This window comes from Malus sylvestris, chromosome 15 (genome assembly GCF_916048215.2).
Source record: "Malus sylvestris chromosome 15, drMalSylv7.2, whole genome shotgun sequence".
Lineage (NCBI taxonomy): Eukaryota > Viridiplantae > Streptophyta > Magnoliopsida > Rosales > Rosaceae > Malus > Malus sylvestris.
Genome location: NC_062274.1, coordinates 29,231,080 through 29,302,952, shown reverse-complemented (window position 1 = coordinate 29,302,952; position 71,873 = coordinate 29,231,080). Strand labels below are relative to the sequence as shown.

Sequence of the window (71,873 nt, the reverse complement as noted above, 5' to 3'; positions counted from 1 at the left end):
AAAAGCATGCACTTTGGGATGAAGTTCGCTGATGCCCATTCAAGGAAAATCCGAGCGATCTTGAATATGACTACTCTGAAGGAGATTCAAAGTCTGACTAGACAAGCAATCGTATCTGAAACAGCAATAAGCTCTACCATTATACGAGAAGAGCTAAGGGCTCGACTAGTATTCCACAGTTTAAAAGCTCTCCTCGATGCTATCAGTTGTATTCCACAGTTTAAAAGCTCTCATTGATGTTGTCAGAAATTCAAAAACTAACTTTGGTGATAGTTGTTGCAACCCAGAAGCTCAAGTTTTACTTTCAAATGCATGCGGTCATCCTCATGACATACTATTCTGCTCAATCTAGACGTGCCTTTACGCCTAGCCTTGACAACGCAACAGAGCAACCCAACGACGCCACGAAGGCAGCCGAGCACACTTTAGCCGCACCTGCTCCCTTAGTGGAGATTTCTGGCGTTTGCATGTCAACAGCGCATCCAACTACAAAAGCTCGCGAGCAGCCATGGTTCTTGTCACCCCAGAAGCTCAATGCTCGAGCAGGCGATCACTCTAAGCTTCAAAGCATCTAACAACGAAGCAGAGTACGAGGCCCTACAAGCAAGCCTCCAAATGGAAAAAGACTTGGTGGTGAAGAAGCTCACAATTCATTCTGATTCCCAGCTAATCACTAGCCAGACTACTAGGGAGTACACGGAAAAACATCCGAGGATGGTGCAATACCTAGAGAAAGTATGCAAGCAGTTTAAGGCATTTCAAACTTACACTCTCACTCAAGTTCCCCGGGCAAACAATGCCCATGCAGATGTGCTAGCCAGCTTAAGACTCCGCTCTTGACCATCAATTCAAACGCTCTATTCCAGTGGAATATCTAGACAAGCCAAGTATGGAGACGAAGGCAGCAGCCAAAGTGTCACAGGTTAGTGTAACTCTCAACTGGCAAAGTTCTATTATAGACTACCTGGTCAACGGCACACTCCCAATCGAAAGATTGGAGTCTAGGAAACTCCAAATCAAGGCAGCACATTACTACATGTGGAACAACATTCTCATTTGAAGATCCTGCACCGGACCACGTCTCCGCTGCTTACCGCCTCCCGATGACTTAAAGGTTCTAAGCTCAATCCATAAAAGCATTTGTGGAAATCACTTCAGAGGTCAATCCTTGGCACAGAGGGCTCTTAACACAGCTACTATTGGCCTACCATGCACTAAAATGTTAAGGAATTAGTACAAAAGTGTAACCGCTGTTAACACTACAAGCTGGTACCAGCACTGCTTGCCAGGAAACTACACTCGCAGACAAGGCATTGGCCATTCATGCAATGGGCAATCGACTTGGTAGGACCTATGCCACCTACTACTAGGGGCAGAGACATGATGATCGTGGCAACCGACTACTTCACCAAATGGGTAGAAGCAGAGCCCATGACAACCACGATTCAGAAGGACATAGAGCGTTTCAAATGGAGGAACATCATTTGTCGATTTGGCATCCCTCAGTCCATCGTCACCCACAACGGCCTGCAATTCATGGGCAGAGATTTGGCGAAGTTCTTATAAAAGTATGGCATCAAGCAGCACATGTCCATGCCAATATATCCTCAAGGCAATGAGCAAGCCGAAGCATTTAACAAAACTATCTTCGACTGCCTTAAGAAATGCCTCACCAATAAGAAGGGAAAATGGCCAGACGAATTCCCCGGATGTCTATGGGCATATCACACCACCAAAGGACGAGCAACCGGTGATACTTCTTTCTCTTTGGCATTTGGCTAAGAAGTAATCATTCATCCCAATGTCATCAAGCCAAGTATCATCGCTCTATTACCAAACATTAAGCAAAACAGTAAGGAGATGGCCACAAGCTTAGATCTAGCAGATAAGAAGTGCGAGCAGACCATCACCTGCATCGCAGCCTACCAACAACTTATTTCCAACTACAAAAAAAGGCCAAGATCCGGCAGTTCCAGCCCGAAGATCTAGTCCTATGAAAAGCCTTTATCACTGCCCGTAGAGAAGGCTCCAAAAAAGATGGATCCCATATGGGAAGGTCCGTACAAGATCAGTAGAGTAGGCGACAAGAGTAATTACACCATCGCCACCATGAAACGATAACAAGATCAAAAAGCAGTGGAGCGCCTACAATCTGAAGAAGTACCATGTTTGACCTCTCACTATATCAAAACCTGAAGACTCAAGAAGTTCGACAGGCACCACTTCACAAGCCGATGACTATCCAGTTGTTATGCAGTTCCTACCTTACAGCTAAGTTCTCGTTCGTTTCACTCATTTTTTAATGAGGAATTCATAAGTAATCATAACTTGGCTCAGTCGCATGCTTACAACAACTGATCACTCCTGCACTTCAAAAGAACACTGTGCCCTTCTTAGGGACTCATTGCAAGAATTGTGCCTTCCGAGGGACAAACCATGTTCTCCAATGCGAAAGGGTAAACTAATTACTTTCCAGTGCGAGAGGGTAAACTAATTCCTCGACACCCATATGGGTCAGCTCTCCAAGACGAAAGGATAAACTTTACACTCTGAATATCTAGACGCGGATGAGCCTGGCTGCCCTAGTATAACAAGATGCACGATGGCTGGCGCCGGGATTCTTAGAAGTAGCCATAATGGTGTTTTTCAAGGCTTAGCTAACTGAAGGATTTTGGGTTTCTTGGCCTAATCTGTGGGGAACCGAGCCCTAGAGACGGAAGTGCACATTACGTAGTATGCCCTACAGACGGTTGCCCTGGAACCCTAAAACTGCTACCGAATGCACTAAGGTAGCCTACGGTTTCCAGAAGATTGCCTATGGCTTGCCCTTTGAGCAGTAAAGCTGCGCTAGACTTATACAATCGCACATTCTTGTGAAAGGTTAAACAAGCTAGCGCGCATATACAGAGGTTTATCCACTGCTGGCATGCTACGTAGTCGATAAGTTTCACCTCTGCCAAGCGCGGAATAACCTACACCAAGTCCTAAAGTGTTGTGATACTTGCTACGCAACCTACAGAATTGAAGAAAGTCAAGGTTAACATCCTAGTGGTTATGCGAACTTGTCTGCTTCTGTAAGTAAGGCATCCGGCTGCCAACCCTATGGCTAACAACTTTGCAAAGTTCTACACCAACACCTATGGCTGCATAGGTTACGCGAGTTTGTCTACTTATAAAAAAGTAGCATGTCTGCCATTGGTCTATCAAGTCTAAAGGTTAGAGCATGAACAAAAGAAGCGAAGACGAAGAAAAACGAAGGAAAACATGTTTATAAACAATTAGCAAAGGTTGAAGAAGTTCAAACAAAACAAGAGCTACAAGGAAAAACAAATAAAATCCTAAAGGCTACTTAGAAAACTACAGCAGCTTGGACATCCCACGACTACTCGGTCGCCACACTTCAGCAGCCGTAACGCTCTTAGCAGCAGACATCATCCGATGCTTCACCCCTAGCTGCCCCAGCCTGGGCACTAACTTCTCCAACTACTTCACCAATGGAAGCCTCAAAAGTAAAAGCAAGCAAGTCTTCTGGAGAAATAGAGAAGGTCTCGAAACCTCAAGCTCATCCTTCTCACCCTTCAGCTGCTCATTCTTCTCAAGCAGACTAACACGGACGCGCTGCAGCTTATCCACTCCCTTCTTCAAACTTTCGTTAATCTTCAGTACATCTTGAAGTTCCAACACTTGGGGTTCAAGCCTATCGATGATTCTCTTGAAGTGGATCACTTGATTATAAGCAGCAATCAACTCTTCATCCTTTGCATAAGCAGCGAAATGAAGCTTAGAAACTGCAAATTTAAAATCTTGAATCTGAGGTATATAACATCCAATCTCATTCTCTGCACTTTCATACTTAACTTGGATCACGTCAAGCCTAGTCTTCAAGTCAACAATCTCATGGCGAGCGGTCTCAAGCTACAGAGAAGTGGGGGCAGAAATATTAGACCCCTTCAAACCAACAAGCTCAGAATCCAACCTCTTGATCTCATCGGCTGAGGAATAAGCTTCAGCTGCCATAGTCTTCACTATTTCCTTGGCAGCCTTGCTATATATACATCATAGCAAGTAGAGCAGTTATTTTATATTGGGTTGTATGCTTCGCAAAGGAACATGGGCAAACAACCTTTCTATCGCCATCAACAAACTTGGCACAAACGTCCATGTCTTCAAGCAGATCTAGTTTCAAAAGCACACAGATCTCAGCAGCCTCCCTAGAAGCAGGCTTAGTGGATTTCTCACAGCTGCCCACACAAGCAGTTTCTTCCTTCCTAGTAGGATCAATCTTAGCAGTAAAGAGAGTAGGCCTTAGCGCCACTTTAGCAGCAGAGTTCACCTTATCGCTATTCATAGTAGCAAGCCTCTCCAGAGGTGAACCGGACTTAGCTCCTAACAGACATTTTGGTACAAACTTTGGCACTAGAGGCATGATAAGAACTTTACGTTGAGCAATCCTATCAACAATCGTACTAGCCATTCTCGACATGGCAGGCGCCACAGACTCAGATCTAGCAGCCTCATTTTTTTCTTTCCATTCGAAGAAGTTATGTCAATCACAAGCATCTCGGCAACAAGCATGCCCTCATAAGTAGCAGAGGAAATCTTCAATCGTTATCAACCGGTATCTCTTAAGTAAGCGGGGAAGATCTCTTCTTTCCACCATTATTCATAGTAGGCTCCACGACAGAGATCTGAAGAGCCAATGCATCCGTCTTGATCCTCTTTACCTCATCTTTCGAGAACAGTCCACCTTACTTCCGGCGAAGAGAACTAAGCAGCCAACGTCATTCACGGTACTTAGCAAATGAGATCAACCCAGCATTCTAGCAGGCAGAAGGCCTGCATGCCTAGTATTCCAGCAACCTATGAGGCCCACGATCTCCTCATTTCTTTCAATCGCCAGCCTGGCCCGAGCAAGGTCCAAGAGCCTAAAGGACATGAGCCATGTGGCTCGCCTAGCACTACGTCCCAACGCTACAATCCACGGCCCCAGCCATACAAGTTGCCCTTGGCTCTAACCAAGCCAAACAGTCCAAGCAATGGCCCCTGCCACGAAGCCTCATCGGCCCATGCCGAGCTGACTCTTGACCCCTGCTAGCCAACGTGCCGTACCACCTCGAAGGCTGCCCCGCAATAGCACTATCTAAGAAGAAGACAAGAAAAAATTAAATTTTTCAACGGGCTCTTGAGACATTGAGCGGTGAAGATCAAACACCCTCGAAAGAAGAAGTTCAGAAGCTTCAAAAGAACTTCTTCAACTACAACACTTTTTATCTCCATTTTACCGGCCGAGGAGAAGAGGCTATGCAAGAAGGGGAACACGAGGCTTTCCTCTTCTATTGGTACAACAAATATATCTGTTGTACCAAATCTAACAAGTGCCTGGTCGAGAACATACCAGTGGCCGAAGCCCTGGTTAGCGGTCACACTCTAACACTTAGCTTAGCCGTTGTCGCCCATCTCTTGCGCTGCTTGGCTGAGATGACCCAACACAAGATCGACCTGTACCAAAACGGTCCCTTTTGGGTCTTTCAACTCTGGCTACAAGTTTACTTCGCCTCTTTTCAGCTAGAGATTGTTGATTTCTCGCCTACGGAAGTGCTTGGACATTAGCTGGCTTTCCGGCCAACACCCCCTCACCAAGCCGAAGAGGTATTTAGATATTTTTTTACCCTCGAAGACCTTTCTGAGGACAAGCCCTTGATATGTCGTCGTCGAGAATACCCTTTATCAATCAAGCTTCCTACATCAGTGTAGGGCGTGGATGAAGATGCTGACCTTCATCAGTCTTGGGGGTCATTCATCCTTACCCACGACCTACCCCTCGACTGTGATGGTCGCCAAGCGAGCTGAGAAGTGTATCATCCCAACTTCCTCGCTCGACAGCTTGGCTGTCTCCAAGGTTGCCCGGTCCCCCTTCTCTCCTCATGATCCGTCCTAAGCCGTGGACGCGAACCTGGTTCTTTAGAGAAGGAATGTAAGGGTGCCAAAAGGAAGTTTCAGGAACAGTGCCAGAAATTCCGCCTTCGACCAACCATCCCAGAATCTGTTTGCACTGACACTTTCGGTGATTGGTGGGAAGAGTATATACATTTTTTTGGTGTTCCGGTCGAAACCGTTCTGAACAAAGTCTTCGGCGGTCGACCTAAAAAGGCCTCTGCCCCCCAATCCCAAGGTAATGGTTTATTTCCACCTTTTTCCTTCAACTTTGAACTCTACTGATTTGCTTTACTGATTTGCTTTTACTTTCTCAGGTAATCGGTCACTGAAAAATATGGAAGTGGTCACTGTGGCTGGGACTGAGAAAAAATCGATTGCCTCTAAGAAGGCTAAGACCACTGCGCAGGCCTTGTTGAGCAAACGGCCTCGTCAAGAGGCCGAGCCGGCCATCGAACCCCCTCAACCCGCCAAACGGGTTAAAAAGCTGGCGAAGAAAGAAGAACAGGAGATTCATGTTATCTCCAGTCAAACTACAGGAGCGACGATTCCTAGTGTTTCCCCTTCTCTCCCCATCGCCCAAGCCTCGACGAAGAAACGGCCAACTCCGACCGAAGAAACAGCCCAAGTACGGCCTATTTCTAAGGTCACTAAACTAGCTGGTGCTCTACTGGTCGAGGCGTTTGTGGTTTTGGGGTCGGCCGCTACACCTGTCCTGGAAGAGGCAGTCCCTTTGGTCGAAAAAACTTATCCTAAACATCCAAACATACGGTAGTCGTTCTAGAAGAGAGCGACGGGAGTAACGAGATTCCACTAGCGAGTCCCCTTCAACCACGCAATCAACCTCCCCCTGCGTCTGAGGCAGCTGTCCAAGTCGGCCCTTCTGCGGTCGACCGTGGCAAACGACCTGTCGTAGAGCCAGAAGCGACGGCAAAAACGCCCATTCACCCGTAGGACCAGAACCTCAACATTCCTCCCCAAGAAGCCACCTCGACCTTTGTAAGTACCCCTACCGTTTTTCCTTGGTTATTTTTCTGCCTTAGAGCTCTAAACCAGGAAAATACTAAATGTGAGGTGCCTGCCTATTATTTTCATCAAAAATTCTATACGTCGAAGGGTGTTATCTATATTTCCTGACCACCTCAGTGGCCATCGAACGTAGATAACCTCCATCGGCCGCGTGAACTAAGAAGCATTCTAAGACACTGAGCCCGGCCATTAAGTTCTTTAGGTTCGAGCAACGAACCTGAAGACATGGCCAAAGTCTCTTCTCGGCAGGTTTAAAACAAAACCTTCTTGCTATCTTTTTCGTGATTTCCTTGAGCTTAAACTAATTTTTGTGTGTAGCCTTCATGGGAAGTCGAGTTCAAAACTCTCTTGTCAAGCACTACCAGAGTGGCTGGTCATTCGACCACTATAACTGAACCCCCTGATTCAACTGCTCTGGTTTGGTTACAAGAAGTCTTGTCTTTCTCGGCGTCGCAAGTCCTTGAGCGCAAAGGTCTTGATTTGTTTGGTGTATGCCTAAACGACCTTGGCGCTGATGCTCGAATGAGCACCAAGGCTATCGTTTAGGCGTCGTCCACCTTGGAGCGAGTTTGGGAAACCTTTAGTGTCCTCAAGAATGGCTGAACAAGATCTAAAAGCTGCTGTGGCCGTCCAAGACACTCTTCGTTCAAAGATCGATGCTTTAAAGGCGAAATGAGAAGCCTTGGTCGACCTCGACCATCAAATGGCCGAATTGGCAAAACGAAGGTCAGCTATTGCTTCTGAGCTTGCGAAGGACTTTGAGTCAGGCGGCAAAGATTGTTTAATCGAATATGCGGTGAGCACAAAACGAATCAAGCAATTGAAAATAGAGAAGAAGAACCGGCAGGCTGAGGTCATAATGGGCAAGGTGCGGTGGTTGGAGCTGAAGGCACTTCTTGGAACTCTTCTTCCTTTGTCGCCTTAGAATATTTTGACTATAACCCATCTTATTCATGAAATAAAAGAAAACTTTTTATTCTTGCATCTCCCATGTGACTAGGTAATATTTCTTTAAAAACTTTCCATTAATTGGCAACCTGTGAATAACACCGGTTCGATCTTTAAGATGGTATGCCCCATTGCCGAGGACTTTATGGATGACGAACGACCCTTCCCAGTTCGGCGACCATTTGCCGAACCTGGGGTCTTTAATCCCCATGGGTAGGATAGTTTGCCAAACTAATTCCTCTTCACGACATTTTTGTTTGACCCTTTGATTATATGCTCGCTTGACAATTTTCTTTTGTGCCATTAGGAGGTTGTAAGCGTCAAGCCGATCTTCTTCCAAATCTTCTAAGTCTTGTAACATGGCCTGGGTTTATTCGGCACTGGACAAACTACTCAGCTCGATCACGCGTAACAAATTTACACTTAGCTCGACTAGCAACATCGAGTCATGTCCATAGGTTAGCGCATATAGGGTGGTCCCTGTTGCCAACCGAGGTGAAGTCCGGTATGCCCATAAGGCTTCATTCAATTTTAAATGCCACAAGCCCGGTCTTTCTTTTATCATTTTTTCGAGAATATCGATCAAAACCATATTACTTGCTTCGGCTTGTCCATTTGCTTGTGGATAGTATAGTGTGGACTGCTCAAGCTGAATTTTTAAGCTTGCTGTATATTCTTTTAACCTTTCAGCTGTGAAGACTGTGCCATTATCAGTTATGATTGTTTCTAGTACGCCGAACCTGGTCACAATATGTTCCTCCACAAAATCGTAAACCTCCTTGGATGTTAATTCGGCGTATGATTTTGCTTCAACCCACTTAGTGAAATAATACGTTGCCACGAGTATCCATGCATGTTTTGTTTCTTTAGAAGATGGTGTGATTTTGCCGATTACGTCCATTGCCCATCCTTTGAACGACCAAGGTTTAGTGACCGAATGAAGTAATTCGGTCGGGGGCCTTTGGATAGGTCCATGAATTTGACACTGGATACATCCTCGTGCATACTCAATACAATCTTTCAACATGCTTGGCCAAAAGTAACCGTGTCAGCAAAGTAACCAACGCATTTTGCATCCTGATTAATGGGCTTCACAAATTCCTTCATGTACCTCTGTGATTGCTTGGGCAGCTTCTTGTGGGCCAAGGCATAACAATAATAAACCGTCCTCGCCTTTTCGATACAACTCATTCTGGTATGAGACATAGTTTGTGGCATGTACCTTTGTTTTCCTGTCGTGTTTACCTTTGGGGTTATCAAGGTATTGCATAATTGACCTCCTCAAGTCGCTTGGTAGCGTTTCGACCACGCACACCTCCACAGGATCCTTTCGTTCCAACAACGAAGGTAAAGACATTACCCGTGTACGGATGACTTGGTTTCGCTGAAGGACTTGTTGATTAACCAGAGCTGGACATGATTGCCGTAAAACATGTACCATTAGTCAACTCTTGCCCCCTAGGAGTTGTGCTCTAGAGGCTATCTGAGCGAGTTCGTCCGCAATGGTGTTCTGCCCATGGGAAATATGATTGAATGTGTTACCGTCAAATGACTCAGCCAAGTAACTGGCCACCATGTGATAGGGCGCCAGAGTACAACTCATGAACCGAAAAGTGCCATTAAGTTGGTTAATCACAAGCTCTGAATCCCCGAAGACAAGGACGCGGGCAGCGTGCAAGCCATTAAGTACGACAAGGCTGATAACAAGAGCTTCGTACTCGGCTTGATTGTTAGTACAATCGAAATCCAACTTGAGGGAAAGGAACCAACGGTGTTGGTGGGGAGACTGGAGTATGATCCCCACGCCGACCGATATTGACGTGCTGGAACCATCGAAATACATCGTCCAATAATTGTCCCGTGCTTCCACCATTCCGATTTCAACATCGGTGCTCCCAAACCCATATGGAGAAGGGTGGTGGGCTAAGAAATTGACAAACGCTTGTCTTTTGACGGGTTTTTGTGGGACGTAGTGCAAACTGAACTCAGATAGTGCCAGCGTCCATTTCCCGATTCGACCTTTGACTATTGGCCGAGTAAGCATATATCGAATAACATCTGTCTGGGCAATGACCTGTGTAACGGATGGGAGCATATAGTGCCGGAGTTTTAATACGGCGAAGAACAAAGCCAAACAAAGTTTCTCGAAGGGCGAATAATTGATCTCTAGAGGGTTGAGGTGTCTATTGAGATAGAAAATAGCCTGTTCTTGCCCAGCATCAGTATCTTGTGCAAGGAGGCAGCCGATGGATTCTTCGACCGTCGAAATGTAAAGCTTAAGGGTTTTATCACGTCGAGGCGGTACGAGGACAGACGGAGTTGCAAAAGCAACCTTGATTTGTGTGAAAGTCGCTCGATGTTCTTCACGCCACTTAAACTTGTCTGAATCTTTAAGTTTCAAAAGCGTGGAGAATGCCGTCATTTTGCCAGCGGAATTAGCGATGAAGCGACAAAGAAAATTTATTTTCCCCAGCAAGAACTGGAGTTATTTTTTGGTCGTCGGGTATGGGGCGTCAATAATCGCACGAGCTTTGTTCTCGTCTACCTCGATGTCGCGATGGTGGACAAGAAATCCTAAGAAGTTGCCGGCCGACACACCGAAGGTGCATTTGGCCGGGTTCATCTTAAGGTTATGCCGATGCATGCGACTGAAAGCTTACCGAAGATCATCAATATACATTCGGTGACTTTTCGCTTTGACCACGACATCATCAATATATACTTCTACGGTTGTGCTGATCATGTCATGAAAATAGTGTTTATCGCTCGTTGATATGTGCCCCCAGCGTTTTTTAGACCGAATGGCATGACTACCCACTTGTAGGTTCCAAGTGCCCCTGGGCAGCGAAAAGCAATTTTATTAACATCGGCCTCGACAATGAATATCTGGTTATAACTGGCATGTCCATCCATGAATGACAATATCTCATGGTTAGCCGCGGCATCGATTAGCAAATCTGAAATCGGCATGGGATATGCATCCTTAGGCGTTGCTAGATTCAAATTTCAAAAATCAATGCAGATGCGTAGGGCCCCATTTTTCTTTAATACTGGTACGATATTTACCAACCAGTCGACGTATCGGGCAGTGCGGATGAATCCGGCATTCAAGAGTCGAACAATTTCGTCTTTAATACCGAGCTGTACTTTGGTCGAGAATCGTCGAGGAGGTTGTCGAAAAGGCTTGCATCCAGGTTTGATACGTAATTCATGCTCGACAAGGGCTCGATCAAAGCCAGGCATCTCATGATAGCTCCACGCAAAACAGTCTTTGAACTCGTGAAGTAATTGAGGGAGTTTAACTTTCATGGTATGGGGTAGTAACGCACTAATAAACAACGACCGAGGATCGTCAGCTGTCCCAACATTGATTTCCTCTAGAGGATCTTTAACTTGGGGCCGATTGTCTTCGAGTTCGGCCGGTGCGACCTGAACTTTGTCCAACGATAGTACTGGGCCGTTATCTTCCTTGGCCAGGAATTCGATTAAGTTGATGCCCGAATGCAAGTGCTTAGAAATAGCATACCAATGGGCCAACAGGCGTTCCATCGTGGATGAAATCGCGGCCCGATGCCTTTCGCTGTTGATGTCAATCATCAGTGGTTGGGAGAAAATTAGCCAAACCGAGTCTTGCTGAATCCTGGTAGACAGTCTCGGTGCCTACCTCGATGGCTTTCTGGACTGAGATCCGAGTCGACCGTCCATCTGCATTAAAACCTTGTAGGGTAATATAGTCGACGTGATCATCATAATAGCGGGCCTGAATCATGTTGGTTTCAAACGGCTGAGTATCAGCTGAATGGACCACGACCGATTTACCATCCTAAAAAATGAGGACTTGGTATAAAAAAGAAGGAATGCAATTCGTTTAATGAATCCAATCCCTACCGAGCAAAGAATTATATTCGGTTTTTGAGTCGACAATAAAAAATACGGTCATGTGATTGCGACCTGCAATGTTGACCTCTAGAGGGAGTACCCCTTTGGTCTGAGACTTGTCACCGACAAAGCTACTCATAGTGATTCTTAAAGGAATGAGTTCGTCGATGGATCGTCGTAATGCTTTCATGACAGATACAAGCATGATATTGACTGTCGCTCCGCAATTGACAAAAATCTTGGAGATTGGGTAGCCCTCAATATGGGCCGTGACATACAATGGTTTTAAATGTTGAAGATTAGTCGAGGAGGAACGGGGAAACAAGATGTCCAAGGCTGTTTTAAGTTTATCATTGTCGTTAGTTGACTCGTCTTCAGGAGTAGTGACGAAATCAACATGTGTTGCCTCCTCGGTGACCACATCGCCGTCCAAGGAACTTGGTTGGTGTGTAGTTAACTGAAATTCAGTAGGAAGAACATGGACCATGCTAATTTCCATATTTTCAAGGATTGAAGGGCCCATTGGATCCTGGTCGTCATCTTCCGGAGTGAGGAGGACTATATCATTGTGTGTTAGAGCATTAGCGGCCAATTCGCTATGTGTCTCAACATATTCAAGCGTTTGTGTCGTCTTCGGACTTGCATGCATCTGGCGTCGGATTCTAATCCTTCCGTATTTGGCGAGCTCGTTCTTCATAGGTGATCCGGACTTTCTTAGTGTCCAGGTAAGCGTCTAGACGTGCCACCCATTCTGTCTCATTGGCCATTAAACCGAACAAGAAGACAGCCGAAAAGACTTCGAAGTTATATCGAAGGTGTTGAAGGTCGTCGAGAGAAAAAAGGAGCTCGGCTGTGTCAATGTCCGTGTATGGATCGACCTCGAAGCCGAGAACCTTAGCCTCTCGAATGTGCTGGAATCTGGCTTTCATCGCCGGATCGGTGGTTTTTTGAATGATCTGCTCAGCATCGGGGCAAGTTAATGCCAGGTCAAGAGCTTCTTGGCAAGCCTTGGGCAACCCATATAAATCATTGGCGGAATATGTCTTGTGAAATTCTTTCATATATTCTAATGAATCGCCGAGGAATGAGGGATGCAGATTTCGTCGAACTTTGATTAGAGGTTCTTTCAATGGTAATGGAGGCAGTTGGCTTTCGACCTCTTTCTTAAATTGCTCGAAATGAGCTTTCATTTCGCTGGGCCGAAGAAGAAGCTTAATGCACTTCTCGGCTGCTTCAATGGTAGTTTCAAAGTCCCGATTAGTTTCCTTCTGCCCTTGTAATTCAGCCATGATTGTTGGGGTTGGCCAATCATCTCCGTTTCCTGCCGTCTCTTTCAGCTGCCATTTAGTGGCCGAGACAGGCTAGGCAGCTTGTCGTCGAGCCAAGCAATCTATACACTGACGTCGACGTTTCTGGGATTTGGATAGCGCGGTATACATGCTGGTAGGAGAATTGTAGCTGTACCAATGTTGGTCACATGGTTCAGGTGGCTTGAAGGTTTTTTGATTTGCTGATGAGCTTGAACTACTGGAATTGCGGGAATAATAGTCCTCGTTGTAAAACGGTGCGTCAAAATCAAGGCGTCGTCTGACCGATGTAGGTCCATCTGTCTGTTTTCTTAGGCCGAGCCTGTCGTATACATTTTGGCGCTGGCCTTCACTAGGTTCCTTTGAAGGTTTTGCTGTAATCGTCGATTGGTGTTGTGATGTTGGCATCTGTATCGGAGACAATTTCCCCTTGGGCTTGGTCAATACAACTCGTGCCTTACAATTGCTACACAGAACTATCGGCCCGCCATTCCCATCTTCGTTGGAGTCTGACATGGACTCGACTATGGCAGGTCCTGAGAGTTCGGTAAGTGGTGCATTAGAAAACAAGTCGATCTTGAGTCGAGGTTGGGAACCTTTCTTTAGGATCTGTGGTACTATTGGCCCATCATTTTCTTCGTTGTTGTAGTTCGACATTGGTTCGACTATGGCTGGTCCTGATAACTCGGTAGGTAGCGCGTTGGAAAATAGATCTATCTTGAGTCGAGGCTGGAAGCTTTGCTTCCGGATGTGTTGTACTGGGGTAAATTCGACCTTCTCTTTTCCTTTGCTTTTGGGCAAGCGAGCGTCTACCATGCCGACTATCGCTGAAGGGAATGGATTCGTATCAACCGTCATGCGTTTTTCAGGGAACTTTAGCTTGCCTTTGTTAATCCAACTTTGGATATCATCAGAAATACGACACAATTGTTTGTGGCATGCTTGGTCGAGTTATGATATTTACAATATGTCTTTCCTTTAAGCTCTTCGGCCGTGGGAATGTTACGCCTTGGCCGAAGCTTAACGATTTTTGCTGATAGCAATTGATCAAAAATCGCTTCGGCCTTTGTAATATCAAAGGTGTAAACTTTTGAAGTCTTCGCTGTTCCTTCCGTGGTCGAGTGAATTTTGGCATCCTTGGAATTAATTTGAGTCAATGGCTTGCAAATGTATGGTTTATCTATTATTATCTTGGCCGCGTCCACGCTGATGTACTGAGACTCTTCGCCTTCGGTCGATGCATAACTAACTGTAGGATTTTTGTATATCGTCCCCCGGGATGAGGATTTCGAGATCTTTTCTTCTCAGATCAAATAATCATATTGCTCGACATGCTGGGCTAGTTCATACATATCTCGAAAGTTTGCCCCCAAGAATTTCTTTTTGTATTCCACATCGAGGCCATTCAGAGCGAGTCTAACAAATTTGACTTTGAGTAGAGGCACTCGGCACCAATTACTGGCCTATTTGAATCTGGTAAGATAATCCATTGGTGACTCATCAGATGCTTGAGCCATCATTGCTAATGAAGAAACTGACATTTCCATCCCTGGCCGATAAAACTGCTCGTGAAATTTCTCGACCAACTCCTCCCAACTTTGGATGGAATTAGGAGGGAGGTTAATATACCAGGCAAATGCTGAGTCGGTTAATGAAAAGTTGAACAGCCATAGCTTATGAAAGTCACTATTAACATCTCTGCATTACGCAGTAAAACGAGCCACATGTTCCAACGAAAACAGGGACGATTCACCGGCAAAAAGGCTAAAATCTGGGATTTTGAAACCTTTAGGGTATTCGAACTGTTCCACATAAGCTGGATACAGATGGATAAATTTAGGGAACTTCGGCCCTTTTTTCATGGCCGAATCGATCATCCGTTGAACCTCGGTCATATCAACGGGTGTGGCTTCTACTCTATGGTCGGATCCGCTTAACCTACTATTCGATCCTCCTCCTTTTTCCGAGTCAATTGGTTTGAGCCGAGCAGGGATTGACTCGGCTTGTACAATTGGTGACAGATTATTTCTTGGTGGCAAGTGCTGGAAAAGATCGAAAGACATGTTGTCGCTGACCTTACTAACCAGTATTTCGAGCAATCTGGTTTGTGTCTCACTAGTACTGCGTATCACGTCATGCAGTTTATCGATTCCTCGACTAAGCGTCTGTTCAACTGTCCGAGACTGCTCATCAAGTCGTTTTCGAAGAAACGATCTTGTTGGTGGATCATATCCTTCACTACCATCCTTGTCACAATCTTCCATTATCCCTTCATTGAGAACGCAGGTGTTTCTGTTAGGGACTTCTAGACTGCAAAGCTGACTGCCGAGATTAACTTCCCTTTCTCGACGAGTTGCGCTTGTGGACTCAGGTGTCACGGCATTAAGAGGATTCTGTGCCTGTGGCACACTTTGTCCTATGTTCTGAATTGGCAAATCGGTTGTTGATTTTCCCATAGCTGTTTTCTTTTTTACCAATCACGTTTCAATTGGCATGAACTTCGTAGTTTAGCACTAGGTCCCACCGGGCGTGCCAAAATGTTGACCCTAAAAACTACCAAGCCTACATGGTGCGCAGGCCGCTAACTACGTCCTTCGGTGAATGCGGGGCGTGCCAACTCGTCAGTCGAACTCGGTCGAGGACTAAAATTTGTTGATGTTACGTTGGGTGCGCGGTTGACTTCTGCGTCTTATGATTGCAGTCAAGGAAGGAACACGTCTCGACCTCTTGGGTTCTCGAACCTGAAGACAAGGCTACTATTCTTACGAAGTTCACGAAACGTCGTCGTCAGATTCGGTCACAGTGATGGTATTCGTCAGAGTAAACTCACGTCGAATCGACACCAAAGTGTAAGGGCACAAATACTCAAAGCGGATATAAGTCTTAATAGTGAACGTGGTTCGGCCGTCTGAATGCCAAATTCTAAATTCCACTTGAGAGTATCCAATCATAAAAAAACTCGGTGTGCAACTCGCCGAGCTCAGTAAGCTGTAACACCTCACTTCGCCGAGAAGGCTAATGAGATGACCTCGATCAATTAAGATTCAGAAATCCTTCTCGACCGAGACTTGGATAGGTAACCAACCATCCTCGCCGCAGTGCTGTTGATGCTAACGGAAGATGCTGCGAGATCGGCTAATTCTACGACGACAGAGCTATCTATGCTAACTAAAGATATCACCAGTTGCTTTCACAGTGCTGTTGATGCCAACGGAAGATCTGTCAGCGAAAAGAGAAAATAAAAAAAATCTCAAATTTGTTGAGAGAGTTTGCGCAAGGCAATTGTGTGTTGAATTAGAGAGGGTTGAACAATGCACAGCCTCTTCTATTTATAGCATCAGATACTTCCTGAGTAGAGTTAATCCGAGTAGTTAAACCCTACTCGGATTAGGACTTCTTCTTCTAATCAAACACCATCTCGAGTATGTCTACTCCCATCAAGATTTTAGACCTAACCTTTCTATCAGGCCGTATTCAAAATGTGTCTCGACCTCCTCATCTCACCGGGACTCCTTATCACACCAGGATTTCTGTTAACCGTAGAACTTCCCCCGCCTCTTCCTTATCCAGGCTGTTCCTTTTCCTACTAGGATTCAAACGACCCTAACCATACGGCCCATGAACAAGACGACCCCTAGTAGTTTTTAAATAAATCCTTCTGGGCCGAGAATGATTCTACACTCAGCCCAAACCAATATCTTGGGCCTAAACAGAGTCACTTGCTCCAAATCGTTCTCCTGCCAAAAATAGAAACAAACCCCCAAAATAAGGAGCTCTGTTGGTTCCTAAATATTAACAATTGTTTCACGTGTATCTTTCATCAAACAGGTGATGATCGCTACTACTAAGTAGGACTGAAGATTGAGTATCTCATTATTATAGGAATTAGAAGTCATCTTCCAGACGAAATCAAATACTTAGGGATAGGAAATCAAACTAATGGTGCAGTGAAGACAATAACTCCCTCCCTCTCTCTTTGTGCAAAGACGGCATGGCTCTCATTCACCAAACCCTCATCGAATGATAGCCACCTAGACCCATCCCAATCCGTCCCAAACCCATAGGACAAAATTAACCTTCCGAACTTAGCATCCTGAGTCCTGACCACTTTGGATCTAAAAACTTTTGGCACAGAGAGTGCACATGCATATTTAAAATTCACAGATCTAGTGCATGCAAGCCTACATCAGTAAAGGGAGCCAGAGATTATTACATTTTACCTTAGGTCTGAGATCCTTAAGTCGTGTGCTCTCCATTTTTCAAACGGACTTGAGTGTTGCAGTAACATCCTGCAAAGAAATCACAGATACATTAGCTGGCATAGAGATACAGAGATGCAGAGATGTAGAGACGACCAGATATGACAAGGATGATTCCATCCACTGCACGAGGGAGGAGAAAAGAGAGATTGAGAGAGGTTACCGGAAGAACTGAACATACGATGGGAGAGAAGGGTTAGGAAAAACATACAGCGGGATCGAGAGAAAAGGTTACATGAGCGGGGAGAGAGAAAGGGATTAGGGCTTTTGTTTTCATCAAATGGTAAAATTGGAAAATAATGGAATAGAGAAGGGGTTTTTTCATCCAAAAAAGTTCTAATAATATAAGTGAAATAGAATCCAATGGTACAGATTTACTCTCATTTATCTTACGGCTGTTATTTAAGTAAAGTCTTTAATAGTTTTTTAATTAATGTAGAAGTGTAAAAAATATAATAAAAATATACAAACGCTCGTAATGACAAGCCTTACAACTTTCATGAAGAGCTTAACTTCGAAATTCGCCACTATAATCATATAAATCGTAGATCAAAATTTAACCGTTGATTGTTGTTTACACTTATGCTTCTTTGTTCTCATCAAATTTTTTTTTTTCATATTTTCTTTTTTGAAAACATGATCTATTAGAAGATGCAAGAATATGAACGGTTTGGATCGTTGATAGTATATTCAAAGTTTTATGGTTAGTGAAAATATTGCTTGATGTTTATAAAGTTTCTACAAACTATATAACATCGACTCATGTTTTAGTTAACCGTAAATATCGAAACGTGATATCAAAGTTCTGAACCATTCATCTTCTTACATCCGCTAGATGATCATGTTTTTAAAAAAGAAAATTTTAAAAATGAAATTCAGTAAGAAGAATAAAGCTTAAATGACAATCGATGGTTAAATATAAATTTAAGGTTTATGGATTATGGTATTGGATTTCGAAGTTGACCCTTTCATGAAAGTTGTAAAGCTTGTCACTATGAGTGATTGCATATATTTTTTTACATTTTTTACACTTCTACAATAATTATTATTAATTTTATTAATTTTGCCCCCAAATAAAAAACATTATTCATGAGGGTTTGGAGGATTTTAAAAATCTAAACGATGATGTAAGTGTAACCATTATCTACTCGTAGAGGAATAATGATTACGAGTGTTTATATATTCTTTCACATTTTTCATACTTGTATATATGTCTTCTTAGTTCTTGCCTATACAAATACTATACTAGTTTATTTTAATTTTGGACAACATGTTAAGTAAAATTTATCCTAGTAATGATAATAAGGAACTCTCATAATAAAAATAAATAATGACTAAAACTTTTTTTTTTAACATATATAGAATAATAATACAAAACTATATATTTAATATAGAATATATTGTATATATTAATATAGCAATTGTATTTTATAATAAATGTTTTAGTAATTAAACTTTAAAATTGTCAAAATAAATTTTTTCTTAACGGGTCAAACGGGTTACCTACGTGTTATCCGTGTGTATACCCGTTATTAACTGGTCACCAGATAATGACCAGATTAGTTATCATGTTGACCCAAAATCCGTTATTTTCGTGTCATGTCACCGTGTCGTGTCAAACACTGCCGAGTCTACCTACTTGGAGGGCTTTTGTAGGATTTATCTTATGGGATAAATAAATATCATAGGATATTCCACCCACATGAGGATACTAACCTCCTAATTATCTATGTGATAATTAGATGAAAATCAAGAGATAATCATAATAGAATATATTTGGGATTTTTATGGGCTTTTCAGTTTTTGTACGCTCTTCCCAACCACTATATAAGGAGGCTTTGAGGAAGAGAGAAAACACAAGAAACACAAGCTTTTCCACAATTCAAATATTCTAGTTAGGTCTTTAGGGCTATCACTTTTGGCCCTAGGTCTCGGCAGGTGAAAACCAAGGGGCAACTCGACATATCGTAGCCAACCCGACGACCTATGAGGTTCTAGACGTGCACGGAGGGTCAGAGCAGTTGTTCGTGTTTGTAGGAACGTGTCGAGATTCAAGCTTGCCCATAAAAGGAACACATGTCCTTCCGAATTCATTAATAGTCTTTCAACTTTAAGCAAGTTGGTTCACGAACTTTGGCCAAACTCCTTGAGAAGCTTTCAAGCTTAGGTTGCCCAGTTGATTGTGTTGTTTATGATGCATTCATTCCTATTGGCCTTTAGACGTTGCCCAAAAGTTTGGAATAGCTGGGGCTGTTTTCTTCACTCAGTCCTGTGTTGTTGTCAACATTTACTACCATTCTCACAAAGGATTGCTCACTCCCTCTTACTGAATAGATCAGTCTAAGATTTTGGTTCCTGCATGGGGTTGCCACCACTTGAACATTGGGCAGTCCATGTTATATGATTTGGGATCTTACCTTGCTGTCTACGATATAGTTGTGAGTCAGTTCTCGAATGTTGACAAAACTAATTGGGTCTTATGCAACTCATTTTATGAGTTGGAAGAACAAGTACATTTGGAAGATGCTTTAATCGTTAATTAGCTTCATTCCTTTGGTAATGATATGCTTTTGGAGTTAATTAAAGCTTTGATTTAAGTTTCAAAACTGATGATATATATGGTTTTAGTATATAGTGTTAGAAAGTAAATAAGTCTTTAAGCAGGGTTAGTCTAGTTGTGAGAGGATGGAGATGGATAAAGGTCGGCTAAGTTCAGGATTCGAAACTCTCTATTAATTGTAACTGAAAAAAATAATTATATAGTTCTTTTATCATATTAGTGGACCCACATTTCGTGACAAGTGAAACTTATATAGTTTACTTCACTTGGTATATTTGACATATGAGTGCATATTTCGTAATTTTATGTTGCATGACACATTATGCAATTCACTCATCTCAAGCATATGGTTTATAAGAGAAATTAGAGGAACAGATTTTGATGGTTTAATAATTCTTTTGTATAATTATTTTGCTTTTGTTAGGTGGTGGATTGGATCACAAAGTTTTTACCATTGAGAACCATTGGACCAACTATACCATCCTACTACTTGGACAAGCGACTTGAAAACGACAAAGAATATGGTGTCAACCTCTTCAAGTCCAACAACGATGCATGCATGAAATGGCTAGATGAACAGCTAAAAGGGTCCGTCGCATATATGGCGTTTGGCAGTGCAGCACAACTCCAAGCTGAGAAAATGGAGGAATTGGCGTGGGGGTTGAGGAGGAGCAAAAGCAAATTCTTATGGGTGGTTAGGGAATCAGAAGTAGCTAAGCTCCCAAAAGGGTTTGCAGAGGAGACGTTTGATAAGGGTTTGGTGGTTTCATGGTGCCGCCAACTGGAGGTTTTGGCTCATGAAGCTGTCGGATGTTTCGTTACGCATTGTGGATGGAACTCAACATTGGAGGCTTTGAGTTTGGGGGTTCCGATAGTGGCGTTGCCGCAATGGACTAATCAAAGCACCAATGCCAAGTACATTATGGATGTGTGGAAAATTGGAATGAAGGCTGTGGCTGATGAGAAGGGGGTGGTGAGGCAGGAGGTAGTAGAACTTTGTATAAGCGAAATAATCGCGGGAGAGAGAGGGAGAGAAATAAAGAAGAAAGCGCTTGAGTGGAAAGAATTGGCTAGAAAAGCAGTGTATGAAGGTGGAAGTTCTAGCAAAACTGTTGATGAGTTCATTGAAAATGTTGTTCAACAAAAGAAAATTAGGGTTTTAGGTGAGATATAAAACGAGGTTTTGTAATAAAGCTTAATTTGGTTTATGTTCTGCAGTCGTCGCAACTTTTTATTTATCAATTTATGGCTAGGTTTATTAGAAGGGTGATTGTCATGCCTCAATCTGTGAATAAAAACTATTTACGAGTTAGGGTGTGAGTCATATCTTAGCTATAGAAATAAATTCTACAGCCAAGATATGGTGGAAAATAAAATTAAATTACAACAATTACACCATACATCATATAACAAAATCTTACATAAAATTTATCGAATGCGCAGCGGAATAACTATAGTGCACAAATTAATTCAAAACAAAAAGTACCAACAAAATAATAATTAAATTGTAACAATTCTTTCAAATGCATGAAATAGAGCAAATGAGATAGATGAATGTACTCACTCCCTTCTAATCCTGCTAACACATACCTAAGGCATCCAAGCATGCACATCCCATACCATGCTTATACCACTTGGCTCCAAATACCTTAAAATGAGTTAACTCCCGTTCATCCCTTAAGCCCAATTTTCAGAATTAAATTCTCAATTTCCATTTTATTTATGTCGGCACTTCCCCCGACATCCAATTGTATATTCAAGTCCTTCCCACGACGCCTGACATATACAAAATTTATTATTTTATTTTTAAGGCTTTCTCTAGCCCTTGAATATCTTCACAATTCAAACACTTTACACAAGTGAGCACTTGACACAACACAACTCAACTCTCTTTCTTGCTTTGCAAGCTTATGTATATGCCATGTAACATGGATATCAATAATCACATGCTCTAAAATATCTGCAACACCAACCAAATTGTTAGTAGCCAAAATTGTATTATATAATCAATAATATAGTATTGATAACACACAACAATCTAATCGAGAAATATTACTTTACCATTTTACTTCATCTTCCTCTAAGTGATTTTGATGCATAACCCCATTTGAGTTTCATAGAGCAATTATGTTGGGTAAGCTCTCATGCATTTTATGGGATTTGTCTCCCTTATTTTACAGCATTCTCAAGGGAAGTAAATGGAGATTTTTGATGGTTTGGTGGGAGTGATTCTCATGACAATGATCTCGAAATGTAAATGCATAAACAACACAAGATTTAAGTGGTTCGCCAAATCGACTACATCCACTAGGGCTTGCTTTCATTGTATTTCACTATATATGAGAGACTTACAAATACAATGAAAGATGGCTTAAAGCCTTAACAATATGTAAAAGAAAGATAAGAGGTAATATGAAGGGGAGAATGGCTTTTTGTTAGAGTTGTTCTTTTTCTTTTTTTTTCTTCTTCTTCCTCTCTCCTTTCTCCATGTCCTCCTTTGGTTCTTGCTCCTTCCTTTATAAAGATTGCATGACATCCTCCTCTCCAAAAAAATCTTCCAAGTGTGCCAATCATTAGACATAAAGTGTGTTCCAATAACAAGGCAACAAGTGTTGTCCTAATCATTAACGATGATAAGTGTTTCAATGACAAAGCAACAAGTGTCAAGTTAATCATGAACAAATGAATATCATGCAAGATGGATGCAAACATCACAAGCCATGTAAAAGTTTATCTCAAGGTAAGCTTGTTAGAGTTGTATTGGAGTGAGAATGTTGCCCAAATGATTAAGATTCCTTTAGATTGATGAGTAATAGCTACTCTTTACTCTCTAATGATTGTCAAAATGACACATTTCCTTTGTGAGAAAAAAAATCAAGCCAAACTCATCATAATCTCCAATTCAAACTAAAAATATCTCTAATTATATATGATCAATAAATACTACTAGCTGGTTTTCAAAATAATTTTGTAGCAAAATGAACTTACGTTAAGACTAGTTTACATAACAAAAGTATACACATAGCATATAAAAAGAAACCCAATAAAATCAAAACTTCACACATACACACACACACACACACACACACACACATATATATATATATATAATCTTTTTTTTTTTAAATAGGGGGTATTATAGTGATGTAGCAGTGCAGAGTATTTTTCTTGGCCATAGTTTGAAACCCTCTCCTTATATGGCATATATGTAATCAGAGACAATAGTGGAACCTATATAGCCCTTGCTAATCTGTATTCAGCTTGTGGAAGATAGGTAGATGCTGCACAAGTTTGAAGGTCAATGAAGCATAAGGGAGTGAAGAAAGAACAAGGATTTAGTTCGATTGCTATTCAAAACAAAGTTCATGTGTTTGGGGTTGACGATGGAGTTCACACGTAGAAAGATGCTTAAACATCACAGTGAAAAATTTACTTTTTCATTTGGGCTAATAAATACTCCAGAGAAGACGACAATGAGGATCACGAAGAATTTTAGGGTGAGTTTGTTGCACTGGATTATTTCGGATTGGACTAGCTTCAGAGATTAAGCTGGACTGGCTTGGTTTGGACTAAGCAGGATAAGAATAGTGAAATATTTGGTACAATGTCGGACTAAGTCTCGGACTAAAATATTTTAGACCCATATTTTTGTTCATAAGACAACAGGAAATTATGAAACAAATGTAACGCCCGATTGTCCGACCATCCAACAAAACCATTTCTATATAAAACTAAGCAATTAGAATATGTCTTCCCTCACAAAGAAGCAAGTCAGTCCATTCCATGAGCACTACCGCTAATCCGATGAAAGGAAAAAAAAATGAGAGAGGGAAAGGTCAATAATTTAATCAAATTGTTGGATGTTCCAACTAGAACAAATGGAACACCCTAATACTACATTAACACAGTACCCAGCAGAGCAAGGTAAACTGCTTAATTGTACATTCTACAATTTTTTACAATAAACTCTAAAAAATTGCTAACTACCTCAATCATTCGAGCTATATTCACTCAATTCAAGAAGAACTGCAACAGAAACGCAGCAAAACAACTCTTTATCCTTCAAAAGGAGGCAGCTTCCATTTGAATTCCATTTTAGATCAAGTATGCTAAATTGTGGTTGTGGCAGGATGCTCACATTGTAGGCACCACCAAGAGTCCACATGTACAGATGAAAACTTCTTGTGCAAACAACAAGACGAGTGCACGTAGGATCCCAAACTGCTACACGAATAAGATCTTTCTGCACCAAGATAGCAGCGAGTTCAAGATGGCCTATGTGACATATATGTCCCGTATCCAGAGTATGCTTGGCATGCTATCAGAACCTTATCAACTACAATAGCCAAAATCATAGCTAAGATAGCTTTCCTACTATAAAAAAGAATGCAAAGCAGCAGCGCTGCAATTCATCAATTTTCTTTTGAAATAAGAATCTTCATGGTCTGAGTTACTCCACAAAATTGATCCCAAAATACTTGGCCATTAAAACCCCAATGCCATAACACACCAATTTCCTCCACATATGGAGACCAACATCGAAACCCCAAACGTTCCATCTTGGCTAAATTCAGTAGAATTTCCTGATTCATTCATACAACGAAAACAAATAAAGATCAAAAGTTTAACACAACAAGCAGATTGATGCCATAAATTTGTAATGTTTCCATAAGGACCTTCGATTGACCAGTGATACATGTTGGATTAGTGACCAAATTGGATAGGCCTTTATGTAAGCCCAACAACCCATTTAAGGGGCTTCTTTTCTAGCCCATGTGACAGTCATGGGTGACTTAGGGTTTTTATTTGGCAGCAATTGCTGCTTTTGATTATAGAAAGGCAGTCGCATAGCAGAAGAAAAGAGCCACTGCCGCAGCCCCATTTCAAAGAAGGAGAAGTTGTTGCTTCTTTCATTGGTTAGCTATCACTCCATCAAAGTTGTATTTGTTGTATTAGCTTTGAGCTTTGTATAGAGAGGAAATTATTCATTATATTTCTCTCTATTTGTTTCTTTGGTGTTTGAGAGTTATTGGGTATATTGGGGTTTTGAGTTGTGAGCTTGCCAACACTTTGTAAACTCCCATTTGGTTGATAGTGGATTATTGGGTGAGCTCCTACTGCTTCGATGACGTACTCCAGTTACATTGACTGTTGAGGAACCTCATTAAAATCTTGGTGTCCTTTATATTTTGTTCTTGCATTCCATTTGATATATTTCCTGTGGGTTAGCTTGAGTTGATTCCAACGGGTTTGGTGTTATCCTAGCACAATAATGGGTATCAGAGCACTGGTTGCTCTTGGGTACTGTCTAGTTGCCAAAGATGTCAAACGGGCAAGATGAGAATCCTTTAGGAAGTAGCTCCGGGTTTGCAAGAACTACGGTGCAAAATGCAAAGTTCGAAGTGGAAAAGTTTGATGGCACAAACAACTTCGAGATGTGGCAATGTGAGGTCAAAGATGTGTTGGCTAAACAAGATCTACTTGCCGCTCTAGGAGATAAGGCGGAAGCTATGTCGAAGTCGGAATGGGAGAAATTAAATTTGTGGGCTTGCTCTTTTATTCGGTTATGCCTTGCAAAAACTCAGAAGTATTTTGTGATGCGGGAGACAGTAGCAAGTGTGTTGTGGCAAAAATTGGAAGACAAGTATATGACGAAGAGTGCAGAGAACCAGCTACACTTGAAGAAAAAGCTATACCACTTCCAATACAAAGAAGGTACAAAAATGATTAGACACCTTGATACTTTTAATAAGTTGATTGCCGACTTGTTAGATTTAGATGAGGATATTAAGGATAAAGATAAGGCCTTAATATTGTTGAATTCCTTGCCGAACTCTTATGAGTATTTTGTTACCACTATTATGCATGGTAAAGAAACTGTGAAATTTGAAGATGTGTCAAATGCCTTGATGAATTATGAAATGAGGCATAGAGATAAAAATCATGATAGTACCTCTGAAGCTTTATTTGTTAGAGCTAGATCATCGGAGAGGATATCCTCTTCTAGTAGGAAAAAATCACACTCTCGACCTAGAGGAAACTCTAAAGGTAGAAAAACCTTGGAAATGGATGAATGTGTCTTTTGTCATAATAGGGGCCATTGGAAGAAAGATTGTCCAAGGTTGAAGACCAAAGGCAAAGAAAGTTCTGAAGCTAATGTTGCTGAGGTTGAAACAGATTTTTCTGATTTTGCTTTAACCACTTCCTCATCATTTGATTGTGCTACCAAATGGGTGTTGGATGCGGGTTGTACTCATCATATGACTCCTCATAAGGATTGGTTTTCAAGCTTGAAAGAGTTTGATGGTGGTGTTGTTTTCATGGAAGATGACAATCCTTGTACAACAAAAGGGATTGGTACAATTCGTTTGAAGTTGCATGATGGCATGGTTAAAAAGTTGACAGGTATTCGGTATGTATCGAATTTGAAGAAAAATCTTATTTCTTTGGGAACTTTAGAAGTCAAGGGCTTCAGGTTTCATTCAGATAGGCAGACATTGAAAGTTACTTATGGTGCACTTGTTATGATGAAAGCTCCTCGATATGGTCATTTGTATCTATTGCAAGGAAGCACCGTGACAGGTGAAGTGTCTGTAGTCTCATAAAATATAGGCACATCTAATTCAGATACTACTAGACTGTGGCATATGAGATTAGGCCATGCCGGTGAGAAAGCTCTACAAGGGCTTGTGAAAAAAGATCTTCTAAAAGGTGCCACGACTTGTAAGCTTGATTTATGCGAGCATTGTGTGTTGAGGAAGAAAACTAGAGTGAAGTTTGGTGCTACAGTACATCAGATGAAGGGCATTCTTGATTATGTGCATTCGGATGTTTGGGGTCCTACAAAGACTCCATTTTTTAGTGGTAGACATTGGTTCGTGACCTTTGTAGATGATTATTCTAGAAGGTCTTGGTCTACACTATGAAGCATAAAAGTGAGGTGTTGAGCATTTTTTTGAGTTGGAAGAAAATGGTTGAGAACCAGACTGGGAGAAAGATTAAGATTTTGAGATCGGATAATGGTGGTGAATACACATCCGACCCTTTCTTTAAAGTTTGCAAAGAGGAAGGGATTGTGAGACATTTTAGTGTCCGGGGAACTCCACAACAAAATGGAGTTGCAGAAAGATTGAATCGAACCTTGCTTGAGAAGGTTAGATGCATGTTGTCTTAGTCGGGTTTGAGCAAGTTGTTTTGGGCAGAGGCAGTTACTTATGCATGCCACATTATCAACCGGTTACCCTCAGCTGTTGTTCAAGGTAAGACACCAATGGAGGTATGGACTGGGAAACCTTCTACTGATTATGATTATATTCATATTTTTGGTTCGCCTGCTTATTTTCATGTAATTGAAAATAAACTTGATCATAGAGCCAAAAAGGCTATCTTTCTTGGTTTTAATAGTGGTGTCAAAGGTTAAAGGTTATGGTGCCCAGAGTTAAAGAAACTTGTAATCAGCAGAGATGTGACATTTGATGAAGAAAGTATGTACAAAGACTCTGAGAAGAATGTGAAAGATTTCCAACAGGTGGAGCTTGAGAAAGTTGCCTCTGGTACTTCAAATCCTATTGCCGCTGATGTCAAAGTCACTACAAGTGAAGAAGTTGGAGACCATGAGGATGTTAAAGAAGTTGAACTTGAAGATTCTATTCAAGTTGAAGAGCAAGTTTCACCTCAAGAGTCTATTGCCAAGAACAGAGGAAATAGACAAATTACCAAGCCAGCTCGGTATAGTGACTATGTTGCTTTTGCTCTTCCTATTATCATTGATGATATTCCATCCAATTTCGAGGAAGCCATTAAGAGTGAGGAGAATGAAAGGTGGTGCAATGCCATGGGTGATGAGATGAATTCTCTCTTGAAGAATAAGACTTGAGAGTTAGCTAAATTGCCTAAGGGCAAGAAAGTTATCGGTTGCAAATGGGTGTATGCCAAGAAGGAAGATGCTGATGAGAAAAGCAATGTGAGATTCAAAGCAAGATTAGTTACTAAAGGGTATGCACAAAATGAGGGTATTGACTACAATGAAATCTTTTCTCCAGTTGTGAAGCACTCTTCAATTCGCATTATGTTAGCTCTTATTGCACAGTATGATCTTGAGCTTGTGCAACTTGATGTGAAGATGGCTTTTCAACATGGTGATTTGAATGAAGAGATCTATATGTGTCAACCGGATGGGTATACAGTGAAAGGGAAGGAGAATTTGTTTTGCAAATTAAAGAAATCACTTTATGGCTTGAAGCAATCTCCAAGGCAATGGTATTTGAGGTTTGATAAATTTATAAGAGGCCAAAATTATTCTAGAAGTCAATATGATCATTGTGTGTACTTCAAGAAGTTGCAAGATGGGTTTTTCATTTATTTGTTGATATATGTTGATGATATGTTGATTGCCTTAAAGAATGTTGAAGAGATTGAGAAATTGAAGAAGCAAATGAAGAATGACTTTGAGATGAAGGATCTTGGTGAAGCAAAGAAGATCCTTGGCATGGAGATCACTAGAGATAGGGAGAAGGGTTTGGTCAGTTTGAATCAAAGACAAAGGGTTGGGTCAGTTTGAATCAAAGACAATACTTTGAGAAGTTGATCCGGAAGTTTGGAGTTCATGATTCAACCAAACCGGTTGGTACCCCTTTGGCTCTTCATTTTAAATTGAGTTTTCTACAATGTCCTAAAACTGATAAAGAGAAGCTGCAAATAAAAAATATACCATATGCAAATTTGGTTGGTAGTTTGATGTATGCAATGGTATGCTCTAGACCAGATATTGCTCATGCAATTGGCATGGTGAATCGATATATGCATAATCCAGGTAAAGAGCATTGGCAAGCAGCTAAGTGGATATTGAGGTATCTCCATGGTACTCGAGATGTTGGTTTATGTTTTGAGAAAGATGACTTTGGTATTGGTCATTTTGCAGTTGGTTATGTTGATTCAGATTATGCAGGTGATCTGGATGGAAAGAAGTTTACTACAGGCTATGTGTTTACTATGGCTAAAGGGCCAGTTTGTTGGAGGTCCATTTTGCAGTCGTCTATTGCCTTGTCTACTATAGAGGCTGAATATATGGCAGTTGCTGAAGCTATAAAGGATGCCATTTAGATACATGGGCTGATTAGAGATTTGGGGGTTGATCAGAAGCTGGTGGAGGTACATTGTGATAGTCAGAGTGCCATTTATTTGGCTAAGTATCAGGTTCATCATGCGAGGAACAAGCACATAGATGTGCGTTATCACTTTGTGTGTGAAGTCGTTGGTGAAGAAGAGATTATTCTCCAGAAGATTCCAACTAAAGACAACCCCGCTGATATGTTGACTAAGGTTGTTGGAGTAGCCAAGTTTGTTCATTGTTTGAACTTGACTCACATTTTGCCTATATAAACAAGGCGTTGAGCAGTAGGATTTTTGAAGCATTTGGCTCTGCTTGAGTTATTCTCTTGTTACTTTTGGGAGTGGTTTGTGTTGATTGTTGATTATGTTGGTTTGGCTCGTCATGGCGCTTTCGGAATTTGGCCAAGGTGGAGATTGTTGGATTAGTGGCCAAATTGGATAGGCCTTTATGTAAGCCCAACAACCCATTTAAGGGGCCTTCTTTTCTAGCCCATGTGAAAGTCACGGGTGACTTAGGGTTTTTATTTAACAGCAATTGCTGCTTTTGATTGTAGAAAGGCAGTCGCATAGCAGCTGAAATAGAGAGCAGCACAGAGAAGAAAAGAGCCATTGCCGCAGCCCCATTTCAGAGAAGGAGAAGTTGTTGCTTCTTTCATTGGTTAGCTATCACTCCATCAAAGTTGTATTTGTTGTATTAGCTTTGAGCTTTGTATAGAGAGAAAATTATTCATTATATTTCTCTCTATTTGTTTCTTTGGTATGTGAGAGTTATTGGGTATATTTGGGGTTTGGGTTGTGAGCTTGCCAACACTTTGTAAACTCCCATTTGGTTGATAGTGGATTATTGGGTGAGCTCCTACTACTCAGAGGACATACTCTAGTTACACTGACTGTTGAGGAACCTCGTTAAAATCTTGGTGTCCTTTATATTTTGTTCTTGTATTCCATTTGATATATTTCCTGTGGGTTAGCTTGAGTTGGTTCCAACAGGTTTGGTCTATCCTAGCCCAACAATACATTGTGGTCTAAGTAACTAAACCCAACATCATTGAGGATGCATGGGGACTTAAAGATAGTATGCTGCTAAGTTGACAGAAATTGTTAACTCCATACTGCTACTCGTGTATCAGACTAGAAACAACAACTACATTAATTTATGCCACAGTTTAGAGTTAAAAGGATTTTAATTGGTATTTTTTTTTTTTGTAACAAACGATATTATCTATACTAAGGGGGAGTGGAAGTGGGCTTAATTAGCCTCACAATGGGCTATCAATAATGTGGTTCAAATTTGCCTTTGGCGAGAATCGAATCTAAGACCTTTCAAGTAAAGAGGAATATCATTAGACGGTATTACTAACTGATAGATTTTAAATTAATTTATTTGAAAGAAAAATGTCAATAGAGTTAGAGTTAAATAGTTATACCAGGATTAATTGATTCTCTTTATTAGTAGCCAGTTCTACACTTACCAATTATATGTACCCTCTCTCTATTAGAGGTAGTGCTCACCAACACATATGATCTTATCTTCATTAGAGATATTGTACAAATGATGGTATAAATAGAAATATTTTTTTTTAAATAGAAATATTAGAGGTTGGTACTGTTTTTTGAACAAACCTTGAGTATAGAAGATTTGAGGCCAAAATTAGAGTTTAGGTGAGAAAAATCACGGGGTTTTGTACTGATGGTTTATTAAGCTGCATTAAATATCTATTTAGCAAGGTGAATTAGGCGGGCGGGTAATGTAGCCATGTTGATTGTTTTTTGAGTTCGAATGTCTCTTCTTATGCGCGTGGACATCTCTTTGGTTACCATAACTAGAATGAAAAAAAATTACACTGGTGTTATATGTATTCTTCTCGTTGATTTATGGCTTATTTTGAAATGCTTTTAAAAAGACTGAAAACGTTTTTAGTAAAAATATTATTTTAAACTAATCCTTAGTAAAAATCCAAGTAGATCATAAAAAAACACTTTTAAGTGTTTCATATAAGAAGCACATATCCAGTGCTTCTTCTAAAAAGCACTTAAAGTGTTTTTGGATCCAAACTCAATTTTACTAAAAGTGTTTTCAGTCAATTTAAAAGCACTTCTAAATGAGCTTTTAAATTATTTTTTTTAATACATACGATATTATCTACACTAAATAACGGGAAAGTAGATAAGCCTTATAATAGACTAGTCAAATAATTTGATTCAAAAGTTAACTAAATAATAATAATTTGATTCAAATTCGTCTTGTGGCAAAAATCAAACCGACCACCTTAAACAAAAGAATACAATTGGACTGCACTATTACCTGACACTTTAAAATTAAGTTCTTAAATAAAAACAAAGGCGAAAAATAGAATATGAAGCTTCTTAATACGTCCAGCTGGGCTTGTCCTGGACACATTTGGACATCAGTTTTTTTATTTAATTGATTCCTAACATGTACACGCCAAATGAGACATATCTTCAACATTCTTTCGCATGTAGAAGAAGGAAAAGAAAACATCATTCAAAGGGGATATTAGAAATATAGAATGGACTACTGAGATGATGACACACTTATGGCGTGTTTACAAACTCGTAACTGAATTAAGATACGTTCGATTATAGAGTATATCTTCATTTATTAAATTCGGGAGAATAAAAAGAAAGTTGAACCCATACAAAAACTAAACAATCTATTATTTGTGGTCAACAATGGTACGCCTAAAACAATCACTTTCACAAGAGAACCTAAGGGCCCGTTTGTTTGACCGGATTAGGGAGGACTGGACTAGACTAGACTGTAGTCCCTTGTTTGGTCTGCACCAGGATTAAGTTTAATGAGCTTAGGTGGGACTCGCTCGGATCAACCACCTCGCTACGAGTTCTTAACGAGGATCCCCAATTTCGGCCAGATTCGTAAGCCCTCTTCTAATAGAGAGAAAATCATGAGAGAGTTAGTCGTCCAAGACCCAACGTCGCTCGTCATGCTTGTCACATATCGCTCCCTCCTTGCCCTGCTCCATCTTCTTCCTCGCTTCCACAACCATTTTCAAACCCATATCCCGCAAAATTCAAAACAAAAAAAAAAATGCAGTCGTTCCATTTTTCAAATTCAGATCCAACCTGCAAAATAGAACCCAGAAAACCGAAGCCAGAAACCATAAAACACCAAAAAAAAAAATCTGCAATGGTTATAAGCTTAAATCAACGATGGAATTGATTGAAGGCAAACCGAACCCAGAAAACATGAAACTCCTTGATTGCAGACCTTCTCCATCTCCCACTTTCGAGCCAATCGCACATGCAACCCGCTCCCAACTCCTAAATTTTCAATCTCTTTCTTGCTTTGTGGTTTGATTATGAAGATTTGCAGTCAATTATGAAGTTGGGAGATGAATAGAGAACAAAATGAAGAAAAAAGGGAGATGAAGAGGAAGAGGGACGAAGAAAAAAAGGGAGAGGGACGTAGAAAAATTAGGAAGAAAACAGAGGGAGAGGGGCGGAGAAAAAGGAAGAAAGAGGGAAAGAGGGGATGAACGAAATTGGGAATGGAAGGGTTTCTAGAATGAGAAAATAGGCAGATTTAATAATAAAATATAAATATTTATTAAATAATGTAAAATACTAATAAATATGAATTAAATAATATAATATTAGAATTTGTTATTAGTCTGTTCCTTAGTCCTGATACTGCTCCAAACGCTTCACTAAACTAGTATAGCTTAGTCTAATCTAAGCCAGTCCAGTTTAGTCCCTGCAGCTAGTCTAGTTCGAAACAGTCCGACGCAACAAACGCACCCTAAGAGTCTACTTAAGACTTGACTAAGGTACTTTTAAATTAACAAAGAGTTCCTCGTAGGGATGGGCAAATACTCATTGATTATGGATAACCGCGGTTACCCATCTATTTAAATTAAACGATTACGGTTATGGGTAACCGTTTACCCGCGAAATTTAAATAGGCAGTTATGCGTATTAACCGCGGTTATAAACGGGTAATCGTTTACCCATTTATTTTATATATGTAAAACTAACACAAACCATGTTCTCGATCCAATAATAATTAGCACCCAATAAATTAGCAATGAATTCATCGGTTCTTTTCTCAATAACACTGCTACAAGAATGATGATTCTCATCATCAAGGAATTCGCCAAATTAATTTAAATTCCTTACGGGTAACCGTGAAATTGACATAAACGTTTTGACAGAAATGTCTTCTAAACAATTTTTGTAACCCAATAATACTTATCAAATATTATATTTACCTTCATTGGTAACAGTTAAAAATATTATCCGTAAACTACTATTTCAATTATTAGAATGGTATAAGAACTTAAAAAAATTAAAATACGAAAATGTTTGATGAATATACCTATAACGGTGTTTAATTGTCAAAAAAAAGATAAACGGGGTTAAAAAGGGTAAATGGGTATTAAACGGTTACGGGGGTATGGTTAACTGTTTATAAATGGTTATGGGTATGAGTATAACTGTTTAGGCAATTACCCAACGGGTAAACGGTTATGCAAGTATGGGCATAAATGGTTATGGGTAAATAACCGCATCTACCCGCCTGCCATAACCGCATCTACCCGCCTGCCATAACCGTTGCCCATCCCTAGTTCCTCACCCATTTTCTGGGGAGGTTGCGTGCAGATCCTGTGTCCAATAGAGATGGTGCAAATTTTGTTTTTTTAAAAAAAAAAATAAAAATTATTTATTTAAAAAAATATTTATATATTTTTAAAAAAAATTATTTGTTTTATAATTATTATTTTATCTATGTAGACAAGATAAATGATAAGTGGTCTGTCTCAAAAGTGAGACTTTTTTTAAACTCTTTACCACCTCATAGTTTAATGTCAATTTTTGTATCAACATTATAAAACATTGTGCCAAAAACAAGGTGGTGAAGAATCATAAAGAGTTCCACTTTGAGATAGTCCCCTTAACATTATCATATAGACAAATTTGATTGTCATGCCACCAAAGCTTATAAGCCCTATATTTATCACGTCATCATTGAACGGCTAACTTAACATATATTTTAATGTTTGTACAAAATTGATACGAAAATCATGAGTTGTTATATAATATTAAAAGATGCATGAATATGAAATTGGACGAAAACTTAAAAAAGACAAATTGTAATTTACGCTATATTTTGAGTTATTTTTCAGCCATATGCTTGGAAGGACAAAATTCTACCAACAGTATATTTTCTCAATTTTGAAACTAGACCTAAATTAGTAAAAGAAAATATTTCGACTAAATCTACCAGCTTAAGGTTTTGGACCCACATCTTGTTAATAGACCATATGTTAAATTACTCTATATATTGAAGAGATATATACTAGCTTAAGGTTTTTGACTAATTGGCATAATTTACATTTAATATCCGCTTTGATACCATATGAAGAGATATGGCACCAGTGACCCAAGGAATGTTTTACTAAGAGTTCAAACTCGAGTTAGAAGTTTCAAATCTTTGTTCACTTTCCACTAAGCCAACTCTTTGAGATTATTTCTTTAGGTCATTATAAAGTATATAATTTAGAATTCAAATAGTTAAACGAGGAGGCTTAGAATTTTGTTTTTTGTTTTTTTTTAAGTAATGATTATTCAAATTTACCTTTGGCGAGAATTGAACCTAAGATATCTTACTTACACATAAAGAAAAATACTACTAAATCGTAATATTGAGTGACCAGAGTTATTGTTTGGAAAGAAAAAAAAAATCTCAATAATGTTAAGACTTAAAAAGAAACTTTCAAAGCCAAATTAATTTTTGAAAAAGTTCCATACGTGGATTCACAAACTTTCCCAAACACACGTGCATGCAACTCAAGCCAAGATTACCATCCCCTTCACTTGGCTTTCCTTTTCCCTTTTTAGTTCTGTCCACACCACCAAAAAGTTTTAAAACCCACCTTTCCCAATCATAAGCTGAATATCATGACGCCAACCAAACTCATCAACTACACCCACTCCCCTTTCCAACATTTCAATCTTTTACTATTTTGTATTTTCATGCAATGATGTATCCACACGGATGATCAAAATTCGAGTTAAGCATCATGAATTAATCAGGATAAAACGTTATCAAAGAAAGTTGAACTTAAGACCTCCAAACGTGAGAATTGAGAAGGAATACCATGAGGCGGAGTCCCCAAAGAAATCCAAAAACTGCCAATCTAAACACTCTCCAAACAATTATTTAATACTATGGTTTAGTTGTATTCTTTTTCACTAGTGAGTGAGAAATCTTAGGTTCGATTCTTAACAAAAGACGAATCTAAACCACATTATTATTACCTCATTGTGACTTAGTCCACTTCTCTATGGTTTGTTAAAAAAAAAAAAAAAAAAAACTCTCCAAACAAACCAACGGTCAAAATCATTCCACCACCCTCCACTCACTGTTTTTCATCCGTTTCTTCTTCTTGTTGAACAGTACCCCCCCCCCCCCCCCCTCTTCTCTCCTCCTCTCAAGTCCCATCTCATTTACCCGCGTTAATTACCCGGACCAGTAACCAGCCGGTCCCATTTATTACAAATGCGTTATCTTACTACGATACGCCGGAGTGCACCGAGTATTTTCCCCTCTCAGCCGACAGAGTTTTTGTCCTTTTCTCTCCCGCAACGCGCCCTTGAATAGTTCGTCCCACGTCTTCTCGCCCTTCGATGTCCGAAGAAATTGTCATTTCCTGAAATCTAGAGGAATTTTGAAGGAATCCGGAGCAAATGCGATTTCAAAAGCTTAGAGAATTTTAAATTTGCTTGAATTTTGGAAAACGAAGACTCTGAAATTCAGCTGCTTTGATCTGCTTCGACCATAGGGTTTTAGTGGTGGTGGTGCTGGGGGCGGAAGCTGTGGTGGTGTGGGAAACCGATGTTGATCAAACATGCCGAGCATTAGAGCTCCGGCGACGAAGAAAACTACAACACTCACGGTTAGCATTTGCTGCTGTGTAAATTTCATGGGCATTGCATTGCCTTGGTTCAGGTAATTGATTTCGAGCTCGCATTGCTGCAGGTTGCTGTGAAATGCAGGCCGTTTAGGCTGAGAGAGCGCGGCCGCGACATTGTTCGAGTGATTGACAATAAGGTTTGTGCTGGCTTAGACTTAGAACTTGTCTAATTTGAATGATATTATATATATATATGTGTGTGTGTGTGTGTGTGTGAATATATGTATGTATTGATTTGAAATTTGAAATTTTACTTGTAGGAGGTGCTTGTGTTAGATCCTGATCTGTCAAAGAACTACCTTGAACGAATACAGAATCGAACAAAGGAAAAGAAGTATTGTTTTGATCATGCGTTTGACCCGGTTTCTTCTAATTTGGTACATGAATACTGAATCTTATGCTTTTTTATTTCTCATGATTAGTTATGGTGTATATATCTGCTTGAAGCACTCGACTTAGCATAGTTTCTATATTTTTGGTTGCTTCTAGGTAAAGTACATGTCTTGACAATGTTTAATATATCCAGGATGTCTACACAAAATGCATATCTTCCGTGATCTCTGGGGTTGTTCATGGTCTCAATGCAACTGTGTTTGCATACGGTTCTACCGGGAGGTACTAAAGCGATATATTCTTGTTTTTTATTTTTCACCTCTCGTGGTCTCAAGGTTTTGCTTGACTTTACCAGTTGAAGCAATTTGCATTTTTTGCAACTCAGCCCTTCGCGATCACTCAAAAATCTAGACATTGTGCATTTGACAAAAGTTATTAATTAGGTCAACGTCTAGATGTGCGAGTTCAAAAGAACCATATAAGTCAAATCGGGATGCTTTCTTTCAGCGTATGATCTCACCATTCATGATTTGCATTATCCATTCCTTGATATCCTCCAGAATATCTTAAAATTTCTCTGTACATTTCCAGTGGTAAAACTTATACGATGGTCGGGACACAGGATGATCCAGGACTCATGGTTCTCAGTCTGCATACAATTTTTGATCTAATAAGGAAGGACAAGAGCTCTGATGAATTTGAAGTTACCTGTTCCTATCTTGAAGTCTACAATGAGGTGGGACGTCCAACTTATGAAGAAATTTAATTTATTAACAACGCCTGTGTTCTTTTTTGAAAAGATGTTTCATATTTTATTTATTTAGGTCATCTATGATTTGCTTGAAAAGTCATCCGGCTATTTGGAACTCAGAGAGGACCCAGAGCAAGGAGTAATTGTTGCTGGGCTGAGGTGTATCAAGGTTGACACTTAGCTATCTATTTGCATCTGGTGTGACTATCTGTGAATAATTGTCAATCTTTTTCTGTATTTTTATTTTTCCATTTGTTAAATGTAATTTGTTAGTTATTTTGGGTCTCTTTCTAGTACTACTATGAAAACGGTTCTTCAATTGGACGAACCAATTATGTACTATGGGAAGGATTCTTACTCATCCATTGTGAATTGTCTTACTTATTCAGGTACAATCAGCGGATAAGATTCTTGAACTCTTAAACTTGGGGAATAGCCGACGGAAAACTGAAAGTACAGAGGCTAATACAACATCGTCTAGGTAGGTTGAATTCATTTGTGTGCTGTGGACATACCATTATCATTGTTGTCCCTTTGAGTTTTAATCATGCTTTGGACAATAGGCTGTACTTGGAAACCACTGTTCTTCCGATTTCATTGCTCTAAACCTTCTATACAGATTCTACCATACCTTAGATACCAACAACTGGATAGCTTTGTTAGGTTTAGGTGCGTGTTCAATAGGTTCTATGAACCCTTCTGTGGTCAGGTGTTTTGGTTATACTTGCATATGATTTGTTTCAAACAGTGAATCACATTTTCAACTATTTAAAATGTACTGCATCAAATATAATAGAATATTCTATGTGGAGTTTATTTTCAAAAGGTAAGGATATTTTACAATTGAATGCAGATCACAGAAGATACAATACTAGTAACAACCGGTTTAAAGTAATAGTTGCTATCATTTTTAATATTTCCACCAAAATCAGCAAAACCACTCTAAATTTTGAAAATAAAGTGTAACCTTATTATTCATACAAAATTTTTCCCATTAACCAGATCACATGCAGTGCTGGAAATAAAAGTAAAAAGGAAACAGAGAAATAAGTACCGTAATCAAGTAATGCGAGGAAAACTCGCACTTGTGGATCTTGCTGGTAGCGAACGAGCTTCGGAAACAAACAGTGGAGGCCAAAAGTTAAGGGATGGAGCAAATATTAACCGTTCACTTCTTGCCTTAGCAAACTGCATAAATGCACTTGGGAAACAGCAAAAGAAGGGTCTTGCTTATGTTCCTTACCGTAATAGGTATATGATTGTAATTTTTAATCCTGAAGTCCTCCCTGCTGCTGTAGTTAGCTTCCTGCTACTGTAGTTAATGTAATTAGTTTTGCAGCAAATTGACACGAATACTCAAGGATGGTTTGAGTGGCAATTCTCAAACGATCATGGTTGCAACTGTATCCCCTGTGGACAGTCAGTATCATCACACTGTGAATACCTTGAAATATGCTGATCGAGCAAAGGAAATAAAGACACACATCCAGGTGAGAGCCAAATATGCATGAAGACATATTCATTTTGGATCATCAAAACATGATTAAGTAATAGTCCAATTCCACATTGAAGACAATTAATGCTCAGTTTTCATTCTATGATAGATTAATCAATCTGCTAATCTGTCATGGTCTCATTTGTAGTAAGCTGTTAAGAAATAAGATTTTAAAATTGGTATTGTGCTTTAGCTTTCCACTTAGGTTGCATACTAGCATGTGGTTCTTTGTTGATTGATTTGTCCATGCTGCATGTTGCCTTAGTTTAACTGCCAATTTTGTCTTTCATATGGGTTTCTATGCACTAATTTGTTGGATTTGCAGAAAATTCCTTTTCTTGTACTTGTGTATCACTGGCTAGACTGGTACTTTTATATATGCACTGAATTTCTAACAACAATCACGTTTACTTCACAGAAAAACATTGGCACTATTGATACCCATGTATTAGACTACCAGCAAATGATTGCCAGTCTTCAGGTGAGTGGTTGAATTGGTTTGATCTATTGGATTTTATTTATAATTTTTATTTTCTTCTAAGATAACCTATTTCGGATTGCAGATTGAGGTTTGTCAATTGAGAAAGGAACTAGCTGAAAAGGAATCACAGCTAAGTGTCAAACCTGTTGAAAATGCTGCAGACGATGAACTTTCTTGGTTGAATATTTTGAGCCATGAAACCAGTGAAAATGTTCAGGAAAGGATAAACTTACAGAAGGCATCATTTGAGCTTGAGGAAACCAACCTTCGTAACCGGATTGAACTCCAACATCTTGACGATGCTATAGCAAAACAACAGGTTAGAGTGTACCACTTACAATGCAGTTTTACGAAAAAGAGTTTGTATTCTGCACATTATGTCTTTTAGCACCTACAATTCATCTCAATTAGTTCAGAGTTTCTGCTCCGAAGAAAAGCTATGACATTCCTAAGAAACAACTTTGTTATGGACTATAAAGTTCTTTTCATTCCCACTCTCCTTGTTTTGTAAAGAGGTTTTGTAGGTTCAAACAGATCTGGAGACGAAATTATGTCAACTTTCTTGCATTTATTTACTTTATTGGGGAACTGAATAATATAAACTAATTCATGAGTACCTTTTCTGTGTTACAGGCTATTGGAAATGATAGTGAAATTTTAGAGGCCATGAGAACAAGGCGGCAAGTTATTTTGGATAACATCCGTGACAATGATGAAGCTGGTGTTAATTACCATATGGTAATATCTCAGCTGTAGACTGTAGTCAAACTTGCAAAAAAAATACAACTTCATCAGCTTTTGATTTTATTGCCAAGTTACCAACTCTACTTTTTGTAGGAAATCGAAGCAAATGAGAAGCATCGATGCCATCTTCAAAATATGATTGAGGAGGCCATTAGTAACAATGGAAATAAAACGTACTTGCGTATTCTTAGTCAATACAGGCTCTTGGTGAGTTGATATTAAACCCAAACTGAATATACATATACTGGACCTTGACAAAATAAATTAGTAAATGACTGTTTTGAGTTGAATATGCATTTATTTGAAATTCGTGACTAAAAAAACTTGAGCAAGATCATTGGTGTAGATTTTATTTCTCTCAAGATAAATGTTTATCTAATGCCAATGACACAAATTTTCTTAAGAAATTCTTAACAGTTGCATTAGCATACTGCTAACTGTTATGAGTTGCATCAGTATTACCAATTTTAATATATTCTAAAGCTCAATTTCTCAGATTTACATATTGGCGGTAAACTTTCTGTTAGGTGTAACAGTTATTCTTCAATTAATATAGGGAATGGCAAATACTGAGCTTCAATTTGAAATGGCAATGAGGGATCAAGTGATTAACAGCCAGCGGGAAGCACTGAGAAACATGTGGGACTTGCTTATGGGGTTAGGACTTGATGAGAGACAGATCATGGACCTTGCATCTATGAAGGGAATAACAATAGAAGAAGACTCTACAACGGCACCCCATCTGGGCCTTTCTGTTAGGGAGCAATCATCAGATTTGGATTCGAGAAAATATGCTTCTTTTGGTCCTTGTCGTGGCATGGGGCATTCATATTCTAGACCATCTTCCACCTTTCAGCAGTCTCAAGAGTTAGGTCTGAGGTCATTTCCCCAGGGGCATTTGGATTTGACTCCGTCCTTTTGCAGAGAGGAACATCACAGTTCATATTACTTACTGTCACATGACCATTCTCCTTCAGCCTGTATGTGTACAAGGACAAGTATTGAGCACTGGGTTGGTGGAAGGTCAAGTTCGTGGTTTGGAACTATGGATAAACATCCTCAAGATTTGCGAAAATCATATACAGTGAGACAGAACTGAAGCTTCAGCAGATAGTGTAATCTGTATACCAGCGGCATCTCTTGGTATTGATTTTACCAAACAGAACAAGGTATTTGCACACGATTATCCTGGTGGAGTGCTTGTTAGCCAAGTAGATTTATATGTAGGCCATGTGGTACAACTCAAGGTACGCGTATAGCCCATTCAAACAAGATCAAAATACTGAAAGTCTAAACCTTCCAACTGCTCAGATTTATCCCACTTTCTTTTGGTTCTGATAACCCTGACACCCAGGCCTCCCTTCTAATATTCGGTAGCCTCCTTGTATTTAGGTTTTACCCCTTATCTGCCCTTATTGTTTTTGTCTGCCATCTTCTTCCCTGCATGTACGCGTGTGTAGTAGAGTTACGGTCTCTGTAAGGTTAACTTGGCAGGTGATTTTACTGACTGTATGCAAAGAGATGGGGGTTTTGGATAGGAGGAAGAAGAGAAACGAAAGGGGTCAGTTAAAATAGGTATGTCTGAGTCTTCTGACACTCCGACTCGCGGAATGTGGTTCTTGTGCTGTGTACATATGTTATGAACATGCCCGGCTGATTATCAAACTTATTACTACTTTGCTGTGTACTAATTAGTTCGTTTGTTCAAAATTGGAAGTACTTTTGTATGAGTGAAAAAGTGCGCAGCTTACTTTTAAAGTGAATCCTTTTCTTTTTCGGAGATGATTTTTGCACGCCCATTTGCTCGTTCTACACATCCATATTCTTCTCCACAATTAAACATGGGTGTGCAGGGGAGGAAAATAGGTATTTAGGAAACTTACGCAATTGTGGACTGGTTTAGTTGTTGATGTTAGAAATTCCCATGTTGATTTTCCTTCCTTTCTATTCCCTTCTCAACATTACTTTACTTAACGTTAATTGTTAAGTGGAAGTTGAATTTGTGGGGATCGAACGCTCACTAAAATGCAAGGCATGATTGTTTTTTGTCACTGCAGTAAAACGTTATATGCTAAATTTCTGTTTAAAATTCTATAAACAAACGATATGAGCATATAGAGCACAAATTGATTACGTGTAGAAGAATTCACCTTGGGATTTTTCAAACAATTTGGATTTGGGGATATGAAATTTTTCGTGAGATTTGGTTTTTGGATTAAATCTTAATTGTTGAACATCAAAGTAAAGATTGACAATCTAGTGATAAAAAATTGACATATAACGATCAAACTTTGACAACAAACAACTCAAAAATGACGATATTATCATCATGATCAATTTTAGTAAAAATAAATGTGTGAAATTGTAAACGAAGGATTTCGAGTCTCTACATTTACCATTTGTACATTTACTTGCATTTAATATTCTAAAGGAGATGTACGCGATGAGTGAGTTAGCCAATAAAATTGAGGTACTTGGACTTGGAATTGTTGAGAAGGGGAAGTGAGTGGATTCTGTGTTGGAGAGTTGGAAGACGGAAGCTGCGGGGAAGAGAAGAGGAAGGAGGAAGGAGGAAGGAGGAAGGAGGAAGAGTAATTCTGTGTTGGACTTGGAATTGTGCTGCAACTTGGGTTTTTTTTTTTTTTTTTTTTTTTGGTTTTTTTTCTTCATTTTCAATTAGTAATTATCGTATTTTAATTTTAATTTTAATTTTTTTTAAAAACTGAATTTTTTAATCCACATGGCGATACATGAATAGTATTGTCCCCACATCATGCTACATCAACCAACTAACGGAAATTTTAACGGAATTGGATGCCAAAGACTAAATTGATGTGTTAGGTCAATTTCAAGGATAAAATTGATCGATTTTCAATTTTAATGACCAAAATGATGAATTAGTTTAATTTCAGGGACCAATAATGATGAAATAAAAAAGTGTTTTATGATTGTGACTTTTTTAGTTCTCCTTAAACTTTATACACATTTTTCGTAGAGGTTAATATTTGCATTCCCTTGTGTCCTTACATTGCATTTGGGCGAATAAATTTAAGATTACTAAATAATTATAAAATAACGAATATTGAAATGATGAAATTTATTTTCTAGAATTTATAAATTTTATTGTTTTCTTAACCTAAAAGAAGAGTGAAATTTAAATACAAGATATACTTAGGAAATGTGCTAGTAGTGGTAGTGGAGAGGAAGCAGTGATGACGATGGGTAGTGAGGGAGCCAATAATATGTGATGGTGGCGACAACTATGATGGTGGGTTGTGGCTGCAGCTCATGATTGAGTTTTTTTGTATTTCACTTTTAAAACTCTAATTTATGAAAATTCTAAATCGACAATTATTTATATTAAATTTAACTTGGGAATTGAAAGGTTTCAAATTCTAAGTTTTTTTTCTATGTAAAATTTTTATGTTTACGAATCCGAACAAAAATTCAAATTCATAAACATAAAAATTAGTACATAATTAATTTATACTAATTTTTGTCCAAATTTCAAATTTATCCGCACAAAATCATTTTTCGTTCAGCCAAATGAAGGTGCATTCCCACGCATTAGCCATCTCACCCAGTCACTCTCCCTCCGAAAATCCCAAAGCCCGGGAAACCCCAAAGCCCCCAAAAAAAACCAAATCAAATCGCCAATGTCGAAGAAACCGTCGAACACCTTCAAACCCTACATTCTCTGCGAAACTCTAACGGGCCACAAGAGCGCCATCGCCGGCTTCAAATTCTCCTCCGACGGTCGCCTCTGCCGACAAGACCATCCGCACCTACTCCATCGCCTTCCGCGATGATTCCTCCACTCCCACCATTTCCCCCGCCCAGACCTTCGAAGGCCACTCCCAGGGCATCTCAGATCTCGCCTTCTCCGCCGACTCTCGCTTCATGGTCTCGGCCTCCGACGACAAGACCCTCCGCCTCTGGGACGTCGCCACCGGCCAAATGGCCACACCAACTACGTCTTCTGCGCCAACTTCAACCCACAGTCCAATATGATCGTCTCGGGTTCCTTCGACGAAACGGTGCGTATTTGGGATGTTAAGACCGGGAAATGCTTGAAGGTTTTGCCGGCTCACTTCGACCCTGTCACCGCCGTCGATTTCAATCGGGATGGCTCGGTTATCGTCTCCAGCAGCTATGATGGGTTGTGTAGGACCTGGGATGCCTCCACTGGTCACTGCACCAAGACATTGATCGATGATGAAAATCCTCCGGTTTCGTATGTTAAATTTGCGCCTCATGGCAAGTACATTCTTGTTGGCACATTGGATGATACTTTGGTAAGCTCAGTTCCCACTTCTTACTTTTCGTAATTTACGACTGTTTTGTTGAATTTGAATGGCTTCGTTTGAACCCTCTGTCGATGCTCACTTCAATTTATAAGATGAAGTACTTCAAATATCATGGTTGCGATCACTAAATATTGATTAGAACTCTGTTAATTGGGTAGTGGAAAGTTGATGGTTCTGAATGCTCACTCATGACAAAATATTGGTTCCGTTTGTACTTGTTCTTACTCAAGTTTCAACCTTTTCGTGTAATGTTATTCATGTACAGGTGAAATGCTTGATAATTGGTTCTGAAACATCTGCACTGGTTCTTTAGGTCTGGTTTATCTGTTGATGCCACATTTGACACATTGCTTTCAGCATTTGACAGATCGGATTTTAGTGCTTTTTACATGCTTTTTTGAGGAATGCAGCTTGAACTAGATGTAGGTTCAATAAATTTTCCTTTGGAAAACTGATTTTCTCCATTCTTAGGGCTATGGTTTTCTGTCCATCTCCTTTTGCAATTATTTTTGTATCTTCCGTGTGCATGATTTGAAGACAAACACGTGGGTATATCTTTTGGTTATGGTATTATATACATGAAAGTACATTAGTAGAACAATGGACTATGTTAAAACAATTTGATAAACTGGAACGGTTATTACATGCTCATTTGCTAACCATATTAGAGAGGGAGTGAGGAAGAGGGAGGCAAATATTCCCGTCTCATATCATCTCTTTCTTATCTACCCGCCCCTCTCTCCTCTATCCATTTTCTTTTAAGAAGCAGAAATTGTTTGGATCAAAACTTGAACTTTGGGCTCAAGAAAGGAGCTGGCCCAAAAGGAGGCCCGAAGGGAAAGATAGCCGAAGCCCAGTCAAAGCCCAGACGGCAGAAAAGGCCTTTCCTGACTTGGTGCAGCTCATGAAGACCACTTGCTTACCTACCCAAGGGCCAAGTGGTATAGACTGACCAGCTACACAGCCCATAAAGTACTTTATGGTGGCATTACATGTAAAAAAGCTGATGAGTCATCACCCTCAAACTGCATTCGGGCAAGGCTGCTGCTACAGAAGGCCAAGCCGAGTTGTTTATATAAGAAGAAAGAAAAACCAGGAATAAGGACACTCAATCAAACAAACAAATGCAAGCACAAACTCTGCTCAAAGCCAGATTTACCTTCAAAACAAAGCTGTAGTTAGCCTTCATCCCTCTCAGGATAAGCCTTCATCCCTCGCGGGATAACCCTCCCTTTAAACCTTTGTAATAGCTCTGCTACCCTGTTCAACCCTGCTGTAGTATCGATTCATCTTTTGTAATCCCTCTCTCTATCCCTCTAAGCTTTCAGACCCTTGACAAAACTACAAAGATAGGAACCTACAAGACGAGCAACCTTACCCGATAAGGTTTAACCTTGCCCGACCTTTTTTGCTTTGTTTTTGTCTTTTCAATATGTTGCATACTTCCAGTTATATGCAAGTTATTTCTAGCAATATGACTATTAAAAGGCTCTCTCAGTACTTGAATCCGATTTGAATATATCTTCAGTGTTCAAACCAGATCCAAGTCCTAAGCCCTCGGGCATGTAAATCTGATCAGTTAAAAGTCCTTGGCCTCAAGGCATAAAAAAGAACCTCATGTGGACTTAACCCATCCACGACAGTCCTTGATAAACGAGAAGTCCGAAGTTACTTGGGGTGCAAGTAATCGACCTACCCTCTAGTTTTATTTCTATTATGTTATGATTACCATAGAACGCTTGAGCATGGAATAAATTCTGATGGAAAGCCTCAAGGCCTACACCTAAGGCCCCATAAAGGCATCCATTTGGATTCATTCCGCTCTGCGATCTAGAGAGTCTAAGTATAAGAACGAACTCTGATGGGAAGCCTCAAGGCCTACACCTAAGGCCCCACAAAGGCACCTATTTGGGTTCATTCTACTTCTTGGACTCGGGTAATCAGAAGTATAATAGTTAAAAAACTCCTGCAATTACGAGAACAGATATGATATGTTCGAGCACTGGTTTAGTTATTAATAGGGAGCCTCAAGGCCTACACCTAAGGCCCCACAAAGGCACCTGTTATAACTAACACGGTTTCTCGGATATATACATATATACAACTAAAACTCGACATCCATTTTACATCTGCCATGCTGAAGATGGCAGTGGCACACCTGAGCACCTAAAAGTTAACCTTGATTGTGAGCCTCAAGGCCTACACCTAAGGCCCCACAAAGGCACCCTCAAAGTTAACGATGTCCTTCTCTTTCAGCCTAGCCCGACGAGCCTTGCCCGACGAGCCTTGCCCGACAAGACTTACCCGACGAGACTTGCCCGACAAAGCCCGATAGTGAAGCAGAAGCCCGACAGCAGCCCTCAACCGGCGCCAACCTCCAGGGGAGCTGTGTGCTCGTCGGCCAGGAAACATCCCCGACGGAAATTCCTGACGCGAACATAGTTTTGGCACACCCAGTGGGACCTCTACATTTGATCAGAAGATATATGTTAAAATGCCAGAAGATTTGCAAACCACGTTACTACAAATGTTGCAAAGGTTGGAGAAAGCCTCCACAAGCTCCAGAATGATACAGGCTTGGTTCATCCAGAAGGAAAAAGACATAGAGCCAGCCAGCCAGAAGAGTCGTTGATAGCCAAACCTGCAGTTCCCTTCACCGAAGCCCCTATACATATGATCAATATGACATGGGCTGAAAAGGGAAAAGAAAGACTTACAAGGGAACCAGAAGAGAAGAGATTGGCTGAAAAACCTACAGGAGGGGTGATTAAAACACCCGAATATCCAAAAGCAGCCATAATTAAGGGGATGGTTATGTGTAGTAAGTGCCAATGCGAGTGTGAGCTCGAAATTCCCCCGGCTGGAATCCTCATTGACCATGAACTAATCAAGAGAAAGGAAGAAGACGTCAGAAAAGAAGCCCGCGAAAAGATTAAGCAGGCAACAAAAAAGGACACTTCCCGAAGCGTTTTTCAACGACTAGGAGGTGATTCCCAACCCAAAGCTTTGTCAGAAGTATTTCGAAACCATGAAGTTTCTGAAGAAGCAGAAGACATGGAGGCCAAAATACGAAGGGGTACAGATCATTCTCAATGTGGCCAGATGGGGGGGGAATCAAGAGGATTGATAGCATGACCAATCCTGTTAGAAAAGAACATCCTGCCCACCTCGGGCGAAAATGGTACGTAGTCGGGAAGAACGGATAGCCTACCAAACCAATGGGAGCCTCCATGGTCAGGAGGGTTCAAAGGCAACACAAAGCCTACATGAATTCCCTGAAGACCCCCACAACATCCGAAGCCTCCAAAAATCAAAAGTTGGAGAAAACAGCATCTGGGGGAAGTAGTCAGCTCCGTTGGAAAAGTAAGAAAGAGGTGGAAAAGGCCAACAGCAAGACAGAAGGCGAGGGGGATCACGTGCCGCAGAGCCAACACCCTGAGAAGTATAGGATCTTGAGGAGAGCTCAAGAAGATCTAATCATGGTGCCAACCCTTGGGTGGAAACCAGAGCCTATTTGCGCTGGAACTATTTCATCTGAAAGGAGACCACCTTCTCTACCATTGGTGGATCCTTTTGGTGAAGTTCCAAAACAAACACTGTATTCGGACATGAATCAACAGCAACATGAGGGGGCACCAGAACCATTACTTCCAGCTGATGCGATGGCCTGGTTGGATGAATTTATGGACCAGATTGGGGGCAATAAAGAAAATCCGCCCGAGCCTAGTAATTTCCATATCAACATGACATATGTGTTGTCCGCCACGTTTGGTGCTAGACCTGATCAACCTGCTACTATGGAGGGTGATTACTTGACAACTGAGCCAATGATGGCACATGTCAATATAGAGGTAGTTGAAGAAGAAAACTCGGGCAAGGCTGAATCTTCAGAAGCATCCAAAGATGGTCCTCTAAGGATTTACACAGACGAAATGGTGTTTAGCCGCCCGAACAGCTCGTTGGCCAATCATCTGAAACCCATATATGTTACAGCTCACTTAGAAGGTGTGACCTTCAAAAGAATTCTAATTGATGGAGGAGCAGCTGTTAATGTATTACCAGCCAAGCAGATGAAGAAAATGGGAAGAGGCACGAAGGATCTTATTCCCACAGACCTCACGGTCTCTAGCTTCTCAGGCGCTATCACCAAGACTCATGGGATATTGCCTCTAGAAGTGAATTTGGGATCTAAACAGATAATGCTGGCATTCTTTGTGGTGGACCGCACTTCCACTTATGGGGCCTTACTCGGAAGAGATTGGATCCACCAAAGTTTGGCCATACCCTCTACTCTTCATCAACAAGTGGCTGTTTATCATGAAGCGGGCACAGAAGGACCAGGCTTTTGGGAGATGGTAGAGGCCGAATCACGGCCATTTCTCCCCACAGCCAATGTTGCGGAAGCAAGTTTCTACAACCCCAATGTAGGAATCTTGAAGTGTTCAGGAGCTGACGAGAACGACTGCCCTACCAAGGTGACGGCCCAAAAGCTTTTGGAACAAGGAATGCTCCTTACTAGAGAGGAGTGGGATAGACCTTGTATCCTCCCAAATCCCCTACACCATCAATGACTGAACAAAAGAAGAGAGATCAGGTAATGGCAGCCAGATCCCTGATTAAAAGACTGCTGGTATATGGGAAGGGAAGAAGACAAGAAAATGAGCTCTTGGACAGGGAAGAGCAGGAATGGCAGGTGGGAACTTCAACCAGCCAGCATGAAAGCAAGGAGGAATCTTGCAGAGAAGAATTGGATAGGGCCATTCAAATGGCCAAGTGCATATATGATCTAGACGGGCCAGACGACTTGCCCGAGAGCCCGGAGCTGGTCGAATTTTTGTGTACAGAACCGGATAAGCCACCACCAGAAGTCCAGGATCCTCTGGAAGTTATTAATTTAGGAACAGAGGAGGATCCGAGACCAATACAGATCAGTGGTTTATTGGGGGTTGATGATCGGGCAAGGATTATTTGTCTTTTGCAAGAATTCAAAGACTGTTTTGCTTGGCATTATACCGAAATGCCAGGGTTAGATCCAACCTTGGTGGAACATAGAATGCCCATCAAGGAGGGATATAAACCTGTCAAGCAAGCACCACGGAGGATGTCAAACGAGATAGAAGAAAAGGTCAAAGAAGAGATTGAAAGGCTAGTAAAAGCTGGCTTTATCAGACCAGCCAAATATGTGGAGTGGTTGGCCAACATTGTACCCATTTTAAAAGCTGTAACAAAAGCAGTACGATGTTGTGTGGATTACAAAAATATTAATGGCGCTACACCAAAGGATGAGTATCCCATGCTAATGGCCGATTTATCCATAGATGCAGTAGCAAAGCATAAAGTCCTATCTTTTATGGATGGGAATGCTGGGTATAATCAGATAAAGATGGCTCTAGAAGATATACATAAAACAGCTTTTAGGTGTCCCGGTCATGTGGGGGCATATGAATATCTGGTCATGCCATTCGGGCTCAAGAACGCTGGTGCAACTTACCAGAGGGCAATGAATGCCATCTTTCACGATCTGATTGGCCAGAGTATGGAGGTATACATCGATGACATAGTGATGAAGTCCAAGACAGAAGAACAGCATCTGGAAGATCTCAAACAGACATTAGCAAGAATGAGGATGCACAAATTGAAGATGAATCCAAAGAAGTGTGCGTTTGGAGTAAGAGCGGGCAACTTCTTGGGATTCCTGGTGCATCAAAGAGGTGTAGAAGTGGATAAGAACAAATCTCGGGCAATAATGGAGTCACCTTCACCCACCAACAAGGTGCAACTCCAGAGGTTACTGGGCAAAATTAACTTCTTGAGGAGATTCATTGCTAATTTAGCAGGCAAGATCCAGCCGCTGACTCCCTTACTAATATTAAAAGATAAAGAGAACTTCGAATGGGGACCACCACACCAACAGGCCTTTGACAGCATCAAGGCCTATTTGACTTCTCCACCAGTGTTGGTGCCACCTCAAAGGGGAAAACCCTTGAAGCTGTATATTTCTGCCTCTGAAAAGTCAATTGGGAGTTTGCTAGCCCAAAATAATGAAGGCGGGAAGGAGCAGGCAGTGTACTACCTCAGTAGAATTCTGACCGAGGTAGAGACAAGGTATTCCCCGGTAGAGAGATTATGCTTGGCTTTATATTTCATTGCCAGTAAATTAAGGCATTACATGTTACCTTGTCACGTGCACATCATCGCCAAGACAGATGTGATAAAGTACATGTTGTCAAAGCCAATGCTCACAGGAAGGATTGGGAAATGGATTCTAGCATTATCATAATTCAGTTTTCAGTACGTACCCCAAAGGGCAGTCAAAGGTCAAGCAATTGCCGACTTCCTGACCGAGCATCAAGAATCTCCAAGTGAGGTGATCAATATCCCGGGAAGCTTAGAGGTTACTAGCATTTGGATCCCGCCAAGAGAAGATATTTCAGGCAAAGAAGACTGGATCCGGCAAGAGATAAGAAGAGTAGCTGGTCTCTGGATCACTCATTGGAAGTTGTATTTCGATGGATCCCACACCCAGAAGGCTTCAGAAGCGGGAATTGTAATTATAAACCCTCAGGGAGTTTATCATTATTATTCATTTCTCTTGGACTACCAAGGAAATACTAATAATCGGGCAGAGTATGAGGCCTTAATTATTGGTCTGGAAATCTTGATGGATATGGGGGCAGTAGAGGTAGAGGTCTTTGGGGATTCATAATTGGTAATAAACCAGTTAAATGGGAGTTCAAATGCAGACATATTACCATGGCGGGGTATTACTTGGCAGCTACGCAATTATTGAGTTTCTGGGATTCTGAGATATCGGTCAATCATGTTCCCAGGGAATCCAATTTAGCGGCTAACGAGATGGCACAACTAGCCTCAGGAGTGCCAATACAGGAGAGGAAATATGGGGTAGATGTCAAGATCCAAAGAAGAAACATTCCTTCCATCTTAGAAAGGGGATTCAGTCTAGATATAATGGTATCAGAGGCCAAAATAGAAGATTGGAGATCACCTATCGTTCATCATTTGAAGGATCCTTCTTCGCCTACAAGCAAGAAGGATATATAGCAAGCAACCAAGTATGTCTTATGGGCGAAGAACTTGCTAAGAAAAACTCCAGATGGGTTACTGTTGAAATGCTTGGGCCAAGAAGAATCCATGAGGGTGATGGCCGAAGTACATGAAGGAGTATGTGGAGCACATCAGGCTGGAACGAAGATGAGATGGTTGTTTAGGAGGTATGGTTATTTCTGGCCCGACATGGAAAAAGATCGCAAGTCCTATGCCCGAGGTTGTGAAGAATGTCAGAGGCACAGACCTCTCCAGCATGTGCCCTCGGTGCCTTTAAATCCAATGGTCAAGCCTTGGCCCTTCAGAGGATGGGCGATGGACTTCATCGGGCAAATATATCCAGCTTCTAGTAAAGGGCATACCTTCATAATTGTAGCAACGGATTACTTCACCAAGTGGGTGGAAGCATCAGCGGTAAAATCCATAAACTCAGCCATAGTCAAGAATTTTATCGAGACCAAGATTCTGCACAGATATGGGGTGCCCGAAACCATAGTAACGGATTGTGGGCCATCTTTTATTTCAAAAGAAGTTGAGGAATTTGCAAGCAAGTACAAAATAAAGATGATCCAGTCCAGTCCGTATTATCCTCAATCAAATGGTCAGGCAGAAGCCAGCAACAAGATCCTGGTCAACATTATCAAGAAGATGGTGATTGATAGTCCAGAAAAATGGCATGAAAATCTGGGGAACACTTTGTGGGCATACAGAACTTCTAAGAGAGCAGGAACAGGGACAACCCCTTATGCTTTAACTTTCGGGCAAGATGCAGTGCTCCCCGTGGAAATCAATGTAAGTTCTGTAAGAATTCAAAATCAGTTTGGATTGCATAGTGAAGAGTATATCGAATCCATGTGTCAAGGGATTGAAGATTTGGATGCCGCCCGAATTGAAACTTTGAACCAGATTCAAGAAGGAAAGCGAGCTGTTGCCCAAGCTTATAACAAAAAGGTGAGGATGAAATCTTTCAAGGAAGGGGATTTAGTATGGAAAACAGTCCTCCCTCTAGGAGCTCAGCTCAGGGGCTTTGGAAAATAGAGCCCGACATGGGAAGGTCCTTTCATTATTAGTCGCGTTTTAGATAAAGGGGGATACTACCTGGCGGACCTTGAAGGAAACAGGCATAAACATCCCATTAACGTTAAATTCTTAAAGAAATATTGTCCTACATTGTGGGATGTCAGAGATTGTTATATTGAGGAGGATACAAGGTAAAGCAAGCTTCAGGATATCAATGTGCAGTGTATATTTATCAAACATTCAAGAAGATGGAAAGACAAGAGTTGCTGAGATAATGTATATTTCATTTCGACAAATTGATGAAATTTACAAAAGATTCAAAGCCAACGTATTACAATCAATTCTCCTCCTAGATACAATGGTATCTTCAGCTGATTTTTCGATGTCTTCATAGATGGAACCCGATCAGGTGATCGGGTTGTGCGGCCAACATGAGCCTGGTAGAGGATCCTCAGACAGGACCATCACCATAGGTGATGGTCAAGCCCGACTTATTACCGCAACAAGCAGGAAGACAAGCCTTCGAGAGGAAACCGCCTGACCAAGGGTGTTGGAAATAGCGGGGTGTTCGACCAAGGGTGTTGGAGATAGCAGTCCTTTGACGAAAGCCCTCTTTCTCACGAAAAGGGAGTTTTAGGAAACCCCACTTAAAGCCTGAGGAACTCATCTCTTAGTTTCTAAACACTCGATGAAGATGGAAGAAAATAGTGAAGAGGATTTGATGGCTTGATAGAAGAAATTCCGAGCCAGAATTTATAGAGCCCCAAAGGGTAGTTCAGAGGTCGTGAGAAGAGCAAAGGGCACGGGGTTGCCTTCATCCTGTCTAGAAAACACGAAGTTCCAAAAGATTGAGATACACGCATGCGGATATTCAATCAATGATGGCGCCTGGGATTCCAACCTTAACATTAATTGAAGGGGGCACTGTTTGGATCAAAACTTGAACTTTGGGCTCAAGAAAGGAGTTGGCCCAAAAGGAGGCCCGAAGGGAAAGACAGCCGAAGCCCAGTCAAAGCCCAGAAGGCAGAAAAGGCCTTTCCTAACTTGGTGCAGCTCATGAAGACCACTTGCTTACCTACCCAAGGGCCAAGTGGTATAGACTGACCAGCTACACAGCCCATAAAGTACTTTATGGTGGCATTACATGTAAAAAAAGCTGATGAGTCATCACCCTCAAACTGCATTCGGGCAAGGCTGCTGCTATAGAAGGCCAAGCCGAGTTGTCTATATAAGAAGAAAGAAAAACCAGGAATAAGGACACTCAATCAAACAAACAAGTACAAGCACAAACTCTGCTCAAAGCCAGATTTGCCTTCAAAACAAAGCTGTAGTCAGCCTTCATCCCTCTCGGGACAAGCCTTCATCCCTCGCGGGATAACCCTCCCTTTAAACCTTTGTAATAGCTCTGCTACCCTGTTCAACCCTGCTGTAGTATCGATTCATCTTTTGTAATCCATCTCTCTATCCCTCTAAGCTTTCAGACCCTTGACAAAACTACAAAGATAGGAACCTACAAGACGAGCAACCTTACCTGATAAGGTTTAACCTTGCCTGACCTTCTTTGCCTTGTTTTTATCTTTTCAATATGTTGCATACTTCCAGTTATATGCAAGTTATTTCTAGCAATATGACTATTAAAAGGCTCTCTCAGTACTTGAATCCGATTTGAATATATCTTCAGTGTTCAAACCAGATCCAAAGTCCTAAGCCATCGGGCATGTAAATCTGATCAGTTAAAAGTCCTTGGCCTCAAGGCATAAAAAAGAACCTCATGTGGACTTAACCCATCCACGACAGTCCTTGATAAACGAGAAGTCCGAAGTTACTTGGGGCGCAAGTAATCGACCTACCCTCTAGTTTTATTTCTATTATGTTATGATTACCATAGAACGCTTGAGCATGGAATGGATTCTAATGGAAAGCCTCAAGGCCTACACCTAAGGCCCCACAAAGGCATCCATTTGGATTCATTCCGTTCTGCGATCTAGAGAGTCTAAGTATAAGAACGAACTCTGATGGGAAGCCTCAAGGCCTACACCCAAGGCCCTACAAAGGCACCTATTTGGGTTCATTCTACTTCTTGGACTCGGGTAATCAGAAGTATAATAGTTAGAAAACTCCTGCAATTACGAGAACAGATATGATATGTTCGAGCACTGGTTTAGTTATTAATAGGAAGCCTCAAGGCCTACACCTAAGGCCCTACAAAGGCACCTGTTATAACTAACACGGTTTCTCGGATATATACATATATACAACTAAAACTCGACATCCATTTTACATATGTCATGCTGAAGATGGCAGTGGCACGCCTGAGCACCTAAAAGTTAACCTTGATTGTGAGCCTCAAGGCCTACACCTAAGGCCCCACAAAGGCACCTCTTAAAGTTAACGTTGTCCTTCTCTTTCAGCCTTGCCAGACGAGCCTTGCCCGACGAGCCTTGCCCGACAAGACTTGCCCGACGAGACTTGCCCGACAATGCCCGATAGCGAAGCAGAAGCCCGACAGCAGCCCTTAACCGGCGCCAACCTCCAGGGGAGCTGTGTGCTCGTCGGCCAGGAAACATCCCCGACGGAAGTTCCTGACGCGAACAGAAATAAAGAACAAGAACATGAGCAAACGAGCACTATATTCATTTTCCAAAGCAATCATGGCATACAGCTGATCTGGAATTTCTATCTTGTGTCTGCAGAAGTTCTGGAACTTTTCAACTGGGAAATGTCTGAAGACTTACACAGGTCACAAGAGCTCAAGGTTCTGCATTTCTTCCTCATTTTCTGTGACAAGTGGGATATACATTGTAAGCGGTTCTGAAGATAATTATTTGTACTTATGGGAATTGCAAAGCAGGAAGATAGTTCAGAAATTGGAAGGTCACACTGACACTGATATATCCGTATCATGTCACCGAACTAAGAACATAATTGCTTCTGGTGCACTTGGGAATGACAAGACGGTGAAGATCTGGACTCAGGTGAATTGATTCATTTTCCGTTGTTGTATATGATTGTGTCCATGGCACAAAGATTTTAACTTGAGGAGGGAGACTGATTTGTTGTATTATGAAGCGTATTTTGTCCTATGCCCCGTGTTCCCTTGTTGTATTGTATATGATTTCGTCCATGACACAAAGATTTTGACTTGAGGAGGGAGACTGATTTGTTGTATTACGAAGCGTATTTTGTCCTATGCCCCGTGCTGCACGACTCTTACGTTCTAACTTCTTTTAGTAATGATCTCGTTGTTTGTATTTTAGAACTTTGCTGTTCTTAGATATCAGTTTAAGGTCAGTTCTCTTAATTATAATTTAGGCCGGGTCTTGTAGTTGGCTGTTGTAAACAGCGATCAAGGTTTGGTGCAGACTCATTTTGTGAGATGCCAGGGTGTCCTGAATCTGAAAATCGTTGACAAAGGAGTGGTCTGCTTGGTACTTGTGGACAGAGAGATGTGTGGTATGAAAATTTGTTTTGGTTTCTCAATGCAGGTTTGTGAAAATTTCTCCGTCATCTTCAATGGTCTAATTTATATGCTTGTTAGTGTTGCATGTTAGCGCACGTTGCATATTCCACTGTTCCACAGTAGTTTATGGTTGGTGCATGTCTGTGTGAATGCTATGTGGTGAGCAACATTCATTGATTAGCTTGACTCAAGTCCGGAACTTGTTGTCATTGGGTAGTTTGTAATCGTACAACATGCTAACTATGGAACTTCCCTTGAAAATTTGCATTACATTTCCCTTTAGCGCCAATGTGGTTCCGCCTGATTTGTTGACGATCTTCATTAATGTCACAACGATGGAAGACTGAACGCATTGTCTCTGTAATCATGCAGGGTTCCTTGACATAGGGGATACAGTATTGTGTGTTTGAATGTAGTCCTTGAAACGATTCTTCTGCTGCTGTTGATCTTCTAACCGTTGGGCCACCATGCATTTCTTTGTTTTATTGGGCGTACTTAGTTGGGCCATTGATTCTAGGCTTATAATTTACTTGGTTTCGTTGGACCTCCTTTGGGATGATCCTTTGTGGGGTTTCACTTTCAGTTTGTTTTATATTCTTCTTTTAATCCTATGTATCATAAAAAGTAGAAGGGTTAACCGCATTCTACACCATAAGGTTTGGAGTCATTTGCAAAATGAGCATGAGATTTTAATTTTTGCATTTTACAGCACTTGATTTTTCAATTGCATCATTTTAACCACATTCCACCGTCTAACTAGACGATAAATGTTGATGTTTGCATACATTGGGCCCATATTTAAAGCATACGTTGACTATTGATTTTATAAAACGATTTAAAAAGTAAAAGAGTAAAGTACTAAACATTAAAATTGGCGGTCAACAAGTGCTTAAAATGTGGACTAAGACCATCTCCAACCGAAGGGTCTAAATGGCCAGAGGATTGAAAATAGCCTTAAAACTGTCTCCAACCGAGAGCCAGGCCAAAGGGCTCGTGGGCTCTACTGGACAAAAAAGGGCCAAAGGGCTAACTCATCATCTTTTTGTTAAGTTTGTGATAAAATTGAAAAGGAGAAATTAGGTTCACATCATTCTTTTTGTTACTCCATTGATTAAAATCCTATTCATTTTCAATTTTTGATCAAGGTCCTTGGATATTAATAACATCATTAATTATTTGAATAATAAAATATTTTTATTTTTAAATATATTCCTTTAGTGTTAAAAATGTTACAATTAGTATATTTATATTTAGGGAACTTTAACGAAAAGCACCCGGTACTGTTCACTTTAACGAAAAACCACATTTTTACACTAAAAAGTCAATCCTGGTACTATTCACTTTACCCTTTATTTTGTCCTTATCATTAAAACTCAAAGTTTTCAAGCCCTTTTCATTAGTTTTCCTTTATGGCTAAATTTTTTATCATATATTTTTATTTTTAGTTTGTACCTATTTTTAATTTGTACCAATTTTTTTTTCATTTATAATTTGTACCCATATATTAGTTTCTTTTTGTGCCCATATTTTTTTAAAGTTTTATCTGTGTTTGTACCCATGTGTATACCGTCACATGATATTGTATATTTAATCAATGATAGAAAAATTGACACACCCCGACCCGAATCAGGGCATGCTGGTCATCACGTGAGGGTGACGTAGCCATATGCATAGTGCGGAAACAATAATGATAATAGAGAATACGAATAATTAAAAACCAATTCATACGAGTACTAGCTAAGGTAAGTGCTAGAAAATGTGTGAATACACAATCAAAGTATAAGTAGCCTAAGTTCAGTCCAGAAAATAAGCACTAATTAAACGACACCCAAAGATGCCCTACATTTGTGATAGTTTGTCAGAACCTCCAGTCAAACCTCCTGAGCCACCAATGAATAAGCTTATCTAAAACCTGGAGGAGCGCAAAACATAAAGTGTGAGTGGGCAGAAACAAAGCTTTTCAAAACCATTTCATTATCAAATGCTCTAACCCTCGCCGTAAAACATGTATAATTTTCCCAGAAATGGAATATAAATATATAAGTATATACACACATATATTTCAATTAATCCTTCACATATCCATTTTCATAAGTATGCCATGCCAAAATATGAAACAGAATAAGTAACTCAGGTGATAATAACTTCATGGAAAAATAACATATTAGCTGGATCCCCTGTAGAGGTCTATACGGCTGAATTCATAGCTCATTATTCAATCTAGCCGGAGTCATCGCAAGTGACTTATACGACACTACACCGCACACGAGTTGGAACCACTGTAAAGGTCTGTACAACAAGACTGAGTGTAATATAGTTATGCTCAATGCTACTCTTTCATGATAGTTGTGCAATAAATCACTAGTCACTTACAAGTTGGAACCATCTATGATGGTTTGTACGACAAGACTGTGCACCTAAATTGGATCCAATGTGAGCATTTAGTGCGGGAAGGTGACATCATAAACAGGCATGTACCATATCTCTGGCTAAATCACAATCACCCGGGGTGTAGGTTTATGAGCTTTCAATCACATCTCACATTACCAGTATCTCATATAACAAAACATAACTCACTTGGTACTTACCTGAGTGTCCACAACACCAATTCATATTATGCATCATATACTAATTCATATGCTGAATATAAATTTATATGCATGGCATTTCAAAGCATACTTTCATTTAAACACATTTTCTGGGAAAATATCAAGTATATAAATATATACTGAAAACCAAAAGCCCACTCACTGGTATGTCGAAGGGTCGTAGCCCCCGAGTCATCCTTGACTGCGCTCGTCCTTGGGATAAGTCTCCCCTATATGCGAAACAACTATAAAAATGTTAATTTAAAGCACATAACCAATACTAGCTAATAACTTCTCATACAATACTCAAATGGGATGTTTGAATATACCAACGTGATCTACACAACCTCACGAACATCCCCATATTTTTAGAAAAATTTTCCGACTACTCACGTGCCTGCTAAGGCACGGCCAGACGCACCGCCCACGTGCGGGCACGTGCCAGGCATACTAATGGTAACCTTTCGGTTTGGATAGTAGGGATGTGATGTCGGGTACTTCTTCAAGTCATTGAATGTGCATTGGCTAGCCTCGTCCCAAAGTGTATGCTTCTCTGCCAGAACGAAAAAGTCTGCTAGAGTTAGAGCTTCTTTCATGATCGATTTTCTGAATAGTGGGTGGTCTGCTGAAAGTCCTTTTTGGAAGGCTGCTCTAGCTATCGAGTCGTTGCATCCGACTATCCTTGCCTTCTCTACTTTGAACCTCCTCACATAGTCGCGAAACGACTCATTTGGGTTCTTCTTGACGTCGAACAAATGGTCGGACTTCTTTTTTATCGAGCAATAGGATGAATATTCTTTGGTGAAAACCAAAGAAAGTTAGTTGAAATTCCAGATGGATTGTGGCAGTAGGCTGTAAAACCAATCTTGCGCCTCGTCTTGTAAAGTGGTGGTGAATATCTTGCACATGAGATCATTGTTGTTTCGATAAAGGATCATTGCGCTTCGATAGTGCTTTAAGTGTCTCTCCGGGTTTTCATCCCCTTTGAAATATATGAAATATGGCATGATGAACTCGCATGGAGGCTCTGCCTACTCGATCTCGTCCATGATGGGTGACTTGCTTATGTTAGTCATGTTCCATCGTAGTACCTCGTTGGTGACCTCATTGCGTTGGAAATTACGCAATCACTTGGTCAAGAGTTTCTCTACTTCTTCCTGAATTTTCCTTTGTTGAGGTAGTGGAGCTCTCGACTGCCCCCAACCGTGACTTGCTGGTCTAAGCTGTTCTTCCATGTGTTTGGCTCATCTATGCTGCGGATGCGATGCGTGTAGCGCGTTCTAAGCAAGCGAGCAAGTTCTTTGCAGGCTGCCGGTTAAATTTGAGCTGGATTAAGTGACTGCTTCTCTCTGTCCGTCATGTTGCCTACTCCGATGAGAGGTGAAGGATGCTCATTGCGGGCTTAACTACGAATGAATACTTCACCTGGAAGGTTGCTCATGTTGACTATCGGAGTGTGACCCCAACTGTGAATGTATGCTCGTCTATGGGCCTAGTCGAGAGTGCACGCTCATTTGCGCTCTAAGACGGGAGTATATGCTATTTCAGGGGCCCAATCGGGAGTATACACTGCCTGAACGCTCGGCTCGCGGCTGGTCGAGTGGCTGCTTCCTAGGACGCTGTTGTAGAGGTTCTTTGTCTACCCTTATCCTACTTCAAGGCACCTTGTCTGGGGCATATTGCATCTTGGTGCATTGCAAGAGCTGGTTCACCAAGGTCGTCTGCTGTGCGAGGGCGCTCGTCAACTCTATGACTTGTCGAGACAAGTGTTGTTCTCCATTTAGGTTGGAATAGCTTGGAATGAATGCGTTTTCTTGAATAGTGGAAGTGTGGTAGACTCCGAGCGTGAGATTTGAGTTGGGAAATGCCAAATCCGCAGAAAAATGTGGTGAAAATACTCCTGGTTTGATCTTCAATCTAGGAATTTGGAGCCGGGATAGTTAAACTAATCTTGGATCAATTTGGGCTACTTGGAAAGCCACGGGAGTAGACTGGGCTGCGGAAGCAGGTTGGGCCACGAGAGTGGGCTGCTCACCTAGAGCAGGCTGCTTGGAGTGTGATGCATATGGATGCGAGGCTTGGGCTCGGCTTGGCAACGCGTTGAGTTCGCCTTAGGCATGGAGTGACATGGCTTGGGTCGTGGCCTTGGTGCCGTGAGCCTTGGATGGCACGGCTCGGGTCGTGGTAGCGATGCCATAGACCTCACCGTAGGTAGTGGTAACCATGGTGGCCACTGTGGAGGTTGCCATGGTGGAGCTCCGTAGAGATGGTGCCGATCCTATGATCACATTTAGCCTTGTGGATAAAAAATCTAATAATAAGAACGTATGAAAAATCTACAAATGGACAAGTAAATAGAAAAACCTTTTGATGCGGGGGTCTTCTACAAGTGTGTGACTCGTCTCTCATTGAAAGCACCAATTTGTGGATGCAAATTTCCTCCTCCTTGATCTTGGACAAAATTGCACCTACAAAACAATTAACACCTTAGGTCAAGGCCAAGAGCCTTACGCGCCCACAATGAATGGGGGGCTTTAGCTAAAGAACCTCTGATGCCAAAGTTAAAATTTAGAGAGAAAAAGTGTTTGAGAATTCAAGAGAATTTTAGCAAGAGTTGGAAGTCCTTTATGGGAGAGAATGGTGACCTATATATAGGTTTATGGTCGGCCCTATTAGGAGAATAGGAACTGGCCATTTAGGTTTTTTTTTGGGTGTAAATTGTGGTTAATTAGCCATTAATAGATTAATTAGGTAATAAATCTATTAATTGACTAATTAACATATTTTGAAAGAAATTATTTGGGGAGTTATGGAATGAATAAGATAATTAGCTAATTGATTAGCTAAAAGAGGGAAAATGAGGTAAAAAAATATATGGAATGAAATAGGTTCTGGGAGTTACCTTGTAGAAGGAATTTGATGAGATGTGTTTGAGATTGTTACCTATTTTGGGCACTTTTGACTTGGTTGAGGGATGATTACCTGCTGCTCATGCGTAGGAATCCCGTTATGCCTCAAGGGTATTTTTGTCCTCTTCTATCCAAAAATCCACGTGTCGCCTTGTGATTATTTTTGGCTCCACATGAATGTTTTTTTTTTTATTTGGGACCATCACACTTCTTGTATGATCCGAGTTTATATTTAAAATATAGCAATGATTAATAATAAGACATATTATAATATGCAAAAGAATTTTTTTCTTCTTATTCAAAGATATATTACATTAAGAGGTGGGAGGAGAAATTAGTATTGAATTCATAAGTCACGAGATTCACATATAAGACCTCTTAGTTGCAAGTAAATGAGAATATTAGTTGACGATAATTTTAAAAGGCAATATGAATAGACTGTTCAAATTAAGAGATAGTGTTGCATTCTCATAAAACAAAATTCTCATAACTATGAGAAAGTGGAAGAGAAATTACAATGAGTCAATGGCTATGTCCTTGTGCGGAACTAGAACCAACCTTGTCGCGGCCAAAAAGCTCCAAAATGCTTAAAGAAATTACCTTAAATATTTTCTTTTTTGGGGTCAAAGCTCCCTACCTTGTATCCTCTGAACTGCGCGCCTTCCCAATATCCCAATTCTCATGTGCCTAATTATCAAAATTCATATAAATAATACATAGTTAATAATATAAGTTGTCACTTAGTACTACGGTCAAATAAAAGTATAGGGTTATGATTTAATTGTTAAGATTTATTCTTCTCTTTCAAAGGAATATATATAGTTGTATAGGAGGTCCTATAAATCTGGAAACTAGAATCCCAATTATACAGGATATCAATCACATGATTACATACCCAAACAATACATCTATAATTCCTGAAATATAGCATTGACTCACGTCAACACGATCTAGTAGTATTCCTCTTCACTTGTAAGTAAGAAGTCTTAGGTTTGATTCTCGCCAAATGCGTATCTGAACGACATTATTGCTAACTCCTTGTGAGGCTAAGCCTACCTCCTTCCCTTAGTGTAGATAATATCGTTTATTAAAAAAAATAAAAAAGATATAAGTTATGACATGGGATCATAATTTTTCCATCTAAACTATTTTGGATCCTACTCAATTTCGGAAACCTTAAACTTGTGATCGGCAAAACTCGAATCTAAAACCTTAAGAGTATCTACAAGAGATTAGTCATATTTTTGTTAATTTTGCTAGAATTTGATTTTGAAAAGCTATTCTGGCTAGCCAGTTTGATTTAACGTATCTAATAACACTACGGGCTTTCACAGTAGGGTGAAAAAAGTGAGTATGATATTAATATATTGATCACTCGTATAATAATCATTCTACAACTATGGCTCATCGTTATTTTCGTAATAAATTTTTCGATTCTCACGATATCATTCTAATGACTTTTAAGAAGAATTTGTGTTGGCTCGTATAACATAAGCTACTGGATGTTCAAGGGTTTAGGAAAAACACATGAACAATATACTCAATATGACGGTTATACCCTTGACGTCGTGAGTAGAACATAAAATTACCTTAAGCAAATAAGACGTAATTTGCCTTAAGCTAACGAGGTTTTATGCCACTTAAAAACCATGGGCTCTCCATGCGGCCCATAATATATCCTGCTATTAAGCCATGTACCCAACCCAATGGTGGTAGCCACTGACTCTTCTGAGTCTCCCCTTGAGTGTTTAGCGCATCTGCGCTCTTATCAACATGGACTTTCAGAACTACTAGCTAGTAAGACTGCAAAGACTAGCCTGCATCATCAAGGATTGTCTAGCATTCTCTCTAGCCTCAACTCCAAGCTACATGTTAGAGTTTTTCAGTATAAATAGCCATGCCAAACAGAGAAAACAATAATCACCACTTACTATTCAAAACTCTCTCAAGTTCTATTTTTCTCTCTATCTTTTCTGACTTAGGCATTGGATGCCCTTTGGCGGATCCCTCCCCCTTTTCTCAGGGTTTTCGTTAATTAAGCTAATAGTGTTTGTTTTCTTGTAAGTGAAATTTCTTCTAACCAACGGTATACAAAATTTGTAATCCACGTATATTTCTAATGCTATCCGATCGAAAATCAGTTCACCCAATGAAGAAATTTTTAGTTGTCATGGGAACACAAGTAGTACACTACGTGTTTTAATAGGAATGGTGAGAAATTTTATTTTTTAAGTTATTAACTTTTTAACACACATATCTCATCACTTGTTTAATAACACGTGGTGTATCATTTCGTATACTGGTCACACCGAAAAATCTCTCCACCCAATGAATCGGCCAATATAATTGCCGATGTGGCAATATTTGTAGGTCAAAACACGAAAAGAGTCATAAATTGACCCGGAGGAAAATGCCTCCAAATGAATAGTGTTCACTCATCAGAAGGCGGGAAACATTTTCACACGTGCCACTAGCATTTATAGTATCTTATTGGATCGGTACGTTCAATTTTCTTAATTTGCTTGCTTTTTAGTCATCATCTCGATGTAGAGCGCGTTCGTACGCCTATAAAAGATTGCAAGACTCGTCCTTCCTGGAGAACTGGAGAAACAAAAACTTGCATAGTCTTTCCTAATCTTAAGGTGAGGTGTTTTCAACTTTCAGTGCTCCTGTTTCTTTTTTTCCAAGTTCCAAGGAGTTTTCTTGGGGTTGCTACGCTTAATTTCTGGGCGTCTTTATGATCATTTATAGTCTACATATCAGCCTTCCATGAAATCTTTGTTCTTTGTTCAAGTTCTATTCATGCCTTCATATATTTACTATTTATTTTAGTTGAATCCAACGGTACAGCTAAATTTCGGTTCACTCCCTAGTAAAGAAACCAGGTGCATTAATGGACATGATCTCATCAGCAAAATGGGTATCTGATTTCGTAAGTCTCGCTTTTTTTTTTAATTATACAATTTATTATATATACCCTTCCGTACCCTAAGCATGAAGAAATCAACAAAGAAATTTTAAAAAAAATAAAAGAATTGATACAAAAGAGTCCAAAGTTAATCTTAAAAAGTTGTTCAAATTTTTGGTTCTCTATTAATGTTTTGATTAATTTATATATAGGAAATCGAAGATCCTACTTTCATCAATCAATACGAAATGAGCTCCCGGGACTACTCACTTGACGAGCTCAATTTCCTATCTTTCTCATCTGAGAGCTACTCATCCTATCCAAATTTCACCCCAAAAGCCGACAACTTCAGCAAAGCATCCATCGAAAATCTTCATCAGATGTACGGGACTCATGAAAGGCCAGCAAAACAGCCTAAGAACAACACTAATAGTTGGAACTCTTGCTCCACTGACCACATAATTACTGCCAATGCTTCTTCTTCCTCCTCTTCACACCTAATTTCTTTTGAAAGCTCCAACTCATCACCCCCAACCACTTCTCAGCAGTACTATGGTCTAGATTGCAGAGTTATCAACCCAAAGAATGAAGTGGAATATTCCAATGGGAAATTGAACCCTCGAGCTTTGATTTCCCAAGGTATCTATGACCCCCAAACATGCTCACCGAAACATGGACAGGGGATCAAGAGGGCGGCTACGGTGACTAAAAGTCCTTTAGATGCTCAAGATCATGTTCTTGCTGAGAGAAAGCGCCGAGAAAATCTCAGCCAGCGGTTCATTGCTCTATCTGCCTTACTTCCAGGCCTGAAGAAGGTACTAATTAGTTAAACTTTTTCAGTTTTTACCCCTAATTAATGTGTTCTCAGTTAGACAGTACGTTATGTTGTAAAGTTGTTATGATCTAATGTAACCTCTTTTCGTACAGTATGTCATGTTTTAAATAGTTAATGATCTAAATTTTATGTAAGATTTGTCTAATCAATGACTCAGATTGTTTCTGGTAGTCGAGTTGTCTGATAAGAGAATACTTCTAGTTTAATTTGGTTATAGTAGCTTCCATCAGAGATTCTAAACTACCCATTTTCACAAAATTGCAGACGGACAAGGCTTCGGTCCTCGGAGATGCGATCAAGTACGTGAAACATCTTCAAGAACTTACGAAAATGCTGGAGAAACAAGCAGCCAAGAAAACTGTGGAAGCGGTGGTGTTTGTGAAGAGGACTCAGTACTCAGCGGATGATGATATATCCTCATCCGATGAGAACTCCGAGAGCTGCTCTAACCAGCCACTACCAGAAATCGAAGCAAGAGTTTCGGACAAGGAGGTCCTCATACGAATCCACAGCGAGAAAACTAAAGGATCTTTGGCAAGCATACTGAGTGAAATAGAAAAGCTTGATCTCACCATTGTTCACAGCTGTGCCTTGCCCCTTGGCAATTCAACTCTAGATATCACTGTAGTTGCTCAGGTACATAAATTTGGTTAGGTTAATTCAGTGCATAAACTTAACACTTTTTTTACCCTTAACTAATAAGACTCCAATTCTTAATTACAGATGGATGTAGAATTCAGAATGACAGTGAAAGATCTTGTAAAAAATCTAAGACAGGCTTTGCTCAAGTTGGTGGGACCAGAAATATGAAGTTCTGAAGTTCGCTTTGTGCCCTAGAGTTGGAGATAGATAGGAATAAATCTGACAGTTTCTTACGCATGTATTTTTTTTCCCTTTTTTCCCTTTTTGGTGGTTTTTTTCTGGCTTTTAAGACCTTTGGAGGAAACAACAGCCATTGTACTCATGCTGCTAGCAAGGCTTTATTTTGCAGGAGGGTTTTTTCCTTTGTGAGTTTTGCGTGGTTGACCGGTTAACCGCGTTCGATTACCCTCGTGCTATATATGAAAACCTAGCTGCAGGTTTTGTTTTTATTTTTTGTGGAGGGCTTTTGTGTAAACTTCCTTCGTAATCTATTGTCACTTAATGGTTAATTGTTGTTGTTTTATTTGTCGGATATTCTTCATGTATATAATTTATTGAATACCGACAATAAGTTGAATTTCAGACCCAAAAAAGTAGAATTAGAGACAATAAAATTTGGATTGTAGTTTTAGTTTTCATCTTGGACAACTTCATTTAATAATGGTACACCAGTCAACGAAATGGGGTGGTGAGCAAAAAAATTAACTCGCTCAAATTTCATTTTAGTCAATTTTTACGTTTAATTCAATTTGCAAATTATGCTTTTAAAGTTGGATTACTATTCAAATTTTCCAACGAAATACACGACTTTTTCATTCATTGCAAGGCAGAGAGGAAAAGAAATACAGGCAAGGCAATCCAACTTTTCTATCACCAACAGTTGGATTCGCTGTGGGCATCCATGTATTTGTTTTGAACGGAATACCATAAATTAGTAGCGATGAGTAAACCAGCAGGCAGTTGTCAGATTAATAGAGACAACCTGAAAACTATTAGGAGTACAGGTTCAATGGTTGTGATATTGACGAGTGTAAATTGATTAGATAGGTAGTTACAAACTGTTGTAGGATAGCTTAGTTTATAAGCTGTCATAGTTAGGATATATACTAATGTTGTGTATAGTGTACAAATTATTCTTTGTAAATGAAATACAGTTTTCTTTCTTCTTCTCTAAAAAATCTCTCTCTCTCTTTGATAATCTTGCTCTCTAAGGTCCACCTCATCATGGTTTACATGGTATCAAAGCATATTGGCACCATATGTAAAGCAGAACAGCCATACATGCTCCACATTATTCAATTAGTGTTGTCTACATGTATGACTTGAAAATTTGACACACATGAAGGGGCGTGTAAGGATGTGAAAGTAAAAGAGTTTGTCAGTGAAATGAGAAATCTTGCAATGACTTATAAGAGTTTGAGCTACTCCCCAATAGGTTTTATCATGGAACCTCAACTTTCTTCATAATATCTTCACTGAAAAAGTTATATGCTTGACGGATATCAATCTTGGATTCTTGCTTCCGCTTCCTTGCTGCTCTTTTCCTCATCATTTCTTGATATTCTATAATCTTAATCTTCGATTCTAGGGTTTCTTTCTTTCATATTTATGCAATTGTTCGTGTGTCATATTAAGCATGCAAGGTGTTTTATAAAATTCCTCTATCATTCTATTTGGGAATTTCGATTCGTATCTGTTATTACAATGGTGACAACATCTCAATTACAGATCTTGCAATCTCCAATTACATCTTTGATTTGAGCAGTTTCAACCTTCTTTTCTCTAAATCTTGATGATTTTAATTACTTGCCTTGGCATTTCCAAATAAAATTGTTACTTGAAGGCCATGACATCGTTGGATTTATGGATGGTTCTACACCATGTCCTGCAGAGTTTCTTAACAGAAACTCTGGTGATTCAGAGGTTAATTCTGAAGCCTCTTATATTCGATCTGAGTCAGATGACTTCAAGATTTGGAAGATGCATGATAAGGCTCTGATGCAGTTGATTACTACCACCTTATCTCTTGCTGCTCTCTCCTGTCCTATTGGAAACACCAATTCTTAGGATATGTGGAATCGACTTAAGGAACAATTCTTCAAAGTCACTCAAACCAGTATTTTCTAGATGCAATTCGTGTTGAAAACAATCAAGAAGGGTAATGATTTTATCACTTTCTATTTGCAAAGAATTAAGGATGCTAGGGATTGTTTGTTTACTGTTGGGGCATGTTTTGATGATAATGATATTGTGATTCCCACTTTGAATGGATTGCCTGCTGAATATAATACAATTAGGTATATTATTAGAGGACACGAAACTGTAATTTCTTTGAAGTATCTGCGATCCCGATTTCTACTGAAGAAGCTATGATTGATACTGTTTCTGGTACTCCAATGCTTACTACTTTAGTAGCTAATACAAATGGGTTTAATTCTAAAAATGGAAGTTCTTACAATTCTCAGAATAATTATTCTAATTCTAAAACTAGTGGTTATAAGTCCTTTAATAACAAGGACAAGGGGAAATATATTGAATGTAAATACTGGAGATTATAGGTTATCTGCACCTGGAATTTCTTGATGTTTCTCCACCAAGGCAACAAGGTTATATTCCTCAACGGCAGCCTAGTCAAATTTGTGTAAGAATAACCATATAGTTGATACCTATAAATTCAAGAATACTCAAGATTGTCAAATTTGTAGGAAAAATAATCATTTTGCTAACACTTGTAGATTCAGAAATAATGCAGTTCCTCAAGGTTGTCATATTTATGGTAATCTTCATTAGAGTGTAGCTTTCTGCTATCAAAATACCTCATCTCCAATTACTACAATGCATGTTGATCATTATTTGCATTTTGCACCTCCACAAATACCATCTAATTAATCTCAGCCAGTGTAGATCACTGATTCAAGACCCATAACATATGACTGTTGATGTAAACAACTTGTCTCTTGTCACTCCATATCCATCAAATGATACTATTCAGTAAGCCAATGGTCAAAGTTTATCAATATCACATGTTGGTTCCTCCATTATTAATACTTCATTACAGCCTTTGAAATTAAATTCAGTACTATGTGTACCAAAGTTGACTCAGAATTTGGTCCCAGTTCATAAAAGTTGTCTTGATAATAACTGTTTTTTAATCTTTTGGTACTTTTTGCTTTTGGATTCGGGACAAAACCACATAGAGGATTCTATTCAAATTACTGTGTAGTAATGGATTGTACCCTATAACTTCATCAACTCATTTTGGTTCAAGGAGGAAGATGATGATTGGTACTACCTATCTTGGACAACAAGTTACATCAAGTATTTGACATAGCAATCTAGGCCATCCCTCTAATCTCATTGTATCTCAAATATTAATAAAGTCCAATGCGTCTCATGTTTCTGAAAATATACCTATGTTGTGTCATAGATTCTAGAAGGCAAGTTTACCAAACTTCCTTTCTATACTGATGTGTCTAAATATGTATATGCATTTGAGGTTGTTTATAGTGATGTGTGGGGCCTAACTCCTTGTATTTCAATTAAAGAATTTAAGCACTATGTAATCTTCATTGATGAGTGTACTAGACATCGTTGGATTTTTCCACTATACAATAAAAGTGATATTTGTTCCACTTTTGTCTCATTTTACAAATTCATTTTGAATGAGTTTAATGTTTCAAGTAAGATTTTACAAATTGATGGAGGGGGTGAGTATATAGGAAATCTTTCAAATCTTTTTTATTGGATAAGATAATTAGCCATCATATATCATGTCTCCATACACCAAGAAAAACTTGACTAGCTGAAAGAAAGCACAAACACATTATTAAAATGACCATTACAGTTTCACGAACAGTATCATTGCCTTCTTCTTTTTGGTCCTTTGCTTGCTAAGCATCTTTTTGTCTTATCTATAGAATGTCTACTTCTACCTTGGATCATAAATCTCTATTTGACGTATTGTTTAAATTTGTTCCTGAGATTAATCACCTTAGAATATGTGGGTGTTCATGCTTTTCATTACCGAGGCCATACAATAGTACCAAATTGCAACATAGAACCACAAATGTGCATTTTAGGATATACTTCAAAGTTTAAAGGTTATATTTGTTATAAGGTGTCCAAACATAAACCATACATATCTAGGCATGCACTCGTTGCCAAGTCTAAGTTCTCATACCTTACTTTAGTCAATCAAGTGTCTCATAATGTCACTCATGCTACCTCTTCATTTGTTCAATCATTGCTACTAGTACCATTAACAATAATGTTATTCCTATCCCTCAGTCCAATAAAATCACTTCAATTGCTCCTGCATTTATTCGGTCTATGCCTCATAAACCTCTTATCTACTCCTGTGTTTGTGCCTATGCCATCTACTACATCTAGTCATAATAATGTAATAGAAGACCAATCCATTACCACGTATACAGTTCAGTCCTCCTCCTCTCATATCCCTGTCGTACCAGAATTTCATCTTAAGAGTTTACATGTTGTACTATCTATTCCACCTCTTAATTTGCATCATATGGAAACAAGGTCCAAAAGTGGACCTCAAAGAAAATTGTCTTATAATCTATTATACATGAGAATGGGGTGTTGATCTCACTAAGGTTGAACCTACAACCTATAAGTCAGCTTTGAAATCTCCAGTTTGGGCTACTGTTATGCAAGAGGAATTGTTGGCTTTATATTCTCAAGGAACTTGGTCTTTGGTTCCTTTTTCTCACAAAAAAAATAAATAAAAAAAACTTGGTTGTAAGTGGATCTTTAAGATAAAAAAGAATGCATATGGTACCATTGGAAATTATAAGGCTAGGTTAGTTGATAAAGAGGTTAATCAAGAAGAGGGGATTGATTATGGTTCCAGATATCAAACCAACCATTGTGAGATTGGTTATTTCTTTAGCTGCACTTTGTTGTTGATCTTTAAGATAGTTAGATGTTAAAAATGCATTTTTGCATGGTGTTTTATAAGAGGAGGTTTATATGGCCCAAGCACTTGGATTTGTAGATGCTCAACATCTTGATTATGTTTATAGACTTCATGAGTCTTTATATAGTTTAAAATAGGCTCCCAGAACATGGAATGAGGGATCTACAAGGTTTTTATCCTTCCTTGGGTATATTTCAAACTACTCATGTTGATTCATCCTTATTTATAAAAATTGTTGGCAAGTCTATCATGGTTTTCTTTCTCTTATGTAAATGACATTATCAACTCGAAGTGCTACTGCCGCTATCATTGATGTTATTACAGCTCTTACAAAGGAATTTGATATTGAGGTTTTGGGATCATTATATTATTTCTTGGGGCTCCAGATTGTTCACAAAGAGGATGATTTTTCTTTCTCAAGATAAGTATGTTTCTGAGTTACTTACCAATTATGAGATGCTTTTGTCTAAACTTTGTGCCAATCCTTGTTTACCATATAACATATATAAGGATGATGGTAAATCCTTAAACAATCAAGCATTATACAGAAGCTTGGTATGAGCCCTTCAATATCTTATATTTATCGGACCTTATATTGCATTTTGCAGTGCATTAGATTTATCAATTTATGCAGTGCCCCATTAATTCTCATTTTGTGGCAGTAAAAAGGATCCTTATGTATCTCAAAGCAACAAGGGCTTGTGGAATACACTACGCTAAAGGGCATTTGGACCTTAGGGCTTTTTGTGATGTTAACTGGGCAAGTGATCCTAATGACAGAAGATCAACTACTGGAATAGTTGTATTTCTGGTTCCAATCCCATTTCTTGGTCCTCTAAAAAACAACAAATTGTTTCTAGATCCTCTACTTAAGCAGAGTACAGAGCTTTGTCTACCACTAATGCTAAACTTGATTGGATTAAACAGTTGCTGACCTTTTTGCAGGTTCCATTTTCTATACCCTCAACTTTCTTCTGTGATAATCTCTCAGCTATAACACTCACTTCTAATCCAGATATGCATCAAAGAACCAAACATATTGAGATTGATATTCATTTTGTAAGGGAAAGGGTCACTAAAAGATTACTGCAGGTTCAGTTTGTTTCTTTAACTGAACAGTTTGTTGATATCGTTGCTCCAATCTCAAGCTTGAGTTCTTTGCTCCTGAGCTTGAGAGGGATTCGTTGGAGTATAGGTTCAATGGTTGTGATATTGACAAGTGTCGACTGATTAGAATTTAGAAGGCAGTTATAAATTGTTGTAAGCTATCATAGTTAGGATATGTACTAATGTTGTAAAGTGTACAAATCATTCTTTCTAAATGAAATACAGTTTCCTTTCTTCTTCTCTAAAAAATCTGTTGATCACTCTCTCACTCTGTAATCATGTTCTCTCTCTCTCAAACCAGCAATATTG

General features: G+C 39.9%; 3 protein-coding genes, 1 long non-coding RNA gene and 2 pseudogenes across 6 annotated transcripts; 4 read left to right on the top strand and 2 right to left on the bottom strand.

Annotated features, from left to right (window-relative positions):
- Positions 1-9,355: 9,355 nt before the first annotated feature.
- Positions 9,356-10,333, bottom strand: LOC126602894 (uncharacterized). Its single transcript, XM_050269720.1, has one exon. The coding sequence runs from the start codon at positions 10,331-10,333 to the stop codon at positions 9,356-9,358; it is 978 nt and encodes a 325-aa protein (XP_050125677.1).
- Positions 10,334-17,457: 7,124 nt separating this feature from the next.
- Positions 17,458-21,090, top strand: LOC126602893 (UDP-glycosyltransferase 74E2-like; annotated as a pseudogene).
- Positions 21,091-31,685: 10,595 nt separating this feature from the next.
- LOC126605294 (uncharacterized) lies at positions 31,686-32,535 on the bottom strand. The gene is made up of 2 exons (XR_007616909.1): positions 32,247-32,535; positions 31,686-32,132 (listed from the first exon to the last, which is right to left on the bottom strand). It is a non-coding gene; the product is annotated as an uncharacterized LOC126605294 (long non-coding RNA).
- A 2,962-nt stretch (positions 32,536-35,497) lies between these two features.
- Positions 35,498-41,567, top strand: LOC126604625 (kinesin-like protein KIN-8B). 2 transcript variants are annotated; one of them, XM_050271914.1, is made up of 14 exons: positions 35,498-35,965; positions 36,049-36,120; positions 36,244-36,360; positions 36,510-36,598; positions 36,908-37,052; positions 37,141-37,236; positions 37,457-37,548; positions 38,070-38,318; positions 38,407-38,557; positions 38,981-39,043; positions 39,126-39,362; positions 39,677-39,781; positions 39,881-39,994; positions 40,344-41,567. In XM_050271914.1, exons 1-14 carry the CDS (start codon positions 35,918-35,920, stop codon positions 40,884-40,886), a joined length of 2,121 nt encoding a protein of 706 aa, XP_050127871.1. In that variant the 5' UTR covers positions 35,498-35,917; the 3' UTR covers positions 40,887-41,567. The 2 variants fall into 2 exon arrangements, with proteins under 2 accessions (XP_050127871.1, XP_050127873.1); XM_050271916.1 differs by lacking the exons at positions 35,498-35,965; positions 36,049-36,120 and having other exon boundaries at positions 36,473-36,598.
- Positions 41,568-43,346: 1,779 nt separating this feature from the next.
- LOC126604626 (COMPASS-like H3K4 histone methylase component WDR5A) lies at positions 43,347-55,604 on the top strand (annotated as a pseudogene).
- An 8,057-nt stretch (positions 55,605-63,661) lies between these two features.
- On the top strand, positions 63,662-66,046 carry LOC126601757 (transcription factor bHLH18-like). 2 transcript variants are annotated; one of them, XM_050268517.1, is made up of 5 exons: positions 63,662-63,778; positions 63,987-64,068; positions 64,257-64,859; positions 65,144-65,515; positions 65,603-66,046. In XM_050268517.1, exons 2-5 carry the CDS (start codon positions 64,030-64,032, stop codon positions 65,687-65,689), a joined length of 1,101 nt encoding a protein of 366 aa, XP_050124474.1. In that variant the 5' UTR covers positions 63,662-63,778; positions 63,987-64,029; the 3' UTR covers positions 65,690-66,046. The 2 variants fall into 2 exon arrangements, with proteins under 2 accessions (XP_050124474.1, XP_050124473.1); XM_050268516.1 differs by having other exon boundaries at positions 63,668-63,778; positions 63,969-64,068.
- Positions 66,047-71,873: the final 5,827 nt, after the last annotated feature.

What these genes read in the sequence shown, in the direction of transcription:
- LOC126602894 (XM_050269720.1), bottom strand. Translation starts at nt 10,333, where the DNA reads ATGACGGCATTCTCCACGCTTTTGAAACTTAAAGATTCAGACAAGTTT.
- LOC126604625 (XM_050271914.1), top strand. Translation starts at nt 35,918, where the DNA reads ATGCCGAGCATTAGAGCTCCGGCGACGAAGAAAACTACAACACTCACG. An exon ending in ATCTTGAAGTCTACAATGAG is followed by an intron (nt 37,053 to 37,140) that starts GTGGGACGTCCA and finishes TTATTTATTTAG; the next exon opens with GTCATCTATGATTTGCTTGA. An exon ending in AAATAAAGACACACATCCAG is followed by an intron (nt 38,558 to 38,980) that starts GTGAGAGCCAAA and finishes TTTACTTCACAG; the next exon opens with AAAAACATTGGCACTATTGA.
- LOC126601757 (XM_050268517.1), top strand. Translation starts at nt 64,030, where the DNA reads ATGGACATGATCTCATCAGCAAAATGGGTATCTGATTTC. An exon ending in CAAAATGGGTATCTGATTTC is followed by an intron (nt 64,069 to 64,256) that starts GTAAGTCTCGCT and finishes ATTTATATATAG; the next exon opens with GAAATCGAAGATCCTACTTT. An exon ending in ATATCACTGTAGTTGCTCAG is followed by an intron (nt 65,516 to 65,602) that starts GTACATAAATTT and finishes TCTTAATTACAG; the next exon opens with ATGGATGTAGAATTCAGAAT.